Source organism: Pagrus pagrus (genome assembly GCF_965226575.1).
Source record: "Pagrus pagrus genome assembly, chromosome: 23".
NCBI classification, from domain to species: Eukaryota; Metazoa; Chordata; class Actinopteri; order Spariformes; family Sparidae; genus Pagrus; species Pagrus pagrus.
The window spans coordinates 6,264,535-6,336,623 of record NC_140205.1 but is presented as its reverse complement, the minus strand read 5'-3'; the positions used below and the strand labels follow the sequence as shown (position 1 = coordinate 6,336,623).

General features: G+C 42.2%; 1 protein-coding gene across 1 annotated transcript; it reads right to left on the bottom strand.

Annotated features, from left to right (window-relative positions):
• Positions 1-18,162: 18,162 nt before the first annotated feature.
• On the bottom strand, positions 18,163-31,853 carry mtpn (myotrophin). The gene is made up of 4 exons (XM_084345994.1): positions 31,467-31,853; positions 28,007-28,120; positions 26,951-27,034; positions 18,163-19,430 (listed from the first exon to the last, which is right to left on the bottom strand). Exons 1-4 carry the CDS (start codon positions 31,539-31,541, stop codon positions 19,344-19,346), a joined length of 360 nt encoding a protein of 119 aa, XP_084202120.1. The 5' UTR covers positions 31,542-31,853; the 3' UTR covers positions 18,163-19,343.
• Between the last annotated feature and the right edge of the window lie 40,236 nt (positions 31,854-72,089).

Sequence of the window (72,089 nt, the reverse complement as noted above, 5' to 3'; positions counted from 1 at the left end):
AAACAAAATTGGGTTCATTCTTCATCTTGCTTTCTGAATACTGTACAACCTTACCTATTCAGGACCTGAGAACAAGTATTCACCTGAAAAGAAAACAATGGGATCAGTCTAGTCCCATAGGAATCTTGTTAGTGAGGGTCATTTAAGAGGGTCATGATTATAAAGGTTGAGGAACAACTCAATTACTGGTTACTGAAGTTTTAAAGCCGAAGAGGTCGGTGTATTTACTGGGGAAACCACAGCTCACGATCCCCTTTATCACCTCCGCGGCTCGTTTTACAAACAAACTGCAAGAAAAACACAGACACAGGCAGAAGAAGCTGAACTGCACCACGTATTTTTTGCCTTCTCCCAAAACAGAGCTAAAAGAACAGTGGATGATAGAGAGTATAATAATGCTCCATGACTGCTGGATGTGTTTGCTAAAAGTTTTCCACAACAACTTTATAAGTCAGCTTATTCCGCCGCCCTCAAGTGGCCACAAAAATCAATTCAACTAGTTTAAGGGGATCCGCTGGTTGTGTCGGAAATTCAGAGCTGCACTCCTCAGACGCGTTTGAAATAGGACAGACATTGTTGACCCGTCATGATGCATTCAGTCGAGCAAAGCAGACACTGGAGCATCCAGACGTTGAACTGGGACGCAGCCACTGAGAAAATATGATATTGTGTAACAGTCCTGGATAAAACAGCAGCAGGACAGTCAGATTAATTCTACAGGTCAGATGACTCAGTTACCAGCTGATGGAAATGTCCCTCGGGCAGGGAGCTGTTTAGATAATAACACACACACACACACACACACACACACACACACACACACACATATGCAGCATACACTGAGCCACACACTCGCACAGGTCTGCCCGTGAGCCGAGTGCATGAATGCATGGCCGGAGGGAAAAAGCTGTCACCTGCGATGCGTGTTAAGGCTGAATAATTGTCTCCCCGCATCAGGTTTTATGGTAATATGTGCAACCCTTCTGTGCATTCAACATAAATCACAAATATAATATTCGCCTTTTAATGAAGAAAAACTACCAACTTGTGGCCGCACAGCTTGTTAGACAAACAAAAAAAAGACCGGAGTTCCCGTCGGGCAACATGGCTCCAACCTTTCCAAATGAGCTCTCCATCACACGCAATCAATAATTGTCAACCCTCGTCCCACCCTGAGAGTGCAGCGGCTTTCAACGAGTGCAAACTCTGCATCGTTCTGCCGAGACTACCACTGATTAATCAGGAAATTTTTGCTTGAATAAATCAAATTAATGAAACACGCCAGTTTTCCAGGTGGAGGTGTGAAACAAAGAGGAAATTCTGGAAGCATTTGTGAAGAAAACACCTGCAACCACACACCAACCATCACATTGATCATGTTGATACTGCCCAGCTCACATTACAAATCAAAACAAACTTTAGATCCAAGCTGCCTGTGTCAGAACAATAGCTGTGCTTTTCAAACTATTATTTACAACAGCAAAAATCCACAATCCTGCAAATAATGTAATTTATGATATATTTTACCCCTTGGAGCACTGGCTCATAGTAGGGATGTAATAGCATTTTCATTAGTGGCTTGATTTGTTTATTGGCAGCGTCTGAATAGATACAATATTTGTTTAATTATGAAAAAGCACAGTGTGGCAGTTTGGGTTGTAAAACAGCTCAAGAAATGAAAGGGGAAAGCAGTGAGGCTTGAAAAACCAAATGTTCTGTCTATCAAGTCTGCCGCGGTGCTTAATCATCCTCAAGTCAATACGGCAACTTTCTGTTAATTGCTGGATGGATGTGTGTGTTTTTTTGGAACATCTCTAGAAAAAAAAAATCTGTGAGGACTTTCCAAACCCAAAAAACAAACCATTTGTTTTCTCAATACTTACTGCAGAGTCTTGTAAACAAGACCACAGATGATGTGCTCAGCTCCAAACCTACTTTCCAAACTTAGGTCCCCGTTGAGATCTGCTATATCGACTGCAAAAGATGTGTATTTTTTTAACCATTGGGCGGCTTTTGCTAGATCTCTATTAAAAGAGCATCAAGCAACAACAGCACTGGGGCAGTGAAAAAAAGTTCAGTCCGGAACATGATGTCCATTGCTGCTTAGCTAAAATTAAAAAAAAGTTTCACTCCGGACAAAGTGATAAACACAGCAGCCAGCGACCTGCTCTGTGGAGTTAATCGAAATAGTCTGCGAGGTGAATGTGGTCAGCTGAGCAGTATACAAAGGATTAATTGAAAATCATGAAATGTCAAACAGGAACAGGGACATATACATAATAAGATAAAAGGGCACATTGCCTATGTTAAACTTGACCTATACTCATTTACCTCCCTCTCAGTTAGCTGTGTAGGCTCTACTGTAACTGCCAAACAACATAAATCTGTCCTTTGTTTTAACCTTTATTTATTCAGGGAAGTTTTGCTGCAGGAACACACTGATCACACTCATGTAGTTACACATTCACAACTGGAAGCTGCCCTCATCTGGAAGAGTCTTTCCCCTGGAGCATTTGGGGGTTAAGGGCAGCTACAGATATGATAGCAGCTTTGTTTAACTGTATTAAACAGTAAACACACCGACCTATTCGGCCTCCAACCTGGTCCTGCAGCTGCTCCTCTTGGAGTCACTCATCCTCTGGAGCAGCTCATTGTTGCCGGGTGTCAACAGCTGAAGAGGTCGGGGTATTTACAGGGGAAACTACAGCTCACAATCTGCGTTAGCATGTTAACAGTTACTAATTATTGCTAAACAAAACAGTACAGCTGAGGGTGATGGGAATGTCATTAGTCTTGCAGGGGTTGGTCATAAACTAAAGTATCCAGTAGGTGAAAAAGTATTTCAGTTTAGCTGCTGTTAGCATGGCTTCAACAAAAAACACTTACAAGAACAGTCAGCTCATTAGCCACCTAGCTTTCCCTTTAACAGCAAGTGATTCCTCTCCGACACTCAGCACAGCATCGTAGCTTCAGTGTAGCTCCAAGTTTTTGCAGCCTTATTTCACTTCTTCCATCTGAGTCATCATCTAAAAGCCACCTGTTTCCTCTCAGGATCTTCTGAGCTGTCAGCATTTTTTTCCCCCAACTTGCTGTTGCTTTGAAAGTCTCAGTCAAAGAAAACGATTGTTTTTTGTCGATTGCAAACACCTGCGTAGCTACTGTCATCAAATTTTCAGGCATAATTCTTAAACATGAGGCTGTAAGGAGTTAGATGATGCTTACTAGACTGCAAAATCTATTTGGTTACAGTAGAATGCTTGCAGTGAGTATTGAGTATATATTTTTCCATTAATTCTGGCCAAAATTACTTTATTGTTAGGGGAATGAAGCAATTTCCAACAAATGACCATTGTAGGTACACCTAATGACATATTGATTGAGAAATAAAGATATCTGCTGCTACTATTTCCATGTGATTTCTTGGAAATGTGCAGTAAATTGTGGCAGTTTTGCCAATTGTAGTCCTCTAGGGAGATCTTTCTATTTTTACCACACACCTCCCCCTCCTCATGCCGCTGCCGTCTTCCTTATGCTATCTCATCTTAAAGCACAGAGCGGTGATCAACACTTAGGGATTGAAGCCAACCTCCATTTCCGCCGAAACAGCCATGGCCTTTGAAGCGAGGAGTGAAATCTATCTCTTTTTTTTTGTGTTCGCCACCCACTCCTCAAATTAAAAGTCAATGTTGGCATCCTCTGCCTCTATAGGCGCCCGAGCCATCCCATTTGTCCCGAGCTTCATGGAGGCTCCAGTGCAATTTGTTTGTACATGATCCTGGGAAATAGTAGATGGAGAGGTGATGGTGAAGCTAAATGGCTTGGTGGTAGTGATAAATGTGACACGTGTAATGCGGGGTGTGGTTATAAGGGAGGGCTATGTGATGGTCATGAGGTCTGATCAGCGCATCATAAGTCTTGTGGATAGGAAAGAAGGCTGATCACGTATTAGCTTTAATAGCCTATTTTACATAATAGCACCTGGTAATATAGCGCCTTCTCAGGAGTCAGAAATACTGACACACTCCAATCAATGTCAGATGTCCACATTATGCTTCATAATGGCGGTCAGCAGTATGAATAAGGGTGCATTTGTCATTAAATTAACCTTCAAACACTAAATTGAGTGTGTGACAGCGTCCCAAAGATCCACAGGAATCATTCGTTGAAATGAAAAAAAAAAACAAAAAAACGTATGCCTGCTGTTCAGTTCTGCCCACCACTTGTAAAGATAATAGGCAGATGGCAGGACCACGAGGAATTAATGCGAAGTTATTTTTAAAATGAATTATCTAGAAGGACAAGGATGGTCGGGAAAACAGCGTCTCATCCCGTCTGTCAGTGTCAGTCTCCAGTGGAAGCGCCAGAGTGGGTAAAAGTTAAAGAAACACCAAGAGGGAGGCACGTCGAGAGGAGACACAGCGAGAAAGTCCTTCACCAGCGTTCTCTGAATAAAGGTCAGCAGCACTGCTGCTCTGGCTATTATGAGTCAGAGCAATAATGAAACTTCTGTCGCACCCAATTAGTTTCTGTTGTGCAGCTGCACATTATCAATACAGGAAATGTGAGTGAGGATCTTCCGTCACCAGACCTCAGAGGTTTAATCTGTTGGAAGTTTCTCAAATATCTCATCATCCATCTCAAAGACTTGATTATAAGATGGCAAAATGACACATCATTTCTGGTTGTTTTGTCTGATTTTATTAGGGGGGAATGACGGTCCCCACCCAAAAATATGGACAACTGCTTCTTCAATTGATTTCAAGGATTTAAAAAACAGACCTTTCTACATCAAGTCAGCATCATTCAGAAGCGACACAGGTGGTATTAAAGCCTTTATCCTCCCATGTGACCCCCATCCTCAGGTGTTTTCAATTTAAGGCAATCACTGGAATTTACAGCTGTGTCCCAATTCCACGGTCCATTCTAATTTAAAAATGATTTGCCGTGTTTAAACTTAAATTATGTACAATCAAAGAAGTCAGCATGCATTCTCAAATGGTTGATGTGTGTGTGTGTGTCTGTGTGTGTGTGTGTGTGTGTGGACTATTTTCCCACATTGCAATTCACAAAAGAAATAATAAGAGACACTCACAGCTGCAAAACATGATAACAAATTGTGGATGGTGGTGTGTCAACTCCAAGAACATCTTATCAAACAGTGTGTTATGCCATAAAAAAGTGTTATGTTGAGTACAAAGAACATCAAATACTTTTATGCCAACTCAAAGAAAAATTAAATATGACAGTTAGTATACGTCTATAGTTTATACTGTACAATTTGTATCGAATTGAGACACACTCTTTTTTGCTTTGAGTGCATCATTTGTTTGCATTTATCAGTTTTTGCAGCCCAGATGACAGATTAAATGTTTGCATTGTACATTTCTGCAAAAACTGATATGTTAAATGTGTACGTTCTACACGTATCACCTCAACATCTGTACAATACCCCTCATATCATGTTTATGAGCTGACTGTCATGTCAGAAGGAGGAGGAGGAGGAGGTGATGGTGGTGTGGGTGTGACAGCTTGGAGGCAGAATATTTTAAAGTTTAACAATAGACTTTATTATCCAAAATGACATTAGTGCACTGAAACAGCAAACTTCACTTGGAATTTGAAAATTATAAATCACCCAAGGCATGTTTTTCTGCATTATAGTCTCTATAAAAGAGGTTTTCATATCTTATATATCTGTGATAGGCCAATATTAGCCAATTAATATCAGCCAGCAGATTGACATTAGGGCTCTAGTGTAGACAATTACCAGCCGTGTTGTGGCATCAGGTGAGCCAAGGTTTTCTAAACCTAACCATCATAAACACAGCGTTGTCATAACATACAATTGAAACTGAAATGTCAATTTGCAACATAAAGAAAAGGTAAAGTTTCAACATATCCATGGTTTGCTGAAATGTCCATTGCCAACAATTATTCTGTGACTGGGTTGAGAAAATTATGACAAAAAAAAATGCAATCTTTCCAGTCTAGTCTGAAGAATATTCCTCAAAGTGAAAATAAACTGTCACAGTTGGAGAATATTCAGAGAAGAGTGAACATGCGAACAAACAAATTCTCAGAAATCCAATTTGCATATCATCCATTAAGAAGGATGAGCAGTTTTGTCAGCCACCAGCCCTTCACTAATAACACTCCTCGGCGATGATAACAAGAGCCAAACACTACAAAACAATGTGATTAAAAATGGCAATTCATCTGAAATTAAACAACTGCATGCACAGTGGTGTTGAACTAAAACAACAACGACACATTTTCCATCCAACAGCCAAAACCAACTCATTTCTATTGGCACCGCACCAAACTGAAGACTCCAAGTGAAGCAGATGTGCCATGAAACAGCTGACTTGACTTTAGTTGCCAAGCAAAACGTTTAATTTCTACCCTGCAGACAACCTCTTTCCATCAGTCGCTTACAACAAAAGAACCTTTGCGGAGTCATTTTTCTATTGTGCCTCGACATCCATTACAGTTGAAAACTGCGATAAAAGGCAAACATGGGGCTAAGATGCAGCATTGATATTCATAAAGTGTACAGTAAAAGACCAAAGTACTGAAAAGGTTAATAGAGTGCACATAATCTGTTTTTCTCAAAAAGATTGCAACTGAATCGCTCTCCAAGCCTGCAGGAAAAACTCAACGCTCAGTGAAGGAACAAAAGGGAAAATTAAGGTGTACAGGTATTTGCACTGCTGTCACTTTGCACAACGACCACTGGAGCGAGTAAATACTTTACTTCCTCCTTTTAATTTCTACACCCGCTGCCTCTGCCATCAGTTGGACTTGACATTGTAATCTTTAGCTCAGCAGTCTGTATCCTGTCATGACACCCGTGATATGTCTGCATTGTGGTTCCCTCTAATTTTATCCCGCAAGGAAAAGAAAAAGAAGACAAATGCAAACAAGCATAATCAGCCCCCCTGAGAAGCTTTTGCTGATGGGTTAAACAAGTGCCCTTGCTGCCAGCAGCCATTAGCCACTGCAGCTAGTGCCAGCTCTGACAGAGCATGGGGATGTTTAGGACTCAGAGATAATTTGAAAAAAGCTCTATAATTGGCTGCGATCTGTCTGACAGCCCTGAGTGGAAGTCCCCTAGGCCTCTATATCGATGAATCTCCCTGATTCGAGCCTGAGACCTCACCACCTTCTGCCAGCAGCGTGCGGTCTATTTCAGAAATCTAATGGTCTTTGCTGGAAGTTGCTTAACTCTCAAGTCCTCTAAACTTAGGAGATACAGTGTACCTGGATAGTGATCTGGAAAAAGTTGAGAAACTATGTAGTGCATTGACGGAGCCTTTGGGAAATTCAAGTGTGGCTCTGCCTTTTAAACAGATACAGCTACAGGAAATTCATTACTGATCTTTCTTGTCTTTCCTGAATTGATTCCAGGAAAGAGACACAGTTCTGCAACAATCACCCCGCTGGATCTCACAGTACAACCAGTCAGCAGGAGCTCTCCTGTGTCCGGATACTCAATGAGATCAAAATAAACCCCAAACTCAAACAACTTGGGGCAACTCCGTGCACTCTTCTGGGTACGACCCCTGATCAACAAGCCTAATCAGTTCATCCTTGAGTCCTATTGGACGTTTGTGCCCAAATTTGATGAAATTCCCTCAAGGTGTTCTCGAGATATCGCGTACACACAGACAGCCCGATAATATAATGTCTCCACAGCTATCGGCAGACTTGAAGCCATACAAAAATGACTCTGGCTTGGTTTTGTTTCTTCAAAACAACTGCAATCGTCTTGGACGGCGCAAATCCAAGATAGCAGCGACTGTGCCCCTGCAAAACAGTGCCAGGGGTGGACTAGTTTTGGTCAAATACTGATGCTTCTGGTTTCCCAACTCGGCACCTACCAACCAAACTGGGATAAGCAGTGACCCCAAATTCTGATGTCAGAATTGTATAGGGTGGAGGGAGTTTCAGACATTGTTTGGCACTCCAACAATTTGTTTAAATTGTTTATCATAATCATGATCGCTCACTTACCTTAAACATACTGTAACAATGTAGTTGCAATGTGAAGATATTGTCGGTAAGACAACTTCTCTGAGGTGACCTACCACTCGGGGAAGTCGAGCAATAGCCCAAAATATTCTGTGTCCTTCCAGTTGTCATTGCGGATAATGTCATCCACGTGAACTTCCTACATCACTCTCGGAAGTAGGCTACTGTAAAGAGTGCAGCTGCAAAACCATAAATCAAAGAGTGTAGAAGTAGTATCCATCTTGACAAGGAGTCACTGAAGCAGAGCATGATGAGATAAACGATCGAATAGGTGTCCCATAACAAGATAGCGGTGCGTCGACCGTTCACCGGATGACGAAGCACTCCTCCTCCGCCATGCTTTACTCGGCCTCCACCTCTGGGCCGGCGTAACAGGACCCTCTGCAACTGACACCTCGGCCTCGCCACGCAATAAAAATGGTACCCTTTATTAACAGAATAACCATGATAAACAACACTCCACTGACTGTTTAATGACTTGATCAATGCTGTGACATACAGCCTTGTCTGAGGCTGCTAGGGGGATTCACGGCTCGCTTCGGACGTCTACATAAAACAAATAAGATAACTCTACACGTGCTGTATGTGAGCTCTTTCTTTCTGTGTTGAAATCTTTGGTGAGACAACTCTCCAGTGTGTTTTCTATATGTTGATTTTTCACAAAAAAATTCAGAGCAGACTTTCGTTGTTCTTGTTAGAGCACCCCATTATAGGAGTCAGCTACTGAACCACTGTATAAAAGATGTGTATCAGTGTCTGAAGGACATTAATGTGCCTACTGTGCTGGTCTTAATGAGGCCGCACTCTGCCACTGAGGCCACAGTGGTCCTAGATGATTAAGCTCCTGAATGTTCACTCTGTCTTGTTGTTTCAAGTCCTCAAGAGTGCATTCTCTAAGTTTCTAGTATCTCTTTTTTCACACGGGGAGGACCGCAAACATCAGAAACTTCCATTAAAAGTGTGCATTAATTAAACACAGGGGTTGGAGAGAGCAGCACAGAGTTTGCTCCTCTTATTCAGCCCTCACCAGCTCCTACTATGACGGAGGAGAGAGGACGGAGACGTACTGTCAAGGAACGGCAAGAAGAGAGATGATCATAATGCATGGCAGTATGGCAGATGCTGACATTAGTCAAAGGGGACGACACAAGTGGAGACATCAGCGCTGTCGTAATGGACTTGGTGCTCGCCGCAGGTGCCACCTGTACTATTAGTCACTCAGTTCCCTCTATCACTCTGCCACAGACAGACAAACAGCGCCTTGAGAAAACAAATGAATCAATAGGAAAAACAAAGAAGATCTTTCAAAGATTTCACTGCACCACAGGCTACAGAGCTACTCGCACTCCATCTGAGCGCTCAGAGGGCGTACAGTGTCCTCATTCATTTCGACTAAGAGAAATGGCTGAAAGAAGTCCTTCTTAAGTCTTTGTGAAAGGATACGGTACAGCAAGTTTCCCAGTGAAGTTCACAACTTCTGTAAAACACTCTGAGTGGCCACTTTTTAAAGTTGCATTAGTAGATTGTTAGGCCAACAGAGAGCAGAGGACACAGAGCGTGACCCAGGGCTAACGTGTTAGCAAATTCAGCAGAAACAGAGAAACGTTATCCAATATTCACTCTTCTTCTGTCTCTGTTTTAATCTCCATCCAGTCCTTGTTTGCCTCTTTAGCTTCTTGACTTTCTGGTCTAGTCTAGTTGCCAGCTAGCAAGACAGTTGGTAGACAGTTGGCTGAGTTTGTCAAATGAAAATGGTTGCCTGCTTCTCCCCGAACTGGACAGATGAGAACGATGGGATTGAACCCAACCCATACAGATAAATGTGTCATAAAAGCTAAAAGAGCTCTGTATAGCCACATAGTTGGGTGTTAATGCTGTCAGATAACTCTGTAACTTATACTTAATTTAGCATAAAAATAGGTTTGACTGTGGCAGCATCCCATTGCTTTCCATTGTCATGAACATTTTGGGACTAATTCTGAAAGTACATTTTGAAAAGTATGGACTTGGTGGTGCACAGGTACCAGAGGGTCTCATTTGTGCTAAGAAAAACATCTTTGAAACATGCATTGTTGGCACCAGACACAGTACATCCATGGATTTGTGTTGTTTACACAAAACTCTCAGCCTGCCATCAACATGTCATAACAGAAACCAATATTTGAACCAGGCAGCACTTTCCCGACTCCTCAAAAATCCAATTGTGGTGACAGGACTGTAACTCGGCCACTTTAGCTCGATCTTTTTGGTTCTCCCTGACAGAAGTGTAGCTCAGGACAGTCTGTCATCGCCTGTAGCTGCTGCACTCCCATGCTTGATTTTCTGAGATGCCTCTCTGCACATGATTGTCTCTTCAGCATGTCTGTCCCCAGTCACCGTACTCCCGTCTTTAAATCACATCCCCTGCCTATTCTAACATGATGTAGTTGAGCAGGAACTCAACAGTGTGGCCCTGTCTGAAAACATCATCACTGTCAAAACGCTGTCTTGAGGAGCAATTAAACTATCTATCTATATAATATAATATAATCTATGTATGCTATAATCGTATAGAGCCTTATAGGAAATATAATGGCAGCCTTGTTCTTGATACAGGCGCACACACTGTATGTCATAAATTACACTTTTGTATTGGTTACGTGAAAAAACTATAAATGAGGACTTAAACGTTCACGTCTCAAATAAGCGAACAAAACATCTAATTGCACATTGCATACACCTATTGATCGAAATATTAACCAGCTACATGGAACAGATTGCTCTGCGCTCGTGGATTGATTACAGGATCTAAGGAGGTAGCTGAAAGGCTTCAGAGGTTTATTGGGATCATAATTACCTGCAACACATTCTTTACGTGTGTGGAGGGCATGAGCTGAATTTGGAAACTGTGTTAATGACTATGGATTAGTTATGTTGAGTAAAAAGGCTCCTGGGTGAGTTATTTTCAATCAATAACTTATTTTATTGTCTATTTTTTATCATCGTATGGCCCTCGTTGGGCGCCAAAATGAGCGGCTGTTGGTTAAACCTCCATCTGCCTCTGCAATAAGTTTAAAAACAAAGTTATGTGGACAACAGAAGTGTTTGAAACAGAAGGTACGAACGCAGCACAGGAGCCGTGTCTTCAGACAAATTGCCCAGGCTGTCTTTGAGTGCTCATGTGGCACGCTGCACCACCATCGCTGGCAGCCACGCTGCATTCGATGTGCTCAGCCGTCACAACAGTAATAATGAATATGCTTTTACATCCAATTAAAGTGTTCCTAATAGCATTGCGGTTGCGTCGATTTCTCTGCAAATGGCTGTTCGGCTGGGAACATTTGCGCTGAAGCGTCCAGGGGGATTTGGATCGGGCTCATCGAACATTAGCTCCAAGTACAAACAAAGAGGGACAGATAAGTAAATAGCCCGTAAGAGATTTATGCTTATGCATGTGTACAGTATACGGGCATGCCGGAGCACAAATGGCTGCTTTTAAATGCTTGCAGCTGCCTTCTATAGCTGCTCAATGGACTTTGGAAACACTGATACTGATGTAAATCTCCAGCCTAATCTATTCTCGCTCACTCTTTCTGTTTTTGACAGAGATGTAGAGAAGACAGTTAGGCGGAGGGAGAGGCCCATATCTCTTTACTCGACAACTGTTTGGGCTGGTGGTAAAAGTTTATGCTAGACTGATCACTCCTTGATATGAAAACAACCTCTATCCCCCATCCACCACTCTGATTTCATTCTCACAGTTTATCCAAAGTACTAGAACATATACAGAGAATAACATCCATCCACCTGCAATTCACCGACAGCTTATTATCTGAGCAAACAACTTAACCCGAGTAAACTTCCCCTAGTTTGCCTGCTAAACTGGTTATTTGCGTGCATGATTGTTTTAAAGTTGTGACATAAACGGTAAAAGTGAGCAGGCAGTTACATAAACGTGCTTCATTCACAATAAATACCCACAATAAAACACTATGCATTCAGAGGAAAGTACTGCTCGGCTCCCCCCTCTGCTTATTCATTTTTTAAGGACCTCTACATATCACCCTGTTGCGCCAACACTATATTAAAACAAACATTTGGCTGCTGTAGCTGTGCAGGTTTACAGCCCATTTGTGCTCACTTGAAGTGGGTGAAAAGGAGAAGCTATATAGCTATTCTGGCTCTGGAGGCCTACAAGGGGTCTGTACAGGGCCGGGCCAGATGTTCATTGTCTCCGCTCCAAGATGGATCCATACAGAGTGTTTTGTGTTCCTCCTCAGTGTTATGATCGGCGAACGTTGTTGGGGGGTTATCATAAACAAAAACACATGGCAGCTGGTTGTGCAATATGTAGCTTTGAGATTCGCTGAAGAGGTGTCGTCACCTAATGTGAGAAATACAAGGAGCATCCATCCTTCCTTCCATCCATCCATCCATCCATCTTGCCACCAACTGGTTGATTCAGCTCCTAAGAGTAAACTTCCTCTTCCAGATGATGAGTAGATACAATGAAACAGCAGTAGATCCTCAGATATGCTGCGTCTTAAAGCAACATTATTTAATCTTCAACTGTTGCACAACCCCTAGGTTTCTGTATTAATTTGCACATCACCACAATGTTATGTCTTGAAAACATACAGTATGTCTTTGGCAAAATCGCTCCTCTCCTGTGCTGTGCATCTTGTTTTTCTAGTGTTTTTTAAAAGTTGAAAAGTTGTCCAACTTTTCATCACAAGGTGCGGGAGTCGCACCACATTTCCCATTAATTAAATATGATGGCCAAGTGCGCGGACGCTCCACGCTGTTTCATCCATAAACAAGTTTTTCTGAGACGCTTTGAAAGCAACTGCACCTGCAGCAATAAGGCTGTTTGTGGTCCACACCTTTAACTAAACATGCATGCTCAGGTACTTTTGCCCAGCGGCAGTCAAGTCTGAAAACAGTTCAGAACAGTGATGCTGAGCTAACTTAACATGAACCAGAGACAGTAACACCTGGCTATAACATGCTTAACACGCCAACGACTAAAAAAGCCAGTCAGAAATTTACTCTTGCCTCTTGTTTGATCACTGTCTCTGTCCTTTGCTTGCTCGCCCAGCTCTCGTTTTGGTGCTGGACCTGAAAACCTCCTTCACCCGGTGGTCCAAAGCCGCTGTGATAGCGGTGTAAACATCAACAGTCCCCAGTGTCGCTCTGAGCAGAGTCCGCTAACAGAGCTAACCTCCAGGTACAGTGCACAGCAGTTACCGGTTGCTTTCAGGAAACTCTGTAAATCACAGACAGTTGAGGCAGAGCAGTCTCTGTAGCATCAGAATGATATTGAATCTGTTGGTACACTTTGTTACTTCAAACAGACTGTGCTCTACCTGTTATCGATCAACTGTGCGCGGTGCTGGGAGGTTACAGAAGGGCAAAAAATGTGTTCACTGATGCTTGTTGACGCGTAAATCAACACGAAGCAGCATTCAGTGACCCTCCTGCTTGTTGGGAGTCAGTTTAACGCTGAATATTGAAAATAACAAATGACCTTCCATTTCCATTTTCTCATATATCGGTGGGGGTGTAACCCTTCTGGCCCCCTGTGGCAATAACTGTACGTGCTTGCCTTTACAATATACAAAGCTTATTAAATCAGGACACAAAAATGCCCCAAATGCAAATGTTCAATCAAGATGTGTACAGTGATTTTCAATTTGTTGGAATCCTTGGGATGGCTGATTTCACGGCTGACTAACCTCCGTGTCACATGACCGCTGAACTACAACCGGGGAAATAAGTTATAGATTTGCTGAAAATCAGTCATAAGCTCAAGTAATGCGCGAGACAAGGAGTCAATAATAGATTAGAGGGGGGAGAGGCGGGGAGATACCCAAAAGGCAATCAGGAGTCCATATTAATTATGCTAATGATTTGGATTTGCTACTTCATTAACCACCATTTTGAGCTGCTTGATCACAAGGGTAGCTCTGTGGAAAGTCTCTGTAGCAACAGAGCAGATGAGACACGGGGAGAGATGGTGTGTGTGTGTGTTTGGGTGCGTGCATACATCTCTGTCCATGTATGTATGAATGCAGGCACGTGCTAATTACCGCATCTGGTAATAATTACTGCAGAGACTCTCGGCAATCAATTAGGTTCTGCTGTATCCCTGAGTCCACGCGACGGGGAAAGTTTTGTGCCTATTTTCTATCATCTGTGATGTTTTTCAATGATTTTTTCAATGATAAGGTGTCATTTTATGTTTAGATACAAGCTTTGATTGCATGATTTGGTTTTGGAAGATTTCCCCAAGATTCAGCAGATCACTTCTCGCAGTTTTCTTTAGAAGACAGCAGGTGGGAGCAGAGTTCAAGTGAAGTTATGCATGATGATTTCTTATTGAACTCATCTTCTCTGGTGCTCGTATTTCTGTGACTTATCGAACGGTCTCACACATTTTTGGTCAAGAAATGAAAATATGTTTTGGGAACTGCACGGTACATGAACACTGCGCCACATACACAATGTAAACATGATACTTGACTAATGATCCAAAGCAGTATTAGTGGCTATTTGATAAGGCAATTGCCCAGAGAGTCTGTGCAGCAGGAGAAAAGCAAATCCAGGCACTAAATGAAAATGTATTGTCAATGATTCATTTCATATTTATCATCGCAGCCTTTCTTCTGCAGACATCAAGATTATTTGCTGCCTCGACAGAGACAAAAGGAAAAATTGAGTCTTTTATATTCTGAGAATGTCACTGTCAACCGAGAGCGGACCTCGGTTTTCCCCCGGTCGCTCGCTTTGAAAGTAATTTAAATGAGCAGAAATAAGATGGTACGGGGTCGGAGGGGGTGGACGCAGTGGAGACGGAGCTGTCAAAACGTGGCCGAGTCATTTTTATCTTGATGTTTGCCCACATTGCAATAATTGATTTGTCTTTGTTCTCAGCAGGAGTACACAAACATGAGCGAGAGGCCTAGAGAGGCATGCTTCTGTCTGATTAACAAACTCCAGCGTTCGCCATGCACTTCACAGACCTCTCTCTGCTGTGGCTCAGTCTGCAGCTTCCCACTGGATGTGCTCGTTTGACAGGACCTGATGCAACTCCTCACCACATGCTACAGCCGAGTTACACGCTCTTATTGATTTCTCCCACCCGCTTCTACCCCGTGGACTCCATGGCAGGTCCATCATTACTAACTTACATCATGTAGACAGGCAGGGTTCAAACCATCATGACTTTATTTGAGATTCTAGTTGAGATCTCGTATTCGGCTGTTTTAAAGTGACATGTATGACATGTGGACGTGATATCTTGAATTTTATATTTTCATGCAGTGGTGAAGCCATGAATTTTTTATTAAGGGTTTCAAGTTTTGACTCAACAAAACATGTGATGTAGCATCGATGAAGTGCTGGAAAAAGTAGATACAGAATAAATGCGTGTGATTGTGTCATACATGGATACATCAGTCGCAAACAAGCAAGAGCTTGGACCACTGGCGTATTTTTGTAGGCGAACCCAGAAGTTAGCATCGCCCCGGTTCCCTTGAGAAAAAGCCTTACGATTTTTTAATTGGATTTTGAATTATCGCAGCAAATAAGCTCTGTGGCAAACACACGTTTTTGATACTGACACGTTTTGTTCAGCGAGATAATCAAATGAACACCAGTTTTTTAGGATTTCTGAAGCCTAAATGAAACGAAATGAAAAAGCCAACGTTAGGCTGAACATCATTGCGGTTGAATGACTTCAACATCACCTACAAAGTGTCTGACTACTCTATACTACACACATTTGGCTATAAAATTATCAATCTATATGTTGTTAAGTCAGAAAAGTTTCCAAATAAAGTCCCCCTGTAATGAGAGTAGATGAACCTCCATGTTTGAGGTGATGACATTTAATGTTCCCGACAACCTCTGTAGTCTCATTTAGCTACTTGTTAGCAAACGCCATTTATAAAGACACATAAATGCTTTTTTTAAGGTGTTTAACCAAAAACCCATTCAAAACACCCCTTGGCTTATAGATGAGGTAACAGGAAGTGTAAAAATGTTAACTTGTTTCCAGGTTTTAGGACTCATTCCTGCAGCACTCTGTTACAGGCGTTGATACTGGAAACACAGGGTACTTCTTAGGGTTGTTCCCATACGAGTACCAGTATCGGAAATACCTCCGATATTGCCTCAAATGCCGGATCATACATTGGTGAGTAGATGAGGATATGTACCGACGTCTGGTACTTTGGTTATTGAAGGTACAAGTTCAAGTTGTGGACTAAAGGTGATGCCTTTACTTATGCGTCAATTTTCTTCAAGGATAGATCTTTAAATTCCAGGATTTTTGGCGAGAAATCCCTGGATCTCAATTACCAGCATTGAACCTTACATGTATCGAAGAGATGCAATGAAAGGGTTGGACTAAAAAAATAGGGAACTACTGTTAAAATTTCAGATTTACCAAACCTGCTGCTGTCACACCCACATTTTTCTAGTAGTCTCGCTTGTCAGAATCAATTCAGGGAGGTGAGTTTTATTGTGGGTGCACAGAAGAAATGTCGATTTCTGTTTGTCAGCTGTTGCGTAATGCTGTGAGATTTTGTTTTCTGTTAACCTCAACCTGTTTAAAAATGAGAGCAGTGTGAAGTATAAAATATTTATGAATGTACAGCCAAGAACAGGAACTTTCAACAGTTGCAGAGAAGAGTTTTTATTTAGTCTGAAGTTCCTGCCACGGTGGTCAGACGTGGGAGGAATTGGTACGATTGGTGTGAATACTCAGGCAGAGTGGTTCTTCTTTTGGTTACCAGATGGTCCATCAGGTGAACTACAAGGCTACATCACGCTAAGCACTATACTGATCTGTACAGATCTCTCCTCAATAACACTGTTGTTCTACTCGCAACATTAAAGTCCAATTCTTGGCTGGGAAAGGATTCTGACCTGGCATGGCTCTCAATGATCTAATTTATCAGAGTGGGTTGAACAATGCAGCAGGCAACAGGTGCCATGTAGAAATTTAGCAAGCAGCTCATAATAATTAAAGGGTAATTTCACTGAATAGGTTTTTGCAGGTACATTTTCTGACCATGCAACAGGTCACGATGGTTCCACTCCTGAGACGTGAGACAAAAACAATGTGATGAAAGCGAGTATGACTTCTTCGTGCGAGTTTTCTGTGGACAGTGGTGCATTTTTCTGTATTACAACTGACTGTCCCATTATAATATGGACTTGACTTGAATCCAGACATTCAGACAAATCCAGTGGGAGTCAAAGTCAGTCTGTGATTCATACTGAAACAGCTCGAGGCGGTAGATTGGTATGACAACAACGATTAGAGTCTGTAATTTTTTTTAAATGTTTGGCACCGAATTGCTCAAGTTCACAAATACTGATTAGATGGCCTGAGGCTACGAGACTACCGAGGGTAAAATTTGTCAAACTGTGTGATGTCCCTTGTACTAGAAAATTACCCCCGTATTTCATCTGAGTCTAGTGGACTGGAGGACGGAGAGATGATTGGCAGTTAATGTCTTCATACAATAACATGAACACTAATACAAGGTGACACACTGAGTAAATTAAGGCTTTTTTCTGTATCAGTTGAGTACCATATATTTAGCAAAATGGGTGATTTCACACCTAAACGTATTAAAGGAGACATGTTATGCTCATTTTCAGGTTCCTCATTTTATTTTGGGCTACTAATAGAATAAGTGTACATCAGTTTTCTCACACTTCCCAGTGCAGCAGCACTTTATTATCCCTCTGAACGTGATGCTCCTTTTTACCTCCCGTCTCTTTAAGGTCCCCCAGCTGAATACCCAGTCTACTCTGATTGGTCAGCTCACATATGCCTGAGCCAGTACCGCTAAAAACGACAGAGCAGCTATGCTAAATCAATTACCATGTGCCAAACTAGCTGCTAAGCATAAATTACAAAAATATGTGACACACGACTACTGACGAGGTGTTTCAGGAGCAGTGTTTTCTGTGGGAGAGAGGAGCTTCTGTTGGTGAGGAGGCTTTGACCTTTTTAATGTTCAAGATCTTTTACATGCACAAGAACCTTTATAACACTGAAGGAAAGGAAAAAGACGTAACAGCATGATAGGTCTCCTTTAAGTTGATTTTCAAAAGAAATTAATGTCAGATCAAAGCAACATTTTTATAGATCTTTTTATTTGTTTTTACAGACTTTTTGTCACAACAAAGTCAGCAAGAGCATCTTTTTTTGTCCATTACATTGTAGTAATTCATTTTTAAAGCAACCAAGAGAGGACCAGCAACCATTTCATAGCGTAAAAGCAGAGGCAGTTTTGACATGCAGCAAAACAGGTTGGGCTTCTAACCAAATCCAAGGCAAGGGGAATACTAACAGCCCCCACCATCCAGTTTCAACTCTAACCCCCATTTACCATCATTCAGAGCCCAAAAAACCTGTCAAATACAAAATACACAGAGAAGCTGCAACAAAAAGGGAATCTTTGCTCGAAAATCTCACTCTAGGGATGACAAAATGAACAAATTGCTAAAATTCCTTATTCTATTAAGTGCCGTTAACATTGCTTCAAAAAGGGATTCAGTAACAGATTTATTTTTAAAATTGCAACATTCAAGTCTTCCTAGTAGCCAGCATGGTGATTGGTCAAAGAATACAGAATATCTTTTTTTTTATGCATTGCCAACGTAAAATCTGTCAAAAACACCATCTGATATGTAAGTGATATGCCAAGTAGAAAAGGAAAAGCTGACCTCTGGACCTCTCTTAACCAACGTTTTGCAAAATTTCAAGATTGGAGGGACAGTTTGGGTCACTTAAAAAACAAATCAAGGTAGAGGAAGAGGCCACACACAATGAAAGGTAGTGAAGTTAACACTACTAATCTATTACCGTTTGATTTCTTTACCGTTTCATGAGAGAACTGCAAAATGAGAAATGTGTATTTAAGTGCTGAGCTTTGCGTTTACATTACTGAGTGATTTCTAGTCTGAGCAGTGTTTTAGGATTCAGGTGCGAGAGCGCTCCCCCAGTGGTCCCTAAAGGAGACGTAATTGACAAGTCCTTCTGTTAAATGGCTAGAAACAGAGGCCAAAGGAAGAGTAAATCCTACCCCAAAAAGTTGGGGAAAAGGAAAAGAAAGAAAAAAAAAAAAAAATGAACAAGGTAAAGGAAAATCACCAGACAGACAAAATGACCCTCCAACAAACAGACAAAAGCAGTGTTAAGACAGAGGTTGATCGGGGTAAAAGGGGCGAGTCCACCTTCTGTCAGGGGACCACTGCATCCATCTGTCTGTCCGTTCACCCACCTGTCCAGCCACCTCCCACACTGTGGTGTCTCACTGGAACAGAGCCCTCATGGCCTCAGTCTCGGGCATTTCAGAGACACTGATGCCGCCCGGTCCTTTTCGGTCTTTGTCAGCTCCCTGTGGAGGAGAGGGGACATGAATAATAAACATGCAAGTCTTTCTCACAGTATGGTGCCAACTCCACTTCATCAAGTCGGAGGGGTTAAGGTGAGGAGCGGAGACCTGAATCTGAGGCCCCTTTTCAAATGAAGTGTCCTAACAGAGCCAGGTACTTGACATGCAGAGGTGAAGACAGAAAACTCCGGAGCACCCGTCTGCAAGCTGCCAACAATCAAGATTGTATGGTCATTAATTCATACTTCCTCTCTTTTATATACCTTGAAGTTGAACTACATTTAACCATTTTCAACGCCAATAAACGTTACAAGTCGCGCCCACTGCCGAGAGCCAAGTTCGGAACTGCAGAGCCAATAGTTTCCACTGTAAAGTACTACCACCAGAGCAGGGACTTGCTCTGGGGCCAGGAACGACAGAGAACTGAGCTGAACCTGGAGCTTCTGCCCTCTGTTCTAGAAGTAGGAACCTCAGACACACACTGACGTGTTTCATGCATATTTTTACGACTACTGAAAAATGCAGGTTGAGCACATATCCTTAATTAAAACAATGTTGTGTTGTTTATTCATCTCAGCTCAGATGTGACTGTCACAACAGCAGGGAGAGGAGAGCTGAACAGATACTTAAGACAGCAGAGGATGCAGCTTAAAGTTGGAGAAATTAGAAAGGAGCATTGGTGTGTATTATGGTTATGGAAGAAAACCAAAGAAGAACAACCAAAGTAGCCAGACTGCCTTTCACCAAAATATTTTTTGGGCTCTGGAGCTTTGGTAGTAATCAACAGTGATTACAGTATTTGAAGGTTTGATTGAGGGAAGAGAGTGCTGAGCACGACTTGTTAAGGACTTGGCAAGACATTTCTCTGGTCTTAACCGAGATCGCCGGCGTGCGACTTTCAGTTTAATTAAAGGGATTCATTTTTAAGGATTCTGCTTTCCTAAAGTTCTGTTGTTTCTTCTGTCATTTGTTATTGAATAAAAAGACATTTTCCAAAAGGTTTGATGCATGTTTATAATCTTGAGTTTGGTTGAATAATGTTTATTAACAGCTTTTTTGCAGTTCATCTTTATTAATAGTCCATTTGTGAGTACTGATCTGAGCACTGAATACGAACCCGTTGAACCAATATCCAAATAGTCGAATATTTGGGTCCAGCCCCATTGGTATTGATGTATATGTTATCTGATAAGCAATGATGCCTGAGCCATGAAGAGCCAACAGTGCTTGCAATGTAAGCCAGCAAACTCTCAGCTCTATATGGTACACAACTTCTATCCTTACATCTATATGCACCGGCCCTTATTGAACAGTACTTTTGTAACTTCTGTGGCAAAACTTTAGTCACTTATTTTCCTCTAACTCAGTCACTAATAACTTGCCTGACAGCCTGTCTTTATCCAGACAGCACATGCAAAACAAAGTCGCAGACGCTGAGGCACAAATCCATTTGAGCTCTGAGGGGTAACAGAATGAGAGTGAAAGAGATAGGAGTGGACACAATCATTTGGATTACTAAGGACAAAAAAACAAACATAAAAAAAGAGACCGAATGAGACAGGCAACTTGTTGAATGTGCATGTAGTGACAACAGATTTAATGGGCGACAGAGGAGTGGAGGGGCATGTAGTGGAGAGACGTCCCTTTGTTTGGCCTGCCAACTTTAGCCTCTTAGGAAAGGGCTTACAGAACCAAGGCAAAGAGAGTCTATTGTTGCATGGAGAAGCATGCCATCAAAAACAATGTGACCCAGTTCAAGTGCCCAGCAGTGTGAGGACGGTTGTCTGGGTGCAAATTCCATGCCACAGGAGCAACAGAGCGCATCCTGAGCAAGGGAGATTTACCAGGGCTGAGCGGGTAACCTGTCAGATCTGCATCTCTAATTGGTAAAGAACCGAGAGACAAAGTAAAAGAGGTTTTTTTTTTTTGTCAATTCATAAAATGCTTCACATTTCTTGGAAGCATGCACCCGTCAACACTCCAATTATGTTAGAGACCTGTTATGTAACATTAGAACTATGGCGGCTGGTGAGCCAAAGTACCTTAGTGGTAGATTTTTCACAACAGAAGACAGTGTTTTAAACCAAAGTTTTTTTATTTGAGGATATATATATAAATATAAAATGAGGCTTGTGTACTGTGAGTTAAATATAACAGCATCTAAATTCAAGCAACAACATGCAACTTCTTGGAGAAAGATAGTTGGTTGTTCAGTCTCATCCTCAGGTCGTCAATACAGACGCTTTGGGTTGATGGCTGACATTTCTCCAATAAGGTGCAGCCAGTGAGTTTTTGCGTGGTTGCCAGAGGGTGTAGCCTGTTTTTGTCAAGTGTCTGAGCGTTGCATGTCCTTGTGTCAAATATTTTTAGTATTTGACGACCTGTAGAAGAGACTATTAACCCCCCACTCCAGATAGTTAAATTTATTTTTGGAGGAGGCGCTGGCTATGTGGGAACTTTAGCGGTGCACATGTCAACTCACTGTTGGAGAGGAGACCAAGAGGTGTACTGATACTGAGGGAAAGTGAGCATTGAAACAGTTTAACTTATTAGGAATCAATATGCATCAAAAAAATCAGTATTTTCGACAACCAAAGTGCTGATTTCTTCCCAAACAAGAGCTGCAAATCACCTCCCACAAACTAAGAGTCCACCATTCACTTTTCAAAGAAAGTTTGGGGTAAAAGGAGACAAATTCAGTCTTTAATAAGTTTAACACTGAGTGCATTCATAATAGATCTCAAAACATATTGCAGTGTAGCACTGATTTATATTCTGGACATGTGAGCACTGTGTGAAATATGAGGTTCACTTATGAAGGCTTTGGGTGTCCAGGTCTTCAGATTTCAATACACAGAGGTGTTCGTTCAGTGTAATTCATCTTGTCAGGATAAGAAACAGAACAAGATAGATTCTTGTGGGACAACCTGAAATCATTCTCTTATCTTTTCAAAACATTTGTCTGATATTATCTGTTTTTTTAATTCATCTGTAAAAACATTGCTGACCTAAAGTAGAAATAGCAATAAAAGTACTTGTAGGCACTTTAACTTTTCTAATAACTGCTGACTGATTCATATCAGGTACCTGGTAGCCAATCATTGCGCTCTCCACTCGAGTGAGTTCAGCGGGTGAAGGGGAGGATGGGGGAAGACAGAATGAAGCCGTCTTCCCCACTCCCCCAGTTCTCCAGCTCTGGGGAAGTCATTAGTAGCCGGTTCAAGACCATATCAAGTAACAAACTCTACAGGCCTCATTTAGATGGCAGGAAACAGCATTACAACCTGACCCAAGCTGTTTCACCATCAATACTGCTCTGGGCTCAGGACAAACAATGTGTCCACCCGACAAACACAATTATATATTGTGTTTTCAGCCATATTTGAGGTGGAACAATCTCCTAATGAGCACCCAACACCTGCATTACCCTAAGCAGTATTCTAGAGGGTCTGCCACATATGGATCCTCCCTATGGGTATTCATGGTACAGTTACAGTAATAGCTTTAGCCCATAGTCCTCCCTGTTCCACCACGCCATCCCCAATGACCATCCAGCTCAGTGGCATACTCCTGAAGCCACTTACATTAATGAGCTATCCCCAACTTGAGTGATGACCCTTCATGAACACCTCACCGCCCAAACATTATCCAGTCAAAGAGAAGCTAGTGGCCAAGTGAGACACAGCCTAATGAATAAATATAGACTCCCAGGGTGTCTCCAGTCAAACTGAGATGCATCATCATCCTTGATTATAGAGCCATACAAGGAAGCACTGGGTCTGTAACGTAATGCCGCTGACCTGCCAAAGTGTCCATTAAGTTTTCATTATGGCCCGGGTGAATGGGATTGAAAGATCGCCCATGCACAAGTCTTCAAATATGGGCCCAGAGCATCACTAAAAACTTGCTTAAAATTCAATGTGTACATCAGATTATTGACCTTCTGGCAGCAGTCAAACATACCCAATTTGTACGAGGGCAAGTTTTATAACACCCAGCGAAAAAAAAAAAAAGTGGAAGATCGATAACTGTATTGGAGAAAGCTGTGTCAGCTTGGCTCTGGTTGAAATACCAATTTATCCGGTCGAGGGTTAACGAGCTACACGAAACCTTGGTCAAAACTGAAGAAAAAATATCCAACAGGCAAAGTGAAAAGTCTTGACAGGAACCGTGACATCTCAATTAAGGGGTTGCTGAAAGACTAGAAAAGGGTACGAACCCAATTTTTATTTAGTTATCAACACCGTACACCATTTTATAACGGCACTGCTCAAGGTAGTCTATATCTAGAGGGAAAAATGCTATGACAATCGATCATTGCAGCTTATCATAGCAGCCACTATGGAGTACGTCTCAACACATCTGTGACAGTATTTTGTTTTCAAAAAGTCGTGTAAACCAACAAAAGATGTCTTCTATACTACCTAGGTCCAAAATCTAATTCAACTCATCATTAGTAACCCTTTCAGTGACCTTTGGTGAGGTAGGAGTACTTTTTGGGGGGAGCAGTACCCAAAAACTGTACGGAAAAGTTATTCTAGTCTAGTTCTAGTTTGTTTACTAGTTATTAAATGAACTATAGTGTGCACCCACCCTCCTCCTGTAGAAAAATAATGTAGTCAAGTCAGGCAAGGTGGTAAAACCCATTGGAAGATAGTGTCTACGAGGCTGTGTTACTTCAAAATAAACAGCTAATACCTTCTGTGTCTCAAGGACTTGCATAAATAGGGTCAAGTTTAAAATGCAAGGCAACAACAGGAACTGATGTGACAAAATAATACTGCATTTCTTCCTAATAAATGGTCATGTAGGCAGTTCCTCATAAAAGAAAAGGATGTGTGAATTCATGCATGCATGCCTGTGTGTGCCCTTTCATTGTTGACTTAAAATTAACTGGCCAGCCTCTGCAGGCTGTCGTCAGCACTCTCGGCCAGGATCTTACGACTGGGTCACCTATTGGGGTTAAAATGGCCTTTCATAATTCATTGCCAACAACAGCACAGCAAGCAGTCAGATGGCAGGGGTCAGCTCCCATGGTGCACCGGGGAAACCGAGCCATTTTGTGTGCAAACACAAGAATATCCGACAGTCAAACACTCACAATACAGTATTCTCAGTGGGCTCCTTTTATCCACTGCACTGTGGTGGCTGTGGTGCTACAGGTGCTGCCAGACAGAGTGGATGTGCGGTGGCAGTCGATGCTGTGGCTTAGGGACAATCTATTCATCTCATGTTAAGAGACGTGGCGAGTTTTCAGAGCTGCCAGGGGTAGATGTATTGAGATCTGGTCCCTGTGGTGACTGATGACCTTTTGGCTGCATCTGGGTGTTAATCCTTGTTGGTGCTTAGCGGAGATGAGTACGGAGCCGAGAGGAGCAAACCCGTGGGTTCACTCGTATCTTCGCCTTCCACCGTAATCCCTGTTCAGATGAGCTATGGCTGCCTGTCCTGCCTCATATGATAACACAGACAAAGGCTTTTTAAAAATGGTCCACCCCAGGGGCTTTAACTTATAAAAGCAGAGGTGGTACTTGCATAGCTGCCTATTTCAGATGGAAAAGTGCGTCTGGATATGTGACTGGTAGCGAGGGACATAAAGGAAAATGACTCCAGTCCACGATGAAGATTTTATTTATTTACATAAGAGACCGTCTGCTGGTTTTAAACCCAAATCCTATCACCAGAATTTGGTGGTGAAATGTGACGATGTCATATGAAAAACTCTAGACTGCACTAGAGCACGTACTTCCTTCCTTTTTAGTATGTTTACCTCCAAGAGAGGGCTGAGACGTCCCCGAATCAGAAAAACAAGCAATCCTTCTACCATCCTGTTACCACAGTAAAAACTACTAACAACCAGGTAATCGTTCTGTGTCAAGTAGAAGTTTAAGTCAGACCGATGTACCTGTCCACGCTAGCCGACTTTTATAGGACAGAACTTACTGAGTAGTAAACTGCTGTTTACTTCCTGTTGGCACTTGCAGCTTCTTTTGGTTCATCTCTGAGCCAGCAGCACTGACGGCCAGCTGACAGCAGTGGCCAGCTGCCGGCCAGCTGCTGGCCGAATGCTCGCAAGCCTCTGCTGGCTTGTTGACTCGAGGGCCGGCCCGTGCGGCTGTGTTGATGAAGATGGGGGGGATTAATACAGCCGATGCCAACAGGAATAAGTAAGCGGTGGAGTACCATGTAAGTGTCTCTCTAACCCAACACCAGTGTTTCCCATACATAAATTATGGTTTCCTCTTTTCAAACGTCTGCTTCAGAGTGCAGTTAAAACTGCGAACTGATTGAAAAGTCTGCCTGAATGGTGCGTATGCGATTGTATAGAGTGCAAAAAAATGACTTCCCTAATCGGTAGTGTGACTTCGCTTGTGAATGCCCCCACCCCTCTTCCCATTACTTTCGTTGAGCCAAGATGATGCCACCGTGAAACAACTCTGTAGAGGAGCTTTCATTTACCCTGCCTCATTTAGCCTGGCTGGCAGACAGCTGCTCACTCAGCCACCCAATATCCATCTCTCCTTCACATATACACATGGGCTCTCAGCAGTAAAGCATGCAAGCCATGACATCATTCAGTCCGAGGAAGTCGTAGGCTCCTTTCTCTTAATGGTGCTGAGCTAAAAGTCATTAACTTAAGTTTCAAGCATTAAAGTGAAACTGACCATCAAGTTTTGTGACTCAAATCTTTGATATTTATATATTTGATATAATTCTGATAAAACATGAGTGTAAAATGACAAGAGGAGTACGAGAGACAAAGAACTGAAGGAGGTGCTGAAGACAAGTAGCCATTGTTGCCCACATCTGTGTGGCATTCACCGTCCACAGGGACATCAACTCCGCAGCAGTCTGGCTCATTTGAGCTACGGTGAACCAGAACTCCACCAGTCTAGATGTTGCATGTACTTAGGTAAGATGTGCAAGAGGAGGCATCAACTCTCCAAAGAAAAGCTCCTCCACGTATAAATGAGGCTTTCTATTTGACCGCGATGTAGCTGAACGAATCTGTTTTCTTCTCCTGGATGACGTTAGTTAGGTCGGACATACGTTTTGGTGTGCGTGTTATTCAGTTGCTTACTACAGTCGATGCCAGCTGTGCCTGACTCAGTATTGTCTCTCTCTCCTCACAGCTGTGACTGCTCACGTCCATGTGCATCTAAGCTGACTGAGGTAGCATTTAAGATGGTTCCAGAGCTAAACAACTGATGGAGGCTGAGGTGGAAGGATGGCGCAGGAATTTAGATGGCGCCAAAGGCCTGTGCACCTGTGAATGAAGCAGCTTCAAAACACAGACACAAAGCAAACGAACAGCAGCAAATACTGCGTCGTGTTCTGTGAACATTCCAGCACAGCCTCCACAGGACGACGTTAAAGGGCCTTTTGTCCAGCGAGTTACCTCATCAGCACTCACGGCTCTCACATGAAGCCTCTGACACATCAACATGCACTGAGGGGTGAAGGACACCAGGGCACTTGATGCAGATGCGTTAGTTGAGCATGCATAAATCAAAAGTACCAACCTTTTCTAGCAGGACCTTGACACAGTTGATGTGATTCTCGTAAATGGCAGACATCAGTGGAGTGAGCCCGTGTTTGTCTACAGCCTGTAGGGAGAGCGGGTGGAAAAAGGCATGAGTGGGAAGAAAGATAGAAGTTTTGGAGAAACGCTTCATATATCAGCAGATCATCATCGACACAGCCGCAATACTACACAAGGGCAAATCCATCTTCTTTATCAAAAATGAATAAGAAACAGAACTCCTGTGAGAGAGTGGTTCTACTTTTCCCTTATCACGCTCAGAAATTATAAGAGAGCCCACTGCACTTTGACACTATATTTATCTCTCGTACATCAGTAGATGTGCAGGTTTTCCAAGAGGAGAATTGTGCAAACAATTTTGGGGCTCGGGAGGCAAAGCAAAGACTGTATGTTGGTGCAACTTTACATCCTCGTGTCTGCGAAGACCAGAAAGTTGTTGCAATGATGTCGAGTTGTTATATCTACACTGTCACACAAGGGGTTAGGATGCACCTTGCTGACGTAGCTGTGTCGAGCATCACAATACACTATAGAAACTCCTTTAGACGTGTTCAGGAGTTCGAAGAGTCACGGTGCTTTGCGCATACAATTCTTCTTGGTACTGAAGCGGCTTCAGAGACCTTTAGAAAAAGCTGCAAATTACAAAAGAAAGGCGCCAAATTACAGATATCAATACTGTTGGATGGGTAAGTGCCCTTTTAGCGGATACGGATCAATCTACTACAACAACACCAGAAGAGACTATTGAGGCTCACGGGGCCAATCAGGCTAAATGTGAAGTCTGGCAAGCCCGGACTGTTGAATGAGAGCGTGGACCACGGCTGAAATAGAATAATAAACTGGTTTTAACAGCCAGAGTACTTCAGTTCAAACAAACTGATAATGCCAATGCCATAAAAAGCAGTATAACAATAGGCTCGGACTATGAAGTGAAGCAGACAAGGGCACTGTTATGTGTTGTGGTCACTGCAATCCCGGACGGTAGGCAAATGAATGCAAATAGCATGTGAAGGGCACTGGTTGTCGTGGTTCTTACGTTGACGTCTGCTCCTTTTGAAATGAGGAATTCCACCACATCTGTCTGACCGTAGTCTGAAGCGTAGTGCAGAGGCATCCTTCCACCTTGCAGGGTCCGGTTTGCATCTTCAGCCTGGAGGAGAGAAGAGAAAGACGACACCTTGAGAGGGCTGAAACTATCCAACTCAGCGCTATCGCAAGGCAACAATGTGCATTTAAGAAAGATCTGGAGGTCTCTCTCTTTTGTTTGAAACAGAAACTGTCACCAATGCCACACGTTCACACTTCAATTCAGTGACATGCAATAACATGCACCATCCTCTCCGCCTTCACTTCCCCGCTGCGGTGCCATTATACCTCCAACTGTCATCTGTGCAGCCGCGAGAAAAGACAGACACTCTCACCGCCCCTTCCTCGTGCTCTTACCACACTAACCACACACACAGCTTGGTGTGCATCAGGTGGCCCTCGAGTGACAATGGAAGACGTGTCGAGAAAAGCTGCTGCTGTCGGTTATTCTGTGTATTATTAACTTACTGACTGGTTAAATATTGAGGTAAAGTGTATTTATATGCTCAGAAAATGGGCCTCCACAACAAAATATAGGAGTAGGATTCATTTTTAAAAAGGCACTGGAATGTAAAAGGTATATCTTCTTACGCAAGACCCTCATGAAAACACCTGATCTGGGCATGACGGAGCGAGCTCGGCCGTCTGGTTCCCCCTCGGGCAAGTAAGAGCAGATCTAATAAAGCTGAGATGCAAATCAAATGAGGGGATAGGAAAGTAGCACAACTGGGAGATTCGGTGTCTTTTCAATATTATGTTGACATTATTAGATCCTAATATAATGATACAACTTAAATATTGTTATTTGCTGGTCCCGATTCCTTCAATACATGTAAATGTTGCGACTGATTTCCTCTTTCAACAGGCCTTTTGTTTAACAGCAGACATTTTGACCTGTGATGGCAGGAAATGTACAGGGTGGGCTACTGTGCATCTAGGCCATCATCAGTGTTATTTATGACACCTGTGCAACATGATAGCTTTAACTTATCCTATGTTCATACCTGCTCAGGGTCTGTGACTGTGTGTGACCGCTGACCAATTCAGAGAAACAATATCATAACCCACTGCAGCGTCGCCTGCCTCCGATTGCCACTCGCTCCCTTAACTTTATCACAAACTCCACTGAAGGTCAAATCCGACCCCACTGAATCCATTAGCAATGAAGGATATGTAACCTCGACCTCCTCTAATAGTGTTTAAATGTTACCGTCGATGGCTGCAGCGCCGACGGCTGATAAAATTGAGAAACTTTCAGTTCCACTGTGGAACGGGGATAAAGCACCGCAGTTGTTTACACTCAGACCCAGTGTAGATAATGAAATGGCAATTACTTACAATGGGAAGATCATAAATGAGAAAACACTCCTTGTGGATGGAAAATTCATCGCTGTTAATGAAGGAGTCTCAGATGCAACAGTCTCATTACGCTCTGTAATCAGGACTTTAGATTCACTTTTATTAGTTTTTAAGCCAGATAACTTTTGACTTATACAGTTACAGCTGTAATTATCAAGCTTGGTCTTATCTGTATATGTGAAAGGTGAATAGACTGTTTATGGTCTTTATCATTTTATTTACAGTTTGTCTCTGGTTTCTGTTTTGTTCAGAAGTCACGATGTTCCTCTCTGCGTGTGACTCTTGAGCTTATGCAACACGTGAATTTCCCAGATGAGGGATCAATAAAGTCTTATTATATCTTAAACCCTCCTAATTCATCAAGCTATATTTAATATGAAAGAGCAAAGAAAGATTTGAGTCAATTAACTGATAAGTTGATGAAAAGACATTTATTTGCTAAACATTTGTGGGTTCCAGCTCTTTAAATGTGAGGATTTGCTGCTTTTTTCGACCGTTGGTTGGACAAAATAAGCCCTTTTGAACAATATCTAGCTTTCATATTACCTTAAAATTTTTAACCTGATACTACTGATATCTACAAGCTGTGACAGATATACATGTGTAATGGGTATTGTGGTGAAGAAATGACGTACACCTTAAAAAGGGGAACTGTAGCAAAAGAAATTCAAACTCAGAATTTAGACATTTAACAGAAATATTTTTTTTCTATAACTGAATAAACAAGCTGTTCTCAGAGGTAAAGATGGTTCCCATCACTCTGTTTGAAGCTAGAAGGGTGGCAGGGTCCGCCACATGTAAACAAAGCAAAACAGTATGAAATTGTGTTGTCCTTTAAGGTCAGTTTGTTTATTCAGTCAGGAAAACAAAGAGTTTGTTTATTTAGGCATAAAAAAAACGACAACGAAGATCTTTTTCTTCTGATTAAAATTTCTTGTGCACCTTTAAATAGTTTTAACTTGACGCTGTTGATATCTACAAGTTGTGAAAGACACACACGTGTTAAGGGGGAACCTTTGACTTGAAAGTATGACCGGTTGGAACGAACTGAGTGAACTGAGATAATACTGTTTTAGTCATTGGACTTTACAGACGGCTACAAATAAAGTTTAGTTTTGGTTCATTTATAAAGATAAAGCCATGAATGTCCTCCTCCAGGGGACACATGGAGTGGACACACTGTAGCCTAACAGGCACTTTTAGGTGTAAGACTATTTTTTCAGTCTCTTCCATAAATATCATGCCAGCTAGTGAGGTGGGTGCCTCGGATAAGCTGGAGCCAGGCCTCCATCTCCTGTGGTACAGCTGAGACCCCCGCCCACCAACGTTAGCTAGACCCTCCTGGAGCCCGGGCCTGTGCTAGTTCGCTAGCATGTAGCTAAACTTACCTCTCACAACACGTTAAAAGAAACCCATTCTACAGACAATACAGAGCACTGTCCGACGATTGTCTTCGCTGCTGTTGACAACACAATAGACATATTGCAAGCTGTTAGCGGTCTACCAACAATGTGTACCACGTACCAGCTGATGCTGTTGTTAGCTAGCTTACCAACAGGTTGCTTTCTGGGGAAGGTGCCACAGATAGCGTTTGCTAATCGTGTCCCAAACCCACCACGTTCAGATTACAACATTAATGACCACAGTTATACAGCTGTAGACCAAATAGTTAGCGAAACACTAATGCTAACCCTTTGCATTTTCTCTGGGAATAGCACTGTATGTAACTAGCCATGCTAACTTGACGTTCAGACTTATAGGTTAGGTCTACATTGAACACTTACACCAGCCTTTAAATGTTCAGAAACGACTTCAAGCGACCTCTCAGCTCCGTAAATCGCACATATAACTACCGTGACAAAACACGAGAGCATGCCCATGAAAGATTACCTAACTTGACATTACCCAACTCCAGATACCGTTAGCTAGCTAGCTAGCTCGCTAGCCCGTTAGCTAACTGGCGTTAGTTTCCTTAGCTTTGCAGCCAGTTCATTGTTGAAAATTGTTGCCCTCGAGTCCCGGAAAAAACAGGAAAATCACAGCTGCCTTACCGTTATCACTTTGGTTTTAACCTCCTCCAGGTCCCCGGTCTGCAATGCCCACACCAATTGATCAATATCTCCCATCTTCCTGTGTTTGCTCCGGTGTTGCTCCTTCCCTGTGGTGCTGCAGGGCAGTTGTCAAGTTGGATGCTAGTGCGTTAAAAGTTAGCTAGCTAACGTTAGAGCTGGAAAACTCTTCCAGTCGTCGCAGTGAGCACCGCCGTAGAGCTCGACTGAACACAATGTCGTGTTGACAGCCAAGGAGGCAATTTTAGGAGGATTTGGCGTTTAACTGGGACCCGCCGGTGAATGACAGGTAAAAAAAATGGGCTCAAAAGAAGTTCTGGAAGGCAAAGTGGCTGAGAGGGATCCGCCTTTCTGAGAGCCACAAGTATTTCCGTTGTCGTAACCCGGAAGTGAACGTGCAACTTTTTTTTTTTTTTTTTTTTTTTTTAATTAATTTAAGAACATTAAATAAATACAAGCAACTTCAAAACTGAAGTCACATCAACAAATAAATAATAATAAAAAAAATACTTCTGTTTTTTTTAATTTAAATTTTCAATGGAGGTCAAACATGATTTCAAACTGTAACATTAAAAGTGTGACAGGAGGGCAGTCTGTCAAGCCATTTCATTTTATGAATGTAATATTTTGCTAATATACTAATTAAATTCGGTACATTTCATCTGAGGACTTGTCTGGACTTGTTAAGAATGAGTAAAACATCAGTCTTTGTTAGAGAGACGTCTATTTCAAGCGTTTCTGATCGGTATTTTCTGTAAATCAAGCCAAAAGGCAGCAGTATGGAAACAATCTGTGAGAACATGTTCAATAGTTTCTCCCTCACCATCACAAAAAGAGCATCTGTTGTTTATGTCAGGGGGAAAAAAAACAACAAATATAGTCTTTTACCTGTGTATAATTTTGAATAGAAACGCTTCTATCTAAATAAAGCCACCTATATTTACATATGATAGCTGTGATATGATCAAGATGATTTCTAATAAAAGTATAAGTGTCAATCAGTATAGAAACCTCATTAATAGACTTAAAGTCAGTTCATCAAGATGTAAGCTTTGTGCTAAGAGCTAAGTGCTAAGTTAACATGCAAACTAAGGGGGGAAGCGCTGTGTTGCGTTTAGGTAATAATGTTAAAACGAATGACTGTTTTCAAACACGCAAAAAGATCCAATATATTCTTAATAATAAATATGTTGTGTTATTTCCACCCCTGACACATACGCAGTGAATGAGTGGTCCCTTTACTATGTTTCCTGACTGCAACATGGCCTCTGGAGTCAGACACCTGCACCGAACTGACTCCACCCGGACCGAGGAGAAGTACCACTCCATCCTTCAGAGACTCTCTGGTTTGCATCTTCATACTGCAGCAGGACAATGACCTCAAACACACCTCAGCGCTTTTATCAGAACTACTTGAAGACCAAAGAAGACCAAGAAGTCGTGACTGTCATGGACTCTCCTCCGCGGTCACCTGACCACAACTGCATTAAACATTTACGAGGGCTTGAAGACTGAGAAAGCCAAACCTTCTGTGAGACAACGAGAGGCTTTGTGGGTTACTGTCAAATCATGCTGGGATAACATGAGTCGTCAGATTTTGCACAAACTTGTGGAGTCCATGCCAGCTCCAGTGCATGCTGTCATTAAAGCAAAATGGGGACCTACCAAATACAAATATATTGTCGTGGTTTGAGTTTTTGGTTGTTTCCTGTTTTATTTTGTAGGTTATGTCATCGTGTGTCAAGTAGCTACTTCCTGTCTTTGTCTTTTTCCTGCCCTTTTTCTGTGTACATCTGTGTTTCCATAGTAAATCAGTTCCTGTGTATTTCAGCCTGTGTTTTTCCCGACTCATTGTTGGTTCATTTGTGTTTCCTGCATTCGTTTCCTGGTCCTCATGTGTTCCCAAGCCAAGCATTTTGTGACATCCCAAGAAGCTTTGTGGAGTCCATGCCTGCTTGAGTGCATGCAAAAGGTCCTATTTGTAAGAAAAGATGATTTCTGAGTCTCAATCCCAACTTTACAAATGTCAAACACTGACAATGACTGTTGAAAACCAACACAGTGTTTGACACCTGTACGCTTCATGCATGATTTTTGATTTAATGTCATTTAAATCAATTAAACTTAGGTTCTTGATTAGATCCCTAGGTCTTTTTTTAAAGATGCATTGCTGTCATGTCACTCTAAAGTCATGCATAATCCAATTTAGCTTATAAATAAGCAAAAAAAAAAAAATCTATTTGATGATTATTTCATCGCTGAAGTTGCAGGTTGGCTTATACGAAATCTTTTTAATCAGCTGACCAGGGTTTATTTCCTGTGACAGCCCGGCCCGAATTTCTTCAGCTCCTGAAGCTGAACCAGCACTCTGACCTCCCGGCAGAGATCAATGAAGTACCAATGTATGTGTATATAAAGCGTATATGTATATATGTATGAGAGAGTGGGTGTCGGCCTCAAGGGGCCACCGGTCCTCATGACTGATGATGTTTTAACCGAGGGGGCAGCTTGTCCATCATTATTTTCAAGGCATTCATCGCAGCACCTGTTGGAAGTCAATCTACATTTTCAGGGCCGTCTCCATTGTCATCCGGGATTTGAAGAACTGCTCAATCAGTCTCGGATAAATAGAGGATCAGCTGCTGAAAGACAACAGGCCAAGAGGGGGAGGAAGAAACAATCATTAGTTTACCTTGATGTGCATCAGGATCAAGGGCAGAGCAACACATTCAAAGCGAAAACGACTGCCTTTTTGCTCACAGAGCCTCCCACATGTGCTCCCTCCATTCTCTGCCTCCTAACCTCATTCTCCCAATGAAGCCGACCCCCGCATCCTCCATCCTCCAGCGCTCTCCTTGAGAAATATAGCCGTGTGTTTTTCTTTTTTGAGTGTCGTCGCGCTATCGTTACATGAAATCAGCAGCACCTTGGAAAAAACCAATCTGTCCAGAGGATGAGGAGGGAACAATAAAAGGCACCATTTCGAGAAAATTCAATATGGCAGTATCATCAGAATAAAAACGCAGCTAATGAGATTCAGCCACTCTTCTTCTATCGCTCCCCCCTTTACGACAACCCTCCCCCTGACACCTCTCACCTCTCTCCCTCACACGTACACATATATCAGACTGAGCAGCAGAAACACGGGCATTAACACCCTTTTATGTGGCAGTAATAAACTGTCCTAGCAGTGTATGCTGCAGATTTTTACACCTAAATGGCAATAAGGACACAGATGATTACTGCCCAGGTTTCTCCTGCTTGTTATGCTAATGTGACATATATGACTGAAGCAGCTCCCAGAACGGTGAATCGTAACTTCATGTGTGGCTTAAATCAACTAGTCATGGCTGTAATAAAGATGTCTGCATACTAATGTTCTTCAAGCATCACAGGAGTTACTGCTTTTCGGATAAATTACACATCCTCGACCCTGTTCAGACTGCAAAATGAATGCTTGATGCATATTTGTATCCGAGTTTTTGCAGTGGAAATAGCACACGTTATAGCCGTTACTGTGGTAAAAGTAAGCCCCTGTCACGCGGGCGAGCAGCACAATGTTTTTTTTTTAATGTATGGACGCCAGGGAGAAAGTTTTCCGCCTGACAGAAATGTTAAAGTAATTCTATCCATAGGCATGACAGCATGGCACCTTCATTTTTCAGTCTATTAGCAGCGCTCAGGCAGCAGAACCCCACCATGCGTCTGTGTCCATTAAAAAAAGTCCAGAAGGGGCTCGAATAAAACACACTCTCTCCTCCCCGGCTATTCAGAAACATTCCTGCGGAGAATATTCAGTTGACAGCGCAGATGTACTCGCCCGTAATCAACCAGAACATTCAGGACTATAAAAGTAAAAGAATTGACGTAATTAAAAGACCTCTGCAGTACGCTAATTAGATATTTCTGATTGATCAAATACCTTTTTATGAGGACTGAGACAGTCTGTTCTCCTCAAAGAGAGATTATAAGTGACGCTTTAAAGCTGGAATGGTACAATATGTGACCACTAATTGTGCAGAAATGCGGTTTTAAGCACTGATACTTGAGCATGTTGAGACTTTAAAGCTTTAACTCGCTTAATTTCCACAGGCTTTACTGTATTTTTTGCTCTGCAGCATTAAAAGACACCTGCAACTGCTAATTACTTAGTAGATCAACAGAGTCAGCAGACCAGCTACAACATTAAAATACTGCTGACAGGTGACCAGATATCTCACATGTTAAACACATAAAACATGATGTGTAACACAGCACACAATTTCTACAGCTCATAAACAAATAATGTATCAATCTGAGAGGAAGCACTTTCACTTAATTGGCTTTTTGACCACTTGAGGGCAGCACAACAAGCTGCAAACACCACGTTAACATACTATCACCTCAAAAAGTTGTTAAAGCAAATGTATGAGCAAACAGTTGCTTGTTTACACATCGAGCAGACATGGACATCAGAGTTCATTCATTAACGTTAGTGTTAATTTGGTTATCAAAGTCCGATCTTCACTGTGCTTTTAGATCTGTGTTGGTTTTCAACAGAGATGTGGACTCGTCAAGTCACTGTGACTTGGACCGAGTTGACCTGAGTCCCTGTGCTGATGACTTCCAACCTGACTTGACAGAGAATTAATGGCTTGAGACCCGACTTGGACTTGACTTGAGACATGATGTGTCTGCGGACTGGACTCAGCCAAGAAGAGGCGACTTGGTACTAGCTTGAGACTTGGACCAAATGACCTGACCTGACTTTTTAACCCATTAGACTGTCCAAACCTGTGCAGGTACAAACATCAACATTACACATTACATCCATTACATGGGACAGACTCTAACAGTTTCTTTTGTTTTCCAGGATACACAATTAATATTTAACAATGACCTGAAGAAGTGTGAAATAAAAAGATCATATCTCTGCCTCCTCTTATCTGCTCCTTCTCCCCGTCAATAGTATTTCTCGAGACCTTCCTCATGAAGTTGATTAGTGTTACTGAAGGGTAATCCATACTTACTAAATTGGTTTAATCCATCTATCTCAGTTGTACATGGCCTTGTCTTTGTCACGGCTAAATGTAACGTGATTAGCGGGGCCTGCTGTGACAGTTGCAGACACCCGAGGTATCCTGACTCTACAGCCTCAGCACAATCCCGGGGACGTACTGAGAGTTGCCTAAATGTCACGTCTGTTTGCTAAGACGGCAATTACTAAGCCACCTGCCTCACAGAGATTGTCAGAACTTGGAAACACATACAGTCCACGCCGCTCATGAAAAACTGTAATATTTTGGAACAACGAAAAACAGGCAAACTGAGAGCAAGAGAATATTAGTTAGGTTTCATTTCACTTGGTTGGATTCAATAGCAACAGAGTCGACAGTCGTCTATCACACACGAGGAAACGGCCAAAAGCAATGAAATGAAAAAAGGTAAAAGCTTAAAAACTTTGATTTAATGCCAGCTGCTAAGTCTGTGAAATATGACAAGTAACAAAAGTTGCCTGGAACCAAATTAAAGAAGAACAAAAAAACAAAAAAACGCAATGTTTTGTTCTAAAAGTACAAAAGTTATGCAACCGACATGACTCAGTCAATACACAAATACAAATATGCAACTTCTATAGAAATTAAATTATTTTTAGGAGATACTTGAGACATGAAGTATAAAAATACACTTTAAAAGCTGCAGCTGAAGATGAGGTCGATGGGAGAAGTGACAGTGAACCAAAACAGCTGAGCTGCGGGTTATAAAACCAAAACAATGAGCTGAAAGATACTAAAATGCCTGGCACAACTGAGGAGAACGGTGATAATTCATCAGATGTCCCTCTGTGATGGACATATTTTATATTACACAGTGATTTGATCCATGTTAATGTATAAATATTGACTATTGCAGCTGTGAAGTACATTTAAAATAGTGTACTATTAGCAATAGTACCTGAAAATACACACAAAAGCTGTATTTCAATGTGTTATACTGTTTCTTAAGTAGAATTTTTTATACATTTTGGGTTTTTGGAGCCAGACGTGAACATATCTGGACAAGAGGGAGGAGCTGGGGAGGATATCCTGACTGAGAACTCAGCCGAGGCAGTCACACCCTGAAGCACACCCTGCTTCATCGTCTATTTTACTCTAAATGGGACCTTAATTTACAATCTGAGCATCATGCTGTGTTGAAGAAGCCTTCACACTTGGGATTGAGACCATAAACTCATTAGGAAACTGTTCACTGAGGTAATAAATCAACTGAGAAGGAAGGTCATTTTCTCATAAGCTTACATACAATCAGACTTATTTTTAAACCAGTTTAAAAAGAAGGCAGGTTTAAGGAACTTCGGCATTAGCTTCTCTTTTCCAGACCCAGAAGCTCGGTCCAATCTTTTCATACAGCCAACGAACTTAACTCACATTTAGCAAACCTTTGGTGCGAAGCTCTGTGTTGCATCACAGGTTCAATGTGAAAGCACCGTCACCGAGGTGAGGCTGAAAGCAATTTCCTTAACCACCAGTTACACGCCACCCGTGATTGATTCAGACCTCTAACCCTCTCAATCACAGCTGGCCTGTTGCGCTCCGATATTGCACGCGGAGCAAATTTGGTTTTCTAAACATGGGATGTATTATGATGGAGAGGGTGAGCATCATCTGGTTTCCCAGTTTCACTATGTGAAAACTTTTGATAAAGGCAGCGCAGCCGCGAGTCCTTTTGATGAATATATGAGGCGGGAATACAGAAAAAGAAAAAATGCAGTTTGGAAAAGTAATAAAAACTGGTAACTACAGGAGAGCGCGTTGTGTTTCGAGGGCAAAGAAAACATTAGTAGTAAATAATTTTCCATCCAATAGGCCCATAAGATATGGAGTGTAATCTCAAGAGAAATTAAATGCTGATGCCTGCAATGCAGAGATAAAGGGATATTACTTCATGAGGCAATGGATGGTGGTGCGAGCTAGATAATAACTACTGTAGGTTATGTTGCTGAAGACCTCTGGAAACACCTGCACTTTAGAGTTAATGTTGAAAAGCAACACTCTCCCTGATTTTCTGAAACAGGATATAAACACACAAGCTGTGATTGAATGGACCTAGAGAGGCCCTGAGGCTTTTAAGGACCCAAAGCCCTCTGGGTCTTATCTTCACCAAATGGACACCACTAATAGCCAATTCCCTATAAATCCTGTTTGGCAGACGTGTTCTGATCTATCTGTGGCTGACTCGCCTTTGTTAAAGAGAGCAGTCTGTGTGGCCTCTGTGGGCAGACGAGTGCTGCTTCCTCTGACTCCACACGCTGCCTCCCTCTAGAGGTCATGCCACGGATACTACCTTCTATAATGGGAGCGTGGGCAAGAGGAAATAAGCAAGGCACAGGACAGGACCTGTCGTGAACCGCATTCATTCCTCCCTGACAGTCAGTTTGAGTGTGGGGGTTTCGAAGCTCTGAGATGCAAAGTCCAAGAAAGTGTTCCCTGTCGCTCCAAGAAAGTTGACGGACGGCAGTCGCCACCACGAGACCACGATCAGCGCTGTAATCCCCAGATGCTTACAACTGCTAATAAATAGAGCAGAAACCGTGGATGTCCATTGTTCACCCGTATCACCCTTCCGTCATCTTGGCCCTCGGTCCCATCAGGCGGCGCTCTATCCCGTCATCCATCACTCGAAGGTGTTGTCCAATGCCGGCTGCCCCTCATCACCCCTGACTAGCCCTGACTGGGGGCCTGTGCTTTCTGTAGTAGATGTGAGTCCTGATAGGATGTGACAACTTTATTAGGCACAAATCAGGAGGCCGCGGTTTCATTCTCTGCTGGACGTGTGAGCGATGCGCGCCCCGAGCTGTGGTTTTCGTCACGGGTGGGAATCTCTCTCTCTCTCTCTCTGCTTTCTCTTTTTATCTACCTCTTTTTATTCAGAGCCTCCAGGCCTTTCTCAGACATAATCAGCCCGCCGCCTACCCACCACCACCCCAACCCCTTTTTCGACCATCTAATACAGGAGCCTTTAGGGGACGTGTCGTAGCTCGGATTGTTGGTCCTGTCACTGCTGCGTAGCGTCAAGCCCATCACAAAAACGACCGCACATGTCACTTCGGACCATCGGCGGTAGCTCCGAGCCACATCCAGTCACACGACATAGCCCATCAACCTGTCCACACCGTACTACACATGAAAAGCCAGCAGTAGATGTTCATCATAAAATACATTTCACTCCTAATAAATCCCTTTGACTGTCATGGATCAAGGGGAATACATTTGAAGGCACTGAAAACATGATTGGCTTTAGTGGTAATAAATGAGCACAAGGATAAATAATGATTTTCTCCAGTATATTACATTAAAGTCAGGTGAGATTATTTATTCCAGCACGACAGAGAAGGGGGAAATCCTCTCGTAAGGGTTGAACAGAGGCATTAAGGTATTTGCGCTACGCTAACGTGGCTTGAACACCTTTCATTTGGTTTGAATTCCTGCCAACTAAAGCTGAAAGTTTGAATAAATTCAACTTACTATGTTTGTTTGAATAAATTTGGCCCAATCCTACACTGCTACGTAGAGCTGCACCTCCGCTAGGCTACATGACGGACAGGCTAACGTACTCAGAGGGAGTTACAGTCAGTTAAAGTCATTAAACATCATTACAGTTATCCACCATTATTCTACTTTGGTATCAAATCTAGAATAGTGTCTTACATAATTTCTCTCACATGATAATTTGTGAAGCTCAACTTGCTAGTTTTCTCCACTTAGCGTTCTAGCTTCGTGCCGGGGCATCAGGATACGAAATGCGTGAGCTTGACAGTGTCTGAGGTGATTGGCTTCAGTGGAGGATAAATGATGATTTTCCACTTTTAAATCAGGTGAGATTATTTATTTCAGCACGACGGAGGAAGCAGAAATCCCCTCGTCAGGACGTTACGGCGCCGGGTTGAACAGAGGGAATCCTGAGCAGATTAACACAGGCATGTTCCCAAAGCTCCTCACTCGAGAGCAAAATGGAAATCATCCAATTTCTCTGAGAAAAGTTTAGGCAAATTCAACAGCATTACGGACAGAGAGGGGAAGACAAAAAAGGATTTGGTGCATAAACATTTTCTCTGCACTTCAGCAGCATTCACTCCGGCTTTGTTAACAGTTCACCCCCCCCCCCCCCCCCGGGGGAAGATCAGAAAAGAAAGACGCGTGGACGGAAGGCATGGACAATTTCCATAAGTCGCTTCTTCTCCTCGCATATATTCAAGAGAAAGCGTATTGTCTGAAAACAGGCAAAGTGATAAGTCCTTTTTTTTTTTTACAGTCAGCGCTGCTGGAATGTGCAGCTTTCAAGTCTTGATAGATAGATGTTCTCGGCTTGTTGATCTCAGCTCAAGTAAAATAATAATAATAATAAAAAAAACAAATACAGGAAGGGGTTGCCAAAAAAATTTCAATAAAGGCTCCAGTGAATCTCATAAGAGAGATTTACCACATACCTCCAGGATTTGTGTGCTGCACCAGAGGACAAAGAACATTTCCTCCCCGCTGTTTGAAGCGATAGATCTCGCCTCCGTCACAGCAGATAAACTTTGTTTCCCATAGAAGCGCAAATAAAGACATGTGGTTTGATTTAACTTAAGAGCCGATGCTCTGTGATGATCATAAGCACAAACAACTATGACATATTTTGCAGACTCAGAAGGAATATCAAGTTGATGTTTGTTTTTTTTAAGCGAGTAGTGGCGTTCTTCCAGAGGTAAACTATCCAATTTATCTGCTGTTGATCAGCAGCAAAGGGAAGTTTGGGCAGCTTCAAGATATTTCCTCTTTCCCTGTTTCACCGATGCCCCCATTTGTATGAGTAAACAGTCGCTCCGGTCTCCTTCAGCCAGAAATGAGAAATCTTCATATCTGTAATGAGTTACTGTTCTGTTGGGAATGACTTGGATATGATGAAAATACCAAGCGCCCAGTTGGATCTTTAAAGGGTGACATTTTCTGTTTCATTCTCTGCCTTGTATTTCAGCTCCATCTGGACGCTATCTGAGATCACAGAACTGGTTCTGTTGTGTCGCGTGTTAATTTATCATTCAGTATTCTAGCTGAGTGCCCTTTTCAAAACATGCTGTTCAGCAGATATTATCTGGTAATGTGAGGGGGTTTACACGTCTGATATTTACGTTACGCTAAATCTGGGTGATAACATCGGTACTTTCCAAGCCAGACAACCAAGGAGAGAGGCGAGAGCAGAAGACGGTGCTGCCGAGCCCTTGAAGCCAACATCAGTTAGCATGCTACTGTTGACAGAGCTTAAAATCTCAGTTCTTTCAGTTCTCACTGAAAAAAACAAGCAAAAAAACATGTTGACTGTGTCTCCCCACTCAACCGGACTCATTTAACCTTCTGCTTTTGTTGGTTTCTCTCTGCAACGCCAGTTGTTGGACCAAGCTATTCTCCACTCTGTTATCCAGCCCTTGAGGCTAACGTTAGCTAGCATACTAATGTTGACAGAACCTTATAATCTCACCTCCAGTTCTCAGTTGCAGATTAGAAAACCTGTGTTGACCACGTCTCCCCGCTCACAGAGACCTGGTTTACCTTCAGCCCTTGTTTACTACAGCAAACTAATGTTGCACCACACTAATCTCCATTTTGTTCATGTCTGCTTCCCCACGTGATCACATCAGAGTGGTGTTCACTGGTTATTCTCAATTCTCATGTCCAAATTGCACCAAATTCGACACTGCACTTCTGTGGCTCCTCAGCAACAAACCTGACAAGTGTGAAGTGAATCGGATGAACTGTTCTCGAGATATGTGGATCACAAACAGACAGAGATTCCTTGCTTTACAGTTTGATTGACTTAACCTCACAATTGTATCATTTTCTCCGATCTGAGCGCGATATCATAAATGCTGAAGGTGATAATTTTAGTACATTTTGCACACTTGACCTTCATTTTGTCATTCTGCCCGTTCTGCTGTTTCAGCAATGATTCAACGATCGACAGAAAGATGTCGAAGGAACAATGAGAGCGATAAGGGATACGATCAGTAAATAAGGAAGACTATGCATAGGAGTCCGTCTCATTTAAAATAAAACACCTTTATCAACATCTTTCCTTTCTTGTATCTCTGCTGAGATAACTCCACACGGCCAGATTACACAGTAGTTCATTAATGCATTAACTGCAAGTCTGGGACTCTCTGATGTTGCTCTCGCACTGTAGATATTAACTTCTGTTGTGTTTGTCGAGGGAGGGGCTTGTAGATGAGCATCTGAGAGTGAAAATCAATGTTCATCATGTGTTTACGAGGAACCGCAAAGGGATTCGTGTGAGTCTGGCATATGTTGTGTGTGTGTGTGTAGATGCATGATGCAAAGATGCAACAATATTACAGCATACCGTGAGAGCTGCACACAGGTTAAACACCCCGCAGCTGGGAGCAGCAGCAGCAACGCCAGGCAGACGGTGCTGCGGCTCCACGGACGAGCCCACGCTCTAAATTAAATTAACAGGAGATGAGCTCATTAGCACTCGGCTGGTACTGAGGGAGCCTTCCGGTGGGTATATGCTATAGGCAATACAGCCAAGGCTGTCAGAAAGCAGCATTGTCAACCACAGAGCAGATCATGTAGATTGGACTGTATGCCCAAGGTTTTTTATAGCCGTTTAATCCAAACCTCCTCACAGATGACTGAGGTGGGTTTAAATAAATGAATATTGTGGCATATTTTAGAAATATAATAAATACTTACTTGATTCAGTAATTTACAATATATATTAAATCTGAGACTTGCCTACCCATCATTTTTAAAATAATATCAAAGGATAGAAACATTTTCAAAAACAAGACCTGTCAGATTTGTCACAGCACAGAAAGCGCAGGTGTTACTAACAACTTTAACAATGGTCCTGCTGTTCAGAGTCCCAGTCAGCCATGACAGTCAGTACTGAGTCAGCATGCCACAATACAGGATCCCAAAAGTTAAGCAGATAAATGGAATTGAGCGATTGTTATTCAATCATTCAAAATTGGATTTTATAATTAACACCTGTGATTTTCCAGCTGCGACATTAAAAACTATTCTCTGAAAAATCACCTCTTGTCTCTTTATTCTCAATTCAAACTGTTCCAGGTCAAATGGGCTCATTGCTATGCACTGTCCAGATGAAGGCATTGTTATGTAAGTCACACGTAAGTCTCAAGTCTTTGCAGTCAAGTCCCAAGTCCTAAACTTTGACTTTCGAGTCTTAAAAACATCATGATTTCCTGTTAAAAGCATGTACTGTAATGTCATTTTGAACAACTGGGCCTCAGCGTACCTTTCTTTGTGCAACTTTGGATGTTGAATGAAGTTGGTAGTTGTTGCGTCTACATGTCTCTGTCATTTTTGCATTTTGTTTGGCATATTCATGGCACACTTTTTAAATAACATAACACTTTTAAATCTTTGCACTAAGGGGAAGGTATCAAGTATGTGCTGGTTAAAAAGCTCGAGCCCAAGTGAAGTCATGAGTCAGTGATGGTCGAGCTGCCAGTCTTTCTCTGATTTGGTCAAATTGAGTCTAAAGTCATTAAATCGGTGACACTTCATTGACATTTAATATCCTGTTGCCCTGTAACTTAGCTAGGCTATTGTTTCTTTGCTAACGCTGAATGGAGAAAACTAGCAAGTTGAGCTGAGTGAATAATCATGACATGAAACTGAGGGAAGTTATATAAGACACCATCTTGGATTTGATACCATAATAGAAAAATGGTGATTAAAAGTACGGCTGTTTCATAAAATGCAACTTCCTTAGAGCACGTTAGCCTGTTAGTGGAAGCACTATGAGAGAAGGGGAAGGCAATTCTACCCAGTAATTTAGGATCGGACCATGTAGGTTGCGTTCAAATTCATTCAAACAAACTGTGTGTTAGTTTCAATTTATTCAAACTGGATGTTTTGAAAGAAGAAATTAAATTGAAAGGTGTTCCAGCCGCGTTGTTTATGGCTGTCTGCATAGATTTAATACCAAGTACGTGTGAGATTAGTGCAAACAATATTGTCATTAAGATGAAATAAACCAATAAATGAAAACCATGCTGATCTGAAACACCGCCTGAATCTTGATGTGTGAATTTTAGAAAATAATAGTTGCAGTATTTTTGTACTGAACCGTGTCGGATGACAGGTTTTTGTATCATTTCGGAGGTAATTGGATATTTTAGACAGTATTTGAATTAGAGAGCTCAGCTGCTAACATGTGCCTAGCTGGCTCGAACACAATGTTCTGTATTACGACTGTGCTTCATGAAAAGCGTCACAATGATGTTCAGCATGTTCGCTCTTCAGACTCCACGCTCCATTGTCCTCAGTGGTGCCATCGCATCCCGCTAATGAATTAGAGAGACCATCATCCTCTCATCACCTGAGCCTCACAAGGTTCCAGTCCAAAACTCGTCATCTCGTCCCAGCTTTTTTCTTTTTACTCCTAATCTCCACCTCCACCTCCAACTCCACTCAATCTCCTGCTAAAGCAATCTAGTAGTCCGACGCAGGAACAAGAGCGAGGAGATTGCGGAGCCATTCCTGGTGAAAGACTCATTATTTCCTCCAGTTTGCACTGACCCTTCATATTGTTTATTGCAATGAAATGATGATTAACCCGTCTTATTGGGCGCATTAGCATGAAAATGCCTGTGTACCTGCTCCTGCTTGTCTAAATGTACAGGTGAACCAGCTTGAAGCTTTTCGGTTTGCATACGTGGCTCTGCTTTTTGTTCCAGGGCCTGACTATGTGCTTCATTTGCATAATTGTAATTACCTTTGTGGGCAGAAGCCCGGCTGCTGCCCCAGGTAACTATCAGATGAGGCCTGTTTTCCTCCCCATCTTCCTTGTTCCGCTGTGAATCACCTAAATTGCCCGGTATAAACACCTCGCAGAACCCGGGCGAGTTTAGAGGCTGTGCTTTTTCCTTAATGACACGTTTTGCTGAATGCTGCCTGAACTGATTTTTTGAGGAGCAGGAGAAAAGAACGGGAGAAAATCAGCGACGTTTTTATTCCTGCTGACCAAACACTTCTTCCTCTGACTTGATGTATTACTCTCAGTTTTTCTCAGCTGTCGGTTTCCACTGAACATCCCCTATTACTGGTATGTACCGAGGTGGTCTCATGTCAGGGCCACGGCTAATCTACTTCTAGCCACGGTGGCTAATGAGCACTTTTTCCCCCCTCAAAGATAAATCATCGTCACAAACAACGGCGTCAAATTTCAATACCTTTCTTGAATTATTGTTTTTATGTCACCAGAAGACAAAGACACACACTGTGTGTTAAGACTGAACTTTCCAGTCCTCACATTGTTCATTCAAACTCTGCAACGTGGACGAGTTAACCAGGATTAACAAGCTTGTCTCATTTATGCCGTTTTTCTCCTCATGATTAGACGCATATGAAAGAGAATGATTTACATCATCTTGGTGTGAAATGTGTTGATTAGAAAAAATCACTCGCTGTGTGCGGAAATAACCACGCATCATACTTCGACTGCCAAAAACTACCAGCGCTTCAAAAAAATCACAGCTCTTTCATTTTATCCAACCTTTGCAGGCGGAGAGGGGAGAAAAAAAGGAAACTATTCAGCAGCAATTTCATCACAGCTCAAAGTGAAAATCGGATGAGACCAGAGTTAACCTCTGGAATGCAAATCAGGGACTTTTGACGTGAATTAATCTGTTAGAGCACTACAGAGCGAGGGCGCTCATCAGTCAGTGGAGCCTCTGAAAATGGAGATAAACACTGTCATTTTTTTTGCCCACCCACTCTGAAAATGAGACTTGATTCATCGGCGGAGTGAGATCTCAAATATTTACTATGCCTCCGCGGTGTAACTGATACCTGGAGATGGGCGAGGAACGAGATGATGAGAGGGAGAGACAGAGACTAATGGACAGATAAATATGCAGGTACATTTTTCTCTTGAGGCTCAGCAAAGTCTTATCGGGGGGGAGAGCGCGCCGCTATCAAACGCCCGAACGTAGAGCAGAAGCTTTTATATAACAGCCTCAGAAGCCTCAAACATTTCCTGCGAGGTGCGTCTTCTCGCTTTAATTTATATCACCTCACCGACCCTGTCAAAAAGCACTCTGAAGTATCTGGAGAGGGCATCGCCTTTGCAACAACTGAAACCAATTAGACTTTAAATATGTGATAAAAGCGAGCCCCAGTCCTTTCTTTTTGTGTATGTTTATGTGTTGCCATAGTACAGTGACAGTCCCTGTTGTATTGCATCTGTATCTATTTATATTTGTATTAATTCTCCTATATATTTACTTTCCTTTATTTATTTATTTATTTATTTATTTATTTCCCTCTGATGTCCCTCTGGCTGCTCTGCCTCTACTTGTTGCTAAAGTAACAGCTAACTGCTGCTAACAAAAATGTTAGCTAGTCATCATCATCAACATTTATTAGTTTATGTTTGATGTCCTCCTAACTATAGCTCCACAGCAACTGAAACAATTTCTGCTTAAAATATGTGATGAAAACAGGCTCTAAGTACTTGTTTAAGTTGTGTATATTTATGTGTCTCCATAGTACAGAGAAAACAACAGTCTAGATAATAAAAATAAATAAATAGATAAATGAATGGCTAAATTAATAATTAATATGCCGTAAATGCACTTAAAATAATATGAATGTTTTCACTGTATTTACTTTCCCATTAAATTTTCAATTTTACTTTAATAATGTATTCACATTTAAATGTAAGTATTTACATATTTCTAGCTTTTACTTATCGTGAAAGAAACTGCTTACGGCTGCTAATTGCAACGTTAGCTGCCACTAGCTAGTCGTCTTTAGAATGTATTTAATTATATTTATTTATTTTAATTTAGACTCTTCGAGTCCTCCATACCATAACTCCACAGCAACTGAAGCCAATTCGACTTAGAATATGTTATGAAAGACCCCAAAGTTTTTGTTTTAGTTGTGTCTCCATAGACAGAGAACTGAAACAGTTGAAACTAAAAAGAAATATTAGTAATATGCCATTAAATGCAGCAAATATATATTCATGAAGGCTTTAATCATTTTAAAAAATCTGACACAGATTGTTATGTCTGTTTTAATTTGGTTCTGTATTTATTTACCTTTTTTAAATTCCACTATTTATTTACTTTGCTGTTTAACTTCCATTTTAAATGTATAAATGTAAGTATTTCATATTTATGCATTTATTTATTTATTTCTGATTTCCTCCAGAATGCTTTAGTTGCTGCTAAATCAACTGTAACATTAGCTGCTGTTAGCTATAGTCGCCGCTAGCATTTCTTAATGTCCTAATTTACATTTGATTTCGACTCCTTCAGTCCTCCGTACCCGAACGCCACAGGCCATGAAATCTGTTCCATGGCACCTCCTCCAGGAGGTTGTCATCCTGGGTGTTGCTCGCCTGCTATATTTAGCCGGACGAGAACACCCGGTATCTCCGCTCCTCGCATACAGTACATATGCTGCTTTTCTGTGGGGATAGAGCACTCTACTCCCAGCCAATCAATATTGGATGCACCTACAGGGACTAACCAAGCAAATGGCTCCAGGCGAGACGCAGTCCCTTCCCACCCATTTTCTATATATAAAACTGGCCTGGCATATAATGAAAAACATTACCTGCCACCAGGACACATAACTCTACCAGCTGCACCAAACGGAGGAGCTATAGAGTGCGGGCCAAAGAATGATCCAATTACACAAATAGTATTTTTACACTGGAGGATCATCTATCATGACAGTCTAAAGAGATAAATCATTGCTGCGCTTTGGTTTGAGATAAAATTCCCAGACATCACTTGATAATGGGAGATAAAGAGCCCATCGCGAAATAACCGAACCTGGCCTCCCAGTCGTGGATTTTCAAGTGTGTGTGTGTGTGTTGGCTCTAAAGCCTTGACTGTACTGTATGTGCAGGTATGAAGTCTGTATAATACAGCAGCAGACCTGCTCTCCCCCCTCCTCCCTTGAGACTACCAGGCTTCAGCTCAGTCACTCTCTGGAGAGTATCTGTCTCTCTCCCATGGTGCTGCCTTGTTCCTGATAAAACAAACACATATGACAGATGTCAACACGATACCAACGAGCCCTGCCGCGTGTCTGCTTCTCCCTGACACCCCAAACATGCGGGCGTTGCAGAGCACAGCTCCTCGGCACGGCCATCTACATACAGAGTAAGTCCTCGCAGACAGCGGAGGGGTGGATGCAGTGAAACGGATCTAACAAATACTAGCCTTATTTTTTCAGTTTGGTTATCATTCCTGGAGCAACATTGTGTTCTTTGAGAGGTGGGTAGGCAGGGCGAGGAACAGGCAGGGTCAAAGGATCAGGCAGGTTTTAAACCAACAATCCAGGTCAGCCAGATTTATTTGGAAGAGAAAAGGAACACTAAAATTATTACTGTGTTATTAAAATCCATCTGTGTTTGCAGACGGACTTCCTCGCTATACTGTGACCAACCATACTTGCTCTAGGGAATGAGCGAGTAAATTAATGTATTATTCAGATATGAGCATGTATTTTTCTCCGAGCAGATACAAGCAGCACAGGACTGAAGTTTGGGAAGAAGTTACAGAGGGCCTCAAAAGTGAAATGGCCAAGAGAGCTTTTACAATTTTTGCCAATAGTGTTCTCAATTTTACCAGCCGAGACCGCCGAGACTGGTATTATTATCTGTCCTAGAGACACCTATTGTAGCAGACACTACCGCAGAAGCAGTTTTGAGTTGGTGTATTATATGTCTGTCTGTCGCCTTGTTGGCGTGATACAGTCATGAAACTTCACAGGTGTGTAGCTGGGAACAAAATAAACATAAAAGTAATGACGACTGAATCATTTTTTTGACAAAAAAGATTACATAGATACATACATAGTTACATATTTTGCTGGCAGGTAGACATATCAGCACATTGTCAGCAGCAACAGGTCACATACAGATTTTTTGTGTTTAAATCTAACCACATAGTTTTAGTGCCTTAACTTAACCGAGTAATTTTGGTGCCTAAACCTGATCAAGTCCAAAAGTCATAACATGTCCTAATATGTGAAATGTTTGTCAACAAGCCTTTTATTAAAAGTCTAACTGGACGTTGTGTATTGAGTGTTATTGCAAACTTGAGCGAAGAGCGTCACTGACCGAGTTGCTGCACTTGACGAGTTAGGAGTGATAACGTGTTCGACATATACATACAGGAATATGTATGATGGAGTATAAATGTCATTGGGAAACAATAAGCACAAAATGAAGCAGTCTAGATGACTAACAATATCCTGTGTAGTCCTCACCCACGTCCAAGTATAAATACAAATATACTGTGATTAGGCTAAACTGTTTGCCCCTTTACAACCTCTCCTGTTAACAGCCTGTCTGTGTCTCTTTCTTTCTAAACTTATCCTCAAATTCCCACATCTGAATAAATACTTCAGTCAGTAGGTTGATACTACACCTAATGGACACAATAGTGAAATCTTAAAAAAACAAAACACAAGTTGTTATAAAGCAGAATGATCCTTCAGCCCTTATACAGTGTAAATGCTTCATCTTTCCGTGTATCTGATACATTATTCATCACAAACACACGAGTCAGTCAAGTGTTGTTTCTGAAAATGTTTTGAAATAATTGCGCTGCAGTGTAATATCTGACCACACGTCTCTAAAGAGGCAATAATTGCAGCGGTATTACTCTGTGTTTATGGATGATGAGGTACGTCTAATGGCCACTTCTCGGCCATATTCAAGGGTCTAATACGCTGGAGGCTAATCAAGAGACCTTTGACCTTCAAATGCATTAGTAATAAAGCTGTCTTGGCGCACTGATCAATACAGACTGCCTACATTTGAAGTATAAGCCCATATTTTTTTACGACTTTCTGGGAACGGAGCCATTTTAAACGGAAATGTCTTTAAGATGGTTGAAAGGAATATTGAAGTGTTTTTGTAGAAAGGTGCTCCGTCCTCCTCAGCGATCAACATCTCAGTCAAAGCCACGGCTCTGTTTTTTTTTCCTCTCCTCGGGGCAGCGGTGACTTCACTGGTTCAGCATCTCTTTGCCTCCGTATTTGCTGCTCTCTCAGCATGTAGCCGGCACCCTCGGTTGAGTTATGATCATGCCTCTATAATGAGCAGGAACTCAAATCCTGTTGAACACACATCATTCCCCGGCTATGGCGGGGAGGGGAGGGAAGAAGACGGAAGGGAGGGAGGGGGTTCAATATACTACGGCGTGGTCCGATGTCGCCAGTCTTCAGAGAGTAATGAAGCAGCTCCGCGGATCCGCCACATACACCCCTATCTTTCTGCCTAATGAACGAATGAGCCGCGCCAAGGTGAAAAATGAGCCGGCTCAACGCGGCGGCGCCTTAAGAGAAAAAAATGGGATTCCTTTTCCCTCGCAAAACAGCCCCGCATCCCCCCCCTCTTCCAAACTCTGATTTCAGTGGGGATGATTGATTAAACTGAAAACAGCAACCCCCCCCCCCCCCGCCCCAAAACACCAATCCACTCCACTGCTGCATCTAATTTGGTTTGTGCTGTTGCAGTGGTCGGTGTTTACAGCTTTGTGATTTCACCTACAGAGACGTTTATGCAGCTGGGTGCAACTAAGCAGATCGAGCTATTCACCGGAGAAATTAAGGTCCTAATGACATTAAGCATCATGTTTGACAGTCAGCTGACTCAGTAGGCGCTGTTGTACCGAGTCATCGAAAGGTGCGCTTTTTCAAACCAAACATAGTCCGCTGCCTTTGAGGTTGTTTGGGATTTAGTTTGATCAACATAATGCTAAAAAGCCTGAAGGGAAAGTATATGAAGCAGCAAACAGAGAGAAGAAAACGGGGTGTTCAGCATTAACTACAGCCCTGAAAGTCAATGAATGCAGGGCTTCGCTCCCCTCAGGCCCAGACTATGCTGAGATGCGGATCACAAGGTGTTGGCGTGCCCTCTCAGTGTCCTGTGGAGGTCAATGTCCAGCTGGCATGTTGTAACCTGGCACGTCTGTTCGTGCCAAACGCTGCTGCCTGGGACCGCTTGTGTCGCTCTGCGCTAAAGAATGGAAACAGTTTAACTCAACCCTCAGAAAACAGAGCAGGAAAAAAAAAAAGAAAACCCAAAGCAGTCGACCTGAAAATGGTCTTTAGGTCTCGTATCAGCCTTGTCATCTGGAGCTCAGGCTGGCTTCCCCCCCAGAAGCACATCCGCCTCTTTCCTTTGATCCCCTCCCAGGGTCTGGGTGGTAAAGTCAGCTGACTCACAGTAATGTTCTCATGCACAGGGAAAGCCTACGATGAGCTGAAGGGACTGCTCGGTCAGGAAACACACAACCAAACAAGGCCAACTGGGCAGGAAAATCAGCATCTTGTCTTCCCTCGTTAAGAGGGGGCAAGTTTTAAAAAGGTTGATAGCTGCTATAATACAATTTAATGCAAATGAAATGTAAATGAGGCCACTCTGTGTCTAAGGAAAGGCTTTGAATTAATCAAAAATGATCTGATTGCACTGAAAATCCAAGGATAGAATAATTTTGTGTCTATGAAGACACCTTGGGTCAATTCCTGGAACTTTTTAATAACCTGCATCTGCATCGTATTGACATTTCCGGTTTCATTCATAAGATTGTGTTGTTTGTTTCTACACAAATAAATCATTTTAATTTCACCTTTGGGGGAGATGTCTACTGGGAAGTGCTCATCCAAGTACAACGCATGCTCTCCAATGAGATGCACACTTTTCTCATGTGTAATATCGTATTCTTTGATGCTAAACTGCAAAAGGTAGTATAAAGCTTTTTGTGGCTCAAGAGGAAGCTGAATGCATTCTGATAAATTGCCTCCAGTGATGCATTGTGGGTAATGAAGGCTCCATGTTTTTAAAAAGGAAGAAGAATGTGTAGAATAAAAAGGTAACATCTCTGTCCAGAATGAGTCTGCTAGTGTTACAGGAGTGCAATATAAAACCTGGTGCCTACATTACCCACAATGCAATTTAGCTTTCTTAGATTTATACTACTTTTTCATATATGCAGTTGTAGTCCACAAGAAGTAAACCAAGGTACCCTTTAATATGACATCCTGACCTCAGCAGTATATTGTGCTAGCGGCATCTGAGCTACCAGCTGAGCTACCGCCTCTTTCCAAGCTACATCAGCTCTCACACATTTTCTGACTTTAGTCTCACTGAATTCAATTTTTCCATTTATCTTTTAACCTCTCATGGGTTATATTGCCATGGGTTGCCCTCAGACCTTTTAGAGGGAGCTGGTCCACTGCAGGTCATTCCCAGCTTCTCATATTGAACTGCCCCCCCTAGACCCTCTGGGAGGGAGCCAGTCCATTGTGAGTGAATTATTATGTGGTTGTTTTTCTTTCTTTTCTCTCTAGTTTTTCTGTTGTTTGAGGGCACAGAGCCCTCACCCATGTCGCTCCCGATGCCAGTGTGGTTCAATAAAGCCCCCCAAAGCACAAATATCATAGAGAAGGTAATGAAAATACACAAAGTTAGGGAAAGGGAAAAAATAAAATCTGTGAAATTCATCAACTGATCAGAGAGAGAAAACAGATATACAATACTACGCCTTCTAAGTTTGACGCTGTAGTTACCCCTCCAGTGTCACTTCTATACTACTTCAGTAGTATAACGAGTGAGATGAGTTGGGCGGTCATACGCAGGACATACCCCCTGGAGACCGGGCTTCACGACCCGAGTTTGAGGACGAGTCAAGATTGATTAGTTTTGAAGTTATGTTACATAAGTAACTTAACACAGGATAATGACGTAACTTACATTATGTAATGAGACGTGACTGAAAGTAGTTATAATATCCCAAAGACTGATCTTTTCCTAAACCTAACCAATTATTTTTTGTGTCTAAACCTTCCAATTTCTGACGTTTTCTCAATGGTGATAAAAGTCCAAGAGCCATAATATGTGAGCTGTTTGTCAGCAAGCTTTATTTTGAAAGTTTAGCCAGACTTTGCATATGTATTAATGCTAACTCATTTGTATGCAAAACTGAAGCTAGGGCGTCATATTATGATGCTTAAAACCACAAATCAATCATGTTTGTATGCAACAAAGAATATACGTGCCATCAGCTGCATCAAGAAAATCTAACTCATGATGATAAACAGGGAGTAAGTAGTACGTCTCTAAGACTCTTTCCATTAACACTTACTGTACATCATCTATATTATTTGTGTGCATGCTGCCATTTTTAACACTGCAGAGTTTGAATGTGTTGAAAACCTGGTTACAATGTAGTCTGCTGTTGAGTTTTGGGGGATTTTCTTTTCTTTTTTATCTTTCCTCTCTCTTTGGTTGCACATGTTTATTGGCTCTGAAGAAGTCTGGCAGCTAGAAGACCACAGAAGAACGTTCAACGTGGATTGAAGCCAACCGTGAACAAAGGACTTCTAACAAAGGTAAGTGCTTTCACAAGAGTTAAACATGGAGTAGAAAAAACAGGTAATCTGGGCGACTAAAAATGTTCTTTCATGGAAACGCAAATCAAAGAATTAAGGAAACAACACGACCACAACAACAAAATGCTGAATCCAAATGCATTGGCAAGAAAGCAGCATTGTGAATGGGTTTGTTTACATTACATTTTATGTTAGTGTACTGTACATTGAACATTTTTTGAGTGATATTGTTCAGAATTGACATATTGATTGAAAAAACAAGCCCTCAGGTCTATCTGCGCAGGTCAACCGACCGAAGGACTTGAACGATCACAAGTTCAACTCAAAAGTTCAACCAAGGCTCCAAGGAGGGCTGTGGAAACGTGGAAACACCCCCTATCAGTGGTTTTATTTATCAGTACCGGGCAAACATACAACAAGAAGGAGGAAATCAAGCCTCTGGGCTTTACTGTAAACTGCATATGGAGCGGCGTCGTTCGTTTATTCTCACTTAATCGTATTAGATCTGCACTAATAGCCAACATTTGTATTGCAGATATCACTACAATGAATGGGAGCAATTGGTATCAGGATATTTCTGCTCAGACAAGTGTTGAAGATGAATTGCAAACCTTCAAAGGGCCAATAAATGTCCACTGAACCATAACTATGCCTTTTATAACAAGTACCTCCTCTTCACTCCCTCTGTCTCTGTGCTGTGGAGGGCAGACGATGGGATGTTTCTGTAAATGAGTTTGGGGAGTGAGTGCAGGTCACAAGTGAAGAAGATAAGGCCACGCACACAGATGAAGCCATTTTTCACCTGAATGAGAGTGAACCTCTGCTCTGCGCTGGGATGTTGCTACATGATTGGTGCCTGATGTGGACTCGTTATCACCACAGGCTCCTTTCGGAGGAAATGTGGAAACTTACAACACATTTAGGTGTCACATTTTTTACATTATGTGGATACACAGGACAGACTGTGGAGACAGTGACCCAGGACTCCCTGCTGAAGATTCATATTCTGTTTCAACCCTGTATCACGCCAAACCGTGAAATAGACCCGCCGGTCCACTGTGTCACTGTCACATTTAGCATCGCCTATTCATGAAAACAACACAGTCCCTTCTAAGTTACAAATAACAAACATGCTACATGTTACAATTTCAGCATAAAGGCAACTTGGTTAGGTTTAGGCACTAAAACTACTTGGTTAGGTTTAGGAAAAGATCAAGGTTTGCTTAAACTAGCTACTTCCTCCCAGCACTGACTGCCTCACAAGGGATTTACGTTCGTCCGTTGTTCCAGTCATTACCGCCACCTGCTGGTACAGCACCTTCATACATGCTAGAGCATGGATACTTGACCTGAACCCGGCCCCTGACAAAAATTCAGGAATGATCTCCAGGTTCGGGTCAGAAGTATCGACAGCAGTGGTTACTACCTGGATGCAACTCCAGTACTTTTTAATTTATATCATTTTTGGCCTTATTCATGGATTTATTGGACAGTACACACAGGTCGGATTTGAACCGTGGGCTTCTGCATCGAGGACACAGTGGTGAGGACACATTGAGTTCTGATGTTATCATCAGGCACTTAAAGTGAAAGCTATTGTAGAAATTGTCTTTAATGGCCGAAAAATTACCTGATTTTTCAGTTTAATAGAAGTATTATTCTGCTTTCATTCACTGTCTAGTACAAAAGATAAATTCAGACCAAAACCCTGGTATCTTGTCAAATTTCACATAAATCTGATCGACAAAACTCATCTGACTTTTTCTTCAATACCCAATACCGGAAATTACATTTTTGGAAAACAATCTAAAAGCAGTTGAAAGATTACAAACAATACTCAAACAAAGAAACAGCCAAAACTTTTCCCAGATTTCTTTCAGGCGAGTAACATTTACATCTTTTATCAAACTCAAAAGAAAAAAGTTCAACTGATGAATGATGGAGCAGCACTTTCCTCCTGCAAAACAAAGAAGAAAATACAGAATAAAAGTTCATTCTGCTGCTTTGAGCTTATAAAACTTTGTACCCATGCTGAAGTCACCCTCGGGGGGAAAGACACAGAGGTCTAATATTCAAATATCCAATCATAACCTCCAGCTTTACTGTGTGGCTGATGCATTTATATGACAGCCGTATACTTTATTGTATACATAATGCAGGGGTCTGTAAGGGTCTTGGACTCCAGCCTTAGCTGAGAGGATGTACTACTGACATGCTTATCTGTGCCCTGGCAGCCCTTCTCAGCTGCACAATCACACTCCAATACACCCTGAATTACTTTGAACAAAACAAATGGCATTTACCGTTCCAGGAGATAAGCGAAGGGGGCATGTGTGAAATAGACAAACAAACAAAAGAGAGAGTTGGAGCCAGCAGTGGAGTTAATCTTGGTCTGGGGCCGGATTAACGGCCATGCTTGCATTTTCTTGGAGAATAATCGAAGAGGTCCTGGTCTTATAACCCCCACCCCCCCAGAAAAGGAAGCACTTCTGGCTATGAAAGCTGAAGAGAGTCAATGAAGAGAGAAATAACTAGGAATAAAGAGGACAGGCTTTGACTGGTTGAGTCCACATTTTCATTTCATGGCCTGTGGGGGCAGCTGCGGACGCAATGCAGAGACGGGCTTCTTACTGGGACTTCGCCGGCATCTCAATCAGCCTCCCCTCCGTCATTCACATTGACGTACATATCTGTTTCCATTTCGATTTCATTTCACTGCTCACAGGAACACAGCTTTGTGACGCAGAGTTCTTCAAATAACTGAAGTTAGATTTAGCTGCCTGTCATGTCGTGCCTTTCCCCGCATTGACTCCCGCATTATGAGAAGCCGGCCGAGCCTGAGGTCTTTCAGCGAACGCTGCAGGACCCCAAAAAGGCGACATCCAATCATCCCCCTGCCTCGGCAGCCCGATTCTGCAGTACCGCCGCAGGAGGCACACTGATTAAGACCAGGGCAGTGAGTGGAGAGGAGTGCTGCACCTTTCAGTCGATCCAAAACTAAAAAAAAAAACAACTCAAGTGCAAGGTAAGCCTGTCTGCTCAAAGACAAGTGTGGATGGTAGAGGAAAGTGGAGGAGCAGGTGAACCCAGCTGACATTTGCTATTGTTGTTATTCTTGCCAGCCTTTCTCAGTGGAGTGGGCCAGTTTTCAGTCATAAAACACAAAGGTGAGAGACATCGGTTACCTTAGATGAAAGAAACATGTCTATATTTACATAAAGGCCTTAATAGTATTGATTTAAAAGGACATTTACGCTAAAAAACACAGGTTTCCTGCAAAATCCTAAAGCACTAATCAATATTTTAATATTAACAGCAGATCAAATGACCACATGTAATGTGAGAGGGGTCGCCCGTACTTATTAACCCACTGAGTATTACCGCCTTAATCTCCAGTTCCCCTCAGCCTCACAGAGCATTTTAGCGTCCTTTAGCGGATTGTTTTGGTTTTACAGCCCGCAACTTTTTGAAATCTTGGTTCACACTCACGTCCCTCATCAACCTCATCTCCACCTGCAAGACGCAAATGTTTCCCCATAAAGAAGCTATGATAGTGCGCCCCAGTCGCCCAGTTGGTACAGTGTGCCTCCTACGTACAGAGGCTGGTCCTCTGTAAAAGGGCCCAAGGTTTGATTCGCACCTGTGGCCCTTTGCTGCAGGGCAACCTCGCTGCATCCTGGGTCAAGCCCCGCCCAAGCTGATTGCAAACCACAGAGTTTTAGTTTCCTGCACCAGGATGATTATTGGTGCACCCAGTACTTTCTCCAGTGCTGACACAGCGCTATGGAGATACGTCCGAATATGCGAGACTGTTTCTGTGTGTCTCTGTGTCATTCAGTTGCTTCATGAATGTGAGAAAATGTGGAGAAAGAAGATAAATGCGTTTCAGCTCAATGCTGAAGGCACACAAAGACTGTATTATGAAAATGTATTTTTCGATTTTGAAAGGCACATCATACCCCAAACCCCCCTCAAAGGGATATCTATTAGCATTCCGAAATTGTATCTCTTTTTTTCGAAGCGTGGACTTTGTGAAGCGGTTTCTTCATTAGCAAACACACTTGCTGGAGCATATCCGACTGCAGCTTCATAGCCTCGCATGTAACGAATGCAGGAGAAATTAATCAAGCGATGAACCGTTCACTCACCTCCTATTCCTTTCAAGATGATGGGAAACGGAAGGAAAACAGTTTTGTGTCGTCTCTGTCGCTGCCGTCATAAATCAAAACGTGTGCGGCTGTCTGGCAGGTCCAGTGTGGTAATTAACACACTCGTGTTGTCTTACACACCGTTCTTGTGTAGACGCGCTCGGTTTCTGACTGCAGCTTATTACAATTACCGAAACAACATTCAGCACAATAAACATTTGAAATTACGTTTCAGAGCTGGCTCAGATTTGTGATGAATTACCACGAAGCCGTATTATTTAGCTCGGCGTGATTAATTATGATTTAAATAAATAAACCCGCGCTCATTGTCGTGCAGTTGCAGTCTTTTTTTTTTTTCCGTGCACGGCTGAAAGAGGTTTGTTACACAACATAATAAGCAGAATGAAAAATGCCTCAAATTAAAAAGCCACTCTGACTGTGAATGTGGACATTGTGTTTTCGTGAGGAATTGAAAGCCGTTTTGGAAAAAGTACGGCCCGGCAAAGCGGAGGTGAGCGGAGTTGACACCTGAGCAATTGCTCGCTCGCTAATGATTGTGATTCCAGCTCCCTGGAGAACGTAACGCTGATACACCCAGGACCGCGGAGACGCCCGCCCTAATGTGCTGCACCTTTATTGATGATGTGATCCTTTTCGTGGTTAGTAATCTGACCCCGCGCTGACCTTGATGAGTGGAACAACACACCTTTTCTTCCCGCATTTTCATCTTTTTAAAGGCTTAAACAGCCGTCACTCTGATTTATGAAGTCAATAACAGACCTCAGTGCACGCACGGCAGGGTGCCGATGGCGCTGAATGAGACCCGATGCTGGCCTGCCCGCCATGCAATAATCGTCCTAATGCCACTAATTATGAATATTGTTGGCTAATGAGAAGATGAAATAAGAGAATTACAGTTCGTCGCTAATGAGTTCACCTAATTAGGCCATTAATTAACTCCAGAAGAGGTACATTAAGGGAGGGGAACTTTGCTGCATATGCAGTTTAGTAATGAGAGCCAAAAAAGGGGTCGGACAGACACGAGGCGAGCACAAAAATACGTCCTTCTTGGCTTGACCCCGTCTTCATCAGACAGTCCAATCACAGGGTTAAACCTTTTCTCGTAGCATCCTGTCATCTGTATCCACCTCAATTACTAAGGCGCTGCTCTACATGTGAATGCAATTATACAGAACATTTTCTTTTAAATTAGGTTGCTTACAACGTGTGAAAACGTTGATAACACCGGCCTGTAGTTTGTCATTTTATACAGTAGAGTTCACTGTTTAATATTAGTTGGCTAGAATTTAATTAGGAAATACAGAAGATAATGGAAAGGCAGTGATGGAATGTAACTACATACATGTACTCAAGTACTGTATTTAAGTACAATTTCGAGTATTTCCATTTTCTGCTACTTCATACTTCAACTTTTACTCTTTCGGGTATTTTCCCATCAGTTTTATTTGACTTTTTCAAGATGTCAGGTTATCGTTCATCGTTTGTAGCGGTTGGTTTCACGGTGTCGTCGTCACAGAAGTCACAACACCTCACAGAGACCTGTTCACCTGTCAGTCAGGGAACGGGGTGTGAAAACAAAGATGGATGCCACGGGCATATTCGCCACATAATTTAATCAACACGTTCCAAAGTAAATTATTCATGAAGCCATGTAACCGTTCAGCTGATTCAGTCACAATAATCCACATTAACTGAGTTGATTCATTACTATTGTTAACATGAACATTGTCCATACGGCCTCCACAGTGAACCGGTCCATAAAGAGCTCATGTAATAATCCTTTGCCCCCTCAGACGGTTCTTGTAGGAGGCCGGATAATTGTCGAGGGACTGTGCATCGCCTCGAGGGTCAATGCTGTTCCGTATTTTTTACACCATTACGCTCCCTTTAATTGAATTGCAGAAAGTGCAGTTAATTAAGCGATTAACGGCGAGAACATGGGAGCTATCAGAGAACATAAAGACCCCCTGATGGTGGACAGTGCAGCCACTGACCTTCTCTGGGGTAATCTGTCTCTGCCTGAGAGAACGGGGCGACGCCACTGTTGTTCATAGCAGATGTTGTTTTTATTTTTTTATTAGCTAGCAGCAGCTAGAGCCTGTTCGGCATAGGAGAGAAAGTATACTTGGAGATATTTTTTACAAAATATTGACAGATGGAAGCATATTATAATAAAAATGCTAATTTGTACACAGGAAGTTCATTCATTCCTGATGTGTGCCACCTTTCTGAAAAGCTCTTTTCACTCCTTGAATACTAATCTGTTGTGTTTCTAATCGTGTTTTGAGCACAAAGATATTCTGTCAATGTCTGGCCACACCAGAGAGTTGGTGCAATGTTGGCCCAATTCACACAAAACATTTGGTTCCTGCAACATGTTGACATAGTGACAACTCGCATGGATCGGCGGTGAACGGGTGCATTCGTAAATCCAATCTGACGCAGTGGCATCATTGACGCTCAGGATGCTGTGATGTCCCCATCAATGTTTAAAAACATAATTAGTTGCAATGTACTAAAATAATAGCTTGCACCAATAACTGTTAACGAACAAAATGAGATGAAATTAATTTTGATGCGCCATTATACAATCTTTCCCCGCTGTAATCATCTACTCTGACCTCATACGATCCCCTCATTATATTGACTAGAATTGCAGGTGTCGCAGACCATTTAAAAATTATGTTTTTTCACCTGAGCCCTTTTGTACCCCTTGTTTTTTGACACAAAGTGACGCCCTTGGAGCGAGGCAGTGAGCTCTTTCTGCATGAATTAACAAACTTTCAGAAAATGGATGAAAGATTGAACGATTTAATACAAAAATGTAACGCCTCTCGTGCAGCTAGTCAACAGTGAGGAGGATGAGAATGTCAGATGGTGATGAGACAGGCTACTACTATAACAATGTGCCTATGGATATACGTTTTAGAAACGTAGGCTAACGTTAGCTGTCAGTTAGCTAACGTGCAGCCCGCAGAATGTACGCACTCGAGACTTCCACCAACCGAGCCGGCTAACTTATTATTCAATAAGGGGTTTTATTAGGGAAAGAGAAAAAAGTCTCTCGATGGTTGTTAGCTCTGCTGCTAATGTCGCTCTGTTGATAACACTGACTCCGATAACTGAACCGTAAACCATTTCCTCATTCGCAGAGCAGTTTATACTCTGGCAGATGGAGGTTAAGTAACAGCCGATGGTGCAACATAGGCAGTAAGCACTTTCACGATGACTTGCAGTTGGTCAATGATGCAAACTCATTGGTCAAAGTCCAACAAAATTCTATATGATGTAAAAAAACAATGCAGTTTTTATCCACGTCCGTTGGATGGTTGGTTTGTCAGCGGGATTACAAAAAAAACTATGTAATGATTTCCATGAAACTTGGATGGAGGATCGGTTCTTGGCCCAGAAAAGACCCCATTAACTTTTGGGGCTTATCCAGGAAATGTTTCCTCACATTCTTCAACATGGCCAGACAGGGCGTCTTTCAACATTTTTGTTCATTTCTCAGGGGAATAATTCATGGCTTGATGAGAAATCTGGCGTATTTAAGTGGCTTGTATCTATGAGCGAGTATAAAAGGAGACTGTTAAATTCACACCAGGTTTCTAAGTGGCTGTAGGCAAGATTTCCATGCAGTCTTTTCAGCCTTAATTTAGAGTATAATCACGTTTTTGAAAGTACATTTCACAATCACTATTTCACTATCTGGGATTCCTCCTCTGCATTTAGATTAATCTACATTCTGATGCTCAATGAACAGCGCCTGTAAGATGTAAGAGCAGTACCTTGGTGAAAAGTAATGTCAGAAGCATATCCTTAACATGCATGTCTTTTGATGTGAGAGGAAACTGGAGCACCCGGAGGAAATCCACATCAGCATGGGAAGAACACGCAAACCTACAGAAAAAGGCCCCAGTGGGGTTTGAACCCAGGTCTTTCCCGCTGTGAGGGAACGGTTGAAACCACTGATCCGACAACGTGCCATAAAACGCCTAAAATATAAGTATGAACTGCAAATGGCCTCGTGAACAGCAGTGGGGAAGCCAGAGGAAGCTGGATTCAGGACGTTAGATCTGCTCTGGTACACCAGTCAGTTTGGGGAACATGAACAAGATGCTTCTGAGTATTAAAGTTTCCCACAGTGGAAAACTTTCTCTCTTCCTGACGCCAATAATGTGTCAATCTGTCCTATAAACAGCACACTATTTCTATACACCTTGTCTTATTATCACGGCATAGAAGTTTTCCATGCATATTTAAATCTAAATCTAAATCTAACATCTAAATTGACGTTAAGCGCCATGTCTAACTGACAATTATTTTTGACAACATGTTACAGTCTGACTGCTGCGCACTTGATTTGCTGTCCTCCCTGGTTAAATGTAAAAAAAGAAAGAAATTACAAAAAGTAGATCTTGGCAGAAGTATAATCAAGATTATTCCCGTCACAATTGCTCTCAGAGATCTCTGACCACATTTTGTCATCTACTCAGACTTTCAGTTTTGCACTTTTGCCTGTGAGATTGTATTTAAAGGGGTTCGGAGTCCATCACAAAGAAATCCACAGTACAGCAGCACTTGTCCACAGTCTTGTGTAGGCAACAGAGAGAGGCGGGGAAGGTCTCATTTATCACGTCACGTTACAATCCTTTCACATCTGGCCTATAAACAACATGTAGATTGCTACAAATTGTGACTGTTGAACCACTGAGTTGTGCTGGAAGCCTGTCATTAGTTTATGTTAGCGGACTCCGTTTCTAAAGAAACATTAGCTACTGTTGGTTTTCTTGAGAGGGGCGCTGAGGCGAGGCACTCAAGAGCGTGCATAAAGCCACATCCTTTGGACTGTTGGGAAATTCTGACCCGAGTCCTTTTTAAAAGGAAATTCACAGTCCAGCGGCACCGTTTCCCACCATGAAACGTTAACAAGTTCACGTCATGTTCAGGCCATATAGCGTCCTTGACTTGGTTGTCGAAGTAGTCGTTGTGGCAACACAGAGAGGCGGGGAAGGTCTCATTTTTCACGTCACGTCACAATCTGCTCACATGTGGCCAATAAAAAATACATATCTGGTACATGTCCTCACTGTCTTTGCGTGCACTCCACCAATTCACCATCACCAGTGGTAAAACCCTGTCTACTCCTCCCCAAGGGTGGATCCTCCTAAGTAAATTAATTTAAAGGGGTTTACCCCCTATAAATAATTCCTGCAATGGATCAACGCCGAAGCTTTTCATGCCTTATATATTCTAATAAGCATCTGATTTTGTGCTCCACTTTCTCTGACTCCCCCGACAGGGTGCATTTACACTTTGTTGTTAATATGACCAAATATATTTCAAATATCTCCAGAGAGGTGAGGCTTATCAGATCTTCAGTGCCTCTCGGGTGCTTCTACGCCGAGACTTTGCTCTCTTCTGTTTCGCTCCCTCTGATTGCTATGATGCATTTTAATACCAGGTGAAAGGGGGGTCACTGAATGAGACGTGTAAGAGAGCAAAGTGGGTTGCCAGGAGATTTCAGGCTGGATACACACACACACACACACACACACACACACATACAGAGAATGTGCCTGTCGGCCTGGTGTCTGTCATCATAATGAAGTACCTAGAGAGGGGCCGCGGTACCATTAGACAGACGGATGCGAGGGGTGGAGGGAGTGACACGGGGTGAGAATGAGACGGTGGTTTGTGAACATGGGAGGAAGACGGGGTATAGTGCTGCAGTCTGCCACCCAAACAGGATCACGCAACCAGTATGTCAGAGCTGAAAGATGACTTCTGTACTCACTGTCAGCAACGCAACTTCCATGGAGGGCACGAGAGATGTCACGATGCAGTAACTAGCTGACACAGTGCTGAAAAATGACCGGATCTTCTCTGTATACAGCTGCTATGAATGATGAAATCTCTGAAGTGTATAACATGTCGAAAAAAACGGGTAAAAAAAAAATGTCCATAAATCTCCCAGAGCCCAAGGGGCCGCCTTTAAATTGGTTCTTTTGGATCAACATTCCCAAAGGGGCTTAGACAACCACGAGACAGTAAGATTTCTGCTTGTTTTTGCTTGTTAAATAACTTGTTAAGGCAATTATCAAAATAGCTGTTTATGTTTAAGAACCCCCCCCAGAACTGTTTTAAGACATAATTACTTGTTATGTGTTTTTCCACAAAAAAGTTAATTAAATTACCCAGTTTTCTGCTCCTTCTGCCTCAATTAAAAAACAGAATGTATGACTCATGCAAATATTTTTTTAATTTCAAAAGTTCTAACTTCACTGGAAAGTCCATTCTCAGTTTAAGTTACAGGAGACCGCTGTTTGTGTCCAGCCTGAAACGCCAAAAGTAAACGTCGGGTTGAACTGACCAACGTAGTGAAGTAATGTCACATACATAAGTTACTGAAGTAACATAGGTACGTACATACCAATGGTGTTATTCTATTGGCTCACAAACCTTTTCAGAAACTCACATTCATAATAATGTTTTTAAAGCAAAGAGATACTTTCACTCTGCACCTTTTTACAAGCTCTATAGAGGTATTGTGGGATTTGTCTACATAAAAATGACGGTCAAATAACTATCTTAACTCACATAGATAACGTATTTCTCATAACCCAAGCCATAACCTTACAAAGTACTTTTGGTGCCTAAACCTAACCAAACTCTGACTGTTTAACAACGTTCACCACATGACAAAGAAGGCCTGGTCGTTTAGGAATGAGGATGTGTTGGGACCACGACTGGCTTGCAAACCAGTTGTCCAGCCGGTCTGCTTGTACATCATTCTGCGGAGTGAAGGTCAAACCAAGTGAAGCAAAACACATCTTTGATTGTTGACCGTGGTTCGGGTTATACCATCAGCACTACCTATAAATGTGTTTTATTCTGATGGAAAGTCTTATACTCTGTTGTGGAGGAAAGTGTGTGTCTTCTCTTGTCTTCTTTAAACAAAAAGGACATTTGATATAAAACATTAGAATTCCCATGCCGGATTCTCTTTTCAAAACACTTTTGCAACTGTCAAGAAGAGAAATGCAGTTTTAGTGCAAGTCTGTTTGACTGCATTACAAGATGGGAATCCTCATTTCCTTCCTCGCCCTCCTTCCTCCTCTCTCCTCTAATGATGACTAATACGACTCGTCCCTCATCCAATCGTAATTTCAGAGATGACAAATGTGCGTTATACTTTTCACGCACTTGCCTCCGCCTTTCCTCACAGCCCCAATGTATGACAGCGAGCGGTGCTCTGCGACTCGGCCGCGACTCGCTGACTTTGAGTGACGCCTGTATCGCTCAGTGGAAAATTCAGTTAAAATAAGGCCTGGTTTACATGTATAATTAATTAGGCTCATCTCTCCGCCGAGGCATGGCAGGTAATCATTAATGGCAACCGCTAGTCTGGAGAGCTAAAGAGGAGCGACTTTGCTCATCACAAGCAAACGCAGTGAGAATAAATGGATGGCTTTCACAGAGAGAAGAGGTCCAGGTAGATAAGAAGGTGCTTTTTTTTTTGTGTTTTGCTTTTTTTTGAAAAAGCTGGGAAATAGGCCAGACTTTCATGATGTACAAAAGCTTTTTTAGCCGCTCTCTTCAGGAGTCATTCTCAACACAAACTTCGCACATGACTGCGTTTTGTAGATTAGACTCTTTGACTGGCGCTCTCAGGACGGCTTCGCCTTTCGAGCCAAGGCGTCTGAGTGTGCTAAAGGACATGTGATGGGGCCTAATTAGAAAAAGGACATCCTATTCATGTTGACTCTAAGCTGGAGCGCCTGGGCCTCGGCCTTCTGTGATCAGGGTAATTTGTCTGTGCTCCCTGACACCTCCCCTATGACTGCATAAGATGAAGGACTGGATGTCTTGCCAAACTGCAGGGGTATTAGCGCGTACGGAGGATACTCTGGTAGCAGGCCTGCTGACCAAGTGAAAAACCTCGGGGTCAGTGCATAAACACATTAACCTCTTGTCCATGGTCATGCCTCAAGACTGGCATAATGAAGCATCCGATGTCCAAGCACAAGAGTGGGGACTCCTCTGAGATGTGTTTCGAGGGGAAGAGCCAGCTTTCGCATAAAAATCGCAGAGTATGTTTTAGCTTTAGGCTGCTTGGATGCGTGTGTGGGATATCATCCATGTGGGAAATGTCTTATGGTTGTTGACAGTGGATGTGTACCAATATTATAGAGGTTAAGCACCATCTACACATTGCGTAGCAGAGGAGCTGGTACACAATATCCCTGCTATTGGCAAACGGCTAATGGTAAAAAAGCCTTAAGGGCTCCGTGGGGCTGAGCAGGCTGAGAGTGTAGTACAAGCCATTCATATAATTGCTCTTGAAAAATAAATATTTGTCAGTACATCGCCTGCATTTCGAGAAGTAACTCTCGGATAAGACAGATATGATTGTTCCTCTGACAATGGGGTAAGAGGTGAATGATGATGTCGAGGCAGGGAGCAAGAGGCCAAGGGCTGAGGGCTACAAGGAGAAGCAGGTCTGTGGTAGGTCACTGCTCAGGGCAACAAATGCCCTCCAAAGCCTCAGAGATTGAGCTTCATGATGCGTCGGAGTGAACAAGCTAGCTTCTAGCATGGAAAAGATATATGCAGATGGGTGAAAAATGGAAGAAAAACCTGATAATGAGCGAGAAGGCTGTGCTGGTTGGATCAACACTGCAGAGAATGGTTTCATCTCCTACTCATATTGGTTTCTTTGAACCACGGAGGAGATCTTTTCTTAAAGGGGCCACTCGCTGATTTTCTACCTCAAGCTCAGTCAACTAGTCATTGGAGTACTACATAGCAGGTGAAATAAAATAATGTCCTCTGTGGGTCCGGAGTGAGCTTTAATTGTGAGCTTCAAAGTTTAAGCATTGTGATGTCATCTTGGTTTGGAGACTACACATTTTTAAAGGGGAACTCCACCAAATTTAAGAAGGGAGTACTGATGCATATGTGAAAAAAGTAGCGTAAAGCCTTTTGTGGCTCCAAAGGAATCTGCATGTAATCTGATAAATTGCCTCCAGTAATGTCACTCGGTGGCTAAGTTGCATTGTGGGTAATGTAGGCATCAGGTTTTGACAAGGAAGAAGAATGTGTGGAATAAAAAGTGTGGAGTTAACAGTGTTATAGACATTACCCACAATGCAACTCAGCCACTGAGTGAAATCAGTCGAGGAAATGTATCCGATTACATGCAGCCTCTTCTTGAGCCACAAAAGTTTTTATACTACTTTTTTCCACATAAGCAGTAGTACTGCTTGCTCAGGCCTGTGTATGCTGACCAATCAGAGCGGAGGAGTTTAAAGAGTCAGGCACTAAAACAGAGCGTTCAGACAGGGGGTGAATAGAGGTGCTGCAGCAGTGGACAAGTCAAATGTTGATGTCAGCATACCTCGGCCTCTCCTGCTTGGATTCAGACCGTTTGTCCATTCTTTAAAAACCTGCCTTTTGGTTTCGTGACTTGTTGAACGGGTATATGGAATTTCCTTGTGGGAAGACTGATGCTACGGAGTCAGTCACTTATGTATCCTTCACTAAACAAATAAGATAATTGGTGATTTGGTGAAGCCTGAGAGTAACAATTAGATGAGGCAATCTAATTAGACAGGAGAGACCGCAGTTTAAACAGACAACCCCCTAGAACATAAATGGAGTTACCTTCTGTGTCTGAATTGGAGCACGACTTTATTTTGCCTCCGAAGCTCACGACAGTTGTGTTCGTAAATAAAGAAAAAGCTAATAAACAAGTGCACCAAAGGTTGTTTTGTTTTATTATCACCTGCATTGTTTGCTGAGCACTTTTAAGACGTCTACGATTGATCACAATATAAAACACAGCTAATATTAAGTTAAAAGGACCATATCCTCCATAGAGGTGCCACACATAAGCGGAGATACACCGGAGCTGAGGGCAATATTCTGTATGAGTTCCTTCCTGCTTGTTTTGAGCTATAAATTAATTTCTTTGAAAACACGGTTTGTTCAAGGTTACGGTTGTTTCTTTCATGAAGAACAGACACAAGTTATTAAATGGCTGCTCTGCCTGTGCCACAGAAAAACAGCCTAATCATAAAGGGATCGTTTGAAGTTACATTGTGATGCTCTCTCATTGTTATTTAATGAACTTGGTTCATTTTTCCTCCAGCAAAATCCATTAAAATCAATCATTTTTGCCTCGTTTTTCCCCGCATGCTTCCCCCCCCCCCCCCATCCTGCTAACCAAACTTACGTACAGGAGATGAGAGAAAAATCTCCGAGGCTGAAAGAAAGTAAATCAGCTAATCTAAGCGTAGCTTTAATTCAGATCCAATTCATTACTTGGGCATATTGAGTAGAGGGAACAGTACGTATCCCTGCAAGTCAGCCAATCAACTCTACACCCACTAATAAACACTGGCGTGTGTGTATGCGGAGGAAATATTGAAAGAGCTTGCATTCAGATCACAGCTGCCCCCTACCTTTGTTGTGGATGGCAAATGCCATTCGGATAAATGGCTGACACACGTTGCTGTTTTAACCCAAATTACCCCTGTGCCTCAGATCTTTCAATTGCCTAATTAACAGGGGCAGAGTCTGAAGCCTTTCAAGTTCTGCACTTAAAACAAAAGCCGGTGAGCAATGTAGTGAGTCTGTTCTTCGTTTGTGCACCTGGAGGGAGGAATCAGTGATGACATAAGGAGGGTAAGGGCCATTACAGTGAGGCAGACCCTCCCGCTGCTCCCCATTTCCTCCTCAGTGTCTGTAGTTTAATGGTCTGAGGATCCCTGAGGATCCTTGAAGGGGTTTAAGGGGGAACCAGCAAAATGAGGGGCAGGTTGTTTTTTGTATTCGAACAAAGGACGGTGAGAATAATACAGGAATACAGGAAAGGTTATTCAGCTCTTTTTCTATTTTTTATTTTGGCTTAAACAGTTTGAAAGGATTTAGAGCAGTGGTTCCCAAATATTTTTTGTCTGATACTCGCTCATACCCCTGAGATGAGCCGAGTACCTCTGTATCAACCCTACCTGTTAGGCTCCATTAGGCTAATTAAAGTGATTGTTAAGTAGCAAAACATAGAAAGTAGATATTCTAATATTTTTTGGTTAGATGTGGGTAGATTGACCTTAACTTCTAACTATTTCAACTGTTTATCCATTAGTGTACCTGCATGCCCAATTTCCGCTTAACAACCACGGCTCACTGCGGCAGGAACGCGTTATTATGATCCCAGTTTTTCTCTTGCAAGATCGCACTACTACACTTGCGTTCTCTACACTTGACTCAAACTTTTCACTCGTATAGTGGAGCACTGATAATTTCGTTTCTTCTTGAGGTGATGATACAGCGAATAATGAGCTGTAGTTTCCCTGGTAAACACACCGACCTCTTCAGCAGCCGGGATAAAATGTTAGCAGTTTTTGTTTCATCACAGATACGTTCAAATGTGTACATGTCAAAGGATACGTACCATATTGACCTTTCCACAAAACGTGTCATATCACGTTCAAGTTGCATGTTTAATAGCTGACCTTTGGATGGTTGCAGGTGACAGTGCCAAGCCAGTGACTGCAGTTCGAGTCTGCGTATGAACATTTGTAATTGTGAAACCAGGGTATATTTTGAAGCCGACCTTGGTGTCAATATCCAGCCTCGTTTGTTAGCGGGCTAATTCTTGTCTTATTTGTGGCTTACTCAACTCCCTCCCTCTCTCTGGTTGTTGAACAGCCTCAGCCTTGAACAGGCACTCGTCCTTGAACAGGGGTCCCATCGATCCCCCTTCCTCTTGTGGTCCAGCAGACCACCAGGTTTAGGCGCCAACACATGACTTTTATTACGAAGTAGAGGGTGAGCAAAAAATAGCTCATGCTAAATAAACACGTTTAAGGTGAGCTGTATATTTTCAAAAAACCTACTTTTCGACAATTGTTTAAATTTTTTGTCCTTGTAGTCCTGTTTGTATGTTTCATTCTAGTTTCATGCTAAACTCAAACATGCAGAAAAATTCATAATCATAATTGCATTTTTATTTAACTCAATTTTTATTCAAATTAGCTGAGCGCCTCCACATTGTTCCCACTTACCCTCTGGCAGCTTCACCCCCTCGGTACAGGAAAAACGTGGTTGAGAATCACTGATTTGGATAGAAACCTGTGGGATTTCACCTGTTTGCATATACGCATGACAGAAAAACCTTCAGAATAATTTCTCACACTTTTCATTGAAATAACTGGATACCTTCTTATTGTCCGCGACGAGGAGGATGAAAGGTGTGGAAGGTAAGAGAACAAAGAGAGAGGAGAAAATACAAAAAGAGAAAATATTCCCCTTGGGTTTAGAGGATGCATTTACAAAGGTCTTTGATGTCTCAGAATTTTATGTTTTTCACTTATTCACGCTCTTCATCTTCGCTCACCGACCAAACTTGATGTGTTTTTTTTTTGTTTTTTCTAAATTGTTTGCTACAGTTACTTTCTACTCCTCGATCTTTTATAGACTCTGCCTGTTTTATCTGACATGGTGCACTGAAGCCTTGCCTCAGAGAGAGAGAGGGAGAGAGACAGAGAGTGAAAAAAAAAAAAAGAATTAAAGTAACAACCAAAACCAGCCAACCACTGAAGGCAACAATGTGAGAAATGTCAGAAATCGATACGGCATTTCAACTTATCCCCCCTCAAGGATGTTGGGAAGAAAGCAGGACTGAGAAGCAGCAGGAGTCTTAACATGGAAGAGCAACCAGATAATTGAAGGGAAAAGAGCTCAGCATCTAATTCTATTATCAGATGGTCCCTGTTGCAGACACGGTGTGTGTGTTTTGTGTGTTTGTGTGTGTGAGTGCACAAACTCTGAAGGAGAGCTGGAGGTGACAGAGCAAAAACATCTTTGGAGGTGTTTTCATATCATTATAGGAGCACATGAGATGGAGTACTTCAGAAAAAAATCAATAGGCAACCCTTCTTGAACCTGCGAAATTTTGAAAAGTTCAGTTTTTGGGTTGTATTGGTCGTATTTTTATAGTTGCGTCCGTCCTTCCTCCGACAAGCTTTTACTCACCACAGTGCAGGAAAATACAAGGACACAGCAACTTCATATAAAATACTTTGCCTCTTTCTGTTTTCCACTTTATATTTACTCTGACAAGAGGAATAAAAACTAAATAAAACCACAAATAATTCACCGATTGGAGTTCAGTTTTGATGATGTCATCCTGCATCATCAGTACTATGTGGATCAGTATAGGGAAAATGACAACCGACAGCAAATCATGCTGCACTTTACTGCACATTCAGTCTTTACTGTATCTTTGCTCATGTCACAAAGAGCTCAAGAGGAAATAATATGAAATAATAATAGAATTATTGAATGTTATTTGTCCAGAATGCAGTTGTACCTCATGTGTAATAGTGATGGAAACAAATGAGGAAGAAACCTGTGTCCACCACAACATCTCGGATCAAGCTATGACTGGTCGGCCGACAGAGCGCAGGACTACAGTGGGATAATCTAGGTGGAGTCGGTGTTTACAACATCGATGCTTGGTGCTCACACACAGTCAAAATTGATGGACAGCGTTTAACCAATGTCAAACTTTTGATATGAAGTTGCCAACCGTTTTATCATCACCACCTTTTTGCACATTCAAAAGATGCACTACCTGTAAATTTGTATATAATTATCTTTATATTTGTTTGTGTAGCATGATGGAGTTTAAAAAATCTTTCATTTTGTTATGCAACCCTGTGTGCTATAATGACAAATAAATGACCTTGTACCTTAATTTAAAGCCAGAATCTGATAAAACATCTGACTTCAGTCTTCAAGTGGCGGTACCAGAAACTATTGGACACCATGCATCTCCAACTTTGGTTACTTTTCAGATGAACTGAAGGTTTAAAAGTTCCTGTTTGGGCTGAAAACTGCCTCAAGTCATTAAAAGTTAAGTTTTGGAGTAAGCGCAGCAATGATGGGTTTAATTCACTGTATTATTTCTAATTTGCCAGGGTTTTTCAGCAAAAAAC

Bases quoted from the DNA above. Each gene is read 5' to 3' on its own strand.
- mtpn (XM_084345994.1), bottom strand. From the start codon at position 31,541: ATGGGAGATATTGATCAATTGGTGTGGGCATTGCAGACCGGGGACCTG. The intron at 27,035-28,006 runs GTAAGAACCACG...CTCTCCCTACAG, and splicing joins CAAAAGGAGCAGACGTCAAC to GCTGTAGACAAACACGGGCT. The intron at 19,431-26,950 runs GTTGGTACTTTT...TCTCCTCCACAG, and splicing joins TCAAGGTCCTGCTAGAAAAG to GGAGCTGACAAAGACCGAAA.